The sequence below is a fragment of the Tyto alba genome, unplaced genomic scaffold, assembly GCF_018691265.1.
Source record: "Tyto alba isolate M040663 unplaced genomic scaffold, T.alba_DEE_v4.0 Super-Scaffold_32, whole genome shotgun sequence".
NCBI classification, from domain to species: domain Eukaryota; kingdom Metazoa; phylum Chordata; class Aves; order Strigiformes; family Tytonidae; genus Tyto; species Tyto alba.
This window is the reverse complement of record NW_024881307.1, coordinates 7,159,794-7,211,832: the sequence shown is the minus strand read 5'-3', so window position 1 is coordinate 7,211,832 and position 52,039 is coordinate 7,159,794. Positions and strand designations below refer to the sequence as shown.

At 61.2% G+C, this 52,039-nt stretch overlaps 5 protein-coding genes across 6 annotated transcripts; 4 read left to right on the top strand and 1 right to left on the bottom strand.

The window, feature by feature from the left end:
* The first annotated feature begins 5,641 nt into the window (after positions 1-5,641).
* THY1 (Thy-1 cell surface antigen) lies at positions 5,642-11,572 on the top strand. The gene is made up of 4 exons (XM_042800589.1): positions 5,642-5,767; positions 8,158-8,241; positions 8,378-8,713; positions 9,398-11,572. The coding sequence occupies exons 2-4, from the start codon at positions 8,205-8,207 to the stop codon at positions 9,508-9,510; spliced, it is 486 nt and encodes a 161-aa protein (XP_042656523.1). The 5' UTR covers positions 5,642-5,767; positions 8,158-8,204; the 3' UTR covers positions 9,511-11,572.
* A 100-nt stretch (positions 11,573-11,672) lies between these two features.
* USP2 (ubiquitin specific peptidase 2) lies at positions 11,673-29,866 on the top strand. Of its 2 annotated transcripts, XM_032998211.2 has the most exons (13): positions 11,673-13,342; positions 17,762-18,531; positions 25,803-25,853; positions 26,174-26,297; positions 26,615-26,726; positions 26,808-26,918; positions 27,070-27,134; positions 27,228-27,331; positions 27,406-27,486; positions 27,642-27,720; positions 27,821-27,928; positions 28,164-28,284; positions 28,402-29,866. In XM_032998211.2, exons 2-13 carry the CDS (start codon positions 17,803-17,805, stop codon positions 28,487-28,489), a joined length of 1,773 nt encoding a protein of 590 aa, XP_032854102.1. In that variant the 5' UTR covers positions 11,673-13,342; positions 17,762-17,802; the 3' UTR covers positions 28,490-29,866. The 2 variants fall into 2 exon arrangements, with proteins under 2 accessions (XP_032854102.1, XP_042656522.1); XM_042800588.1 differs by lacking the exons at positions 11,673-13,342; positions 17,762-18,531 and adding an exon at positions 22,919-23,372.
* A 661-nt stretch (positions 29,867-30,527) lies between these two features.
* Positions 30,528-35,400, top strand: LOC104364115 (membrane frizzled-related protein). Its single transcript, XM_032998248.2, has 13 exons — positions 30,528-30,840; positions 30,943-31,054; positions 31,305-31,433; positions 31,798-31,944; positions 32,025-32,268; positions 32,363-32,493; positions 32,637-32,762; positions 32,917-32,993; positions 33,124-33,272; positions 33,468-33,598; positions 34,108-34,242; positions 34,394-34,521; positions 34,588-35,400. Exons 1-13 carry the CDS (start codon positions 30,787-30,789, stop codon positions 34,810-34,812), a joined length of 1,788 nt encoding a protein of 595 aa, XP_032854139.1. The 5' UTR covers positions 30,528-30,786; the 3' UTR covers positions 34,813-35,400.
* Positions 35,401-36,850: 1,450 nt separating this feature from the next.
* On the top strand, positions 36,851-39,774 carry C1QTNF5 (C1q and TNF related 5). Its single transcript, XM_032998230.2, has 3 exons — positions 36,851-36,961; positions 37,869-38,101; positions 38,680-39,774. The coding sequence occupies exons 2-3, from the start codon at positions 37,888-37,890 to the stop codon at positions 39,195-39,197; spliced, it is 732 nt and encodes a 243-aa protein (XP_032854121.1). The 5' UTR covers positions 36,851-36,961; positions 37,869-37,887; the 3' UTR covers positions 39,198-39,774.
* A 5,830-nt stretch (positions 39,775-45,604) lies between these two features.
* Positions 45,605-49,536, bottom strand: RNF26 (ring finger protein 26). The gene has a single exon (XM_032998209.2). The coding sequence runs from the start codon at positions 49,388-49,390 to the stop codon at positions 47,963-47,965; it is 1,428 nt and encodes a 475-aa protein (XP_032854100.2). The 5' UTR covers positions 49,391-49,536; the 3' UTR covers positions 45,605-47,962.
* Positions 49,537-52,039: the final 2,503 nt, after the last annotated feature.

The window sequence follows — 52,039 nt, the reverse complement described above, 5'->3', positions numbered from 1 at the left end:
CAATTTGTCATTATGGACTGGGAAGAATCACTGAGTGACTAAGTACCTCACAAGTCTGGTTGCACAGCCAGATGTGGCTGGAGGAATGCTGGTGTTTGTGGCTCGATGCTGAGAAGGGCAGCAGATGCAGAGAGCAGGGCTTGCCGAGTGCCTCCGAGGAGAGATGGCATCAGGTTCTGGGCAGGCACTCGGGTGTCCTTGGGGCAGAAGGGCTAAGGAGGCACGCCGGCAGCATGGCTTGCTGGCGCCTATCGGCTGCGGAGAAAGCCGGGAGCAGGGGGAAGCCCTTCCTCACTCAGCCTGGGTACACGCTCCCATTGTCCTCACCAACAATGGGGGAGAGGAGCGAACGCTGGAGCTGATGACACAAACCCAAGTGCAGGGAGCAGCTGGCTGGCTGCTAAAGGGAAGCACTGTGTGTGCTGTGGCAACAGCCCCTGCCCTTCCAGCACTGCCAGGGTGAGAGCCAGGACTCCTGACAGTCTCCAGCCTCAATGTAGAACTGAGCTCTGTTCTGTGCCTGGAAGGGGCAAACCTGCCTGCCTTTATTTGACCTGCCTCTTTGCAGGGTGAGGAGCTTCCCGGCCGGCTCAGAGCACAGGGAGAATGCCAAAAGCAGCTGCTTCCAGAGGCTCTTCTCCTCTGGAACTCTCCACAGGAACCTGTGTGGTGAGAGTTAACTGCCCTGGCCCGATGGTTTCTTCATAAATAAGGAATGCTAATAAAGTTTCTGTTCCTTAAGGCCCAGCAGGTAGGAGGAGAAAATTCAGGGAAGCTATTTCCATTTTCTGTAGCTTGCATTACTCATCTCTCCTGAGACAGAAAGGAGAAAGCTAGGCTGGGGATGGGGAGCAGAAGCAGTGCTGTGCTCTGCACCCCTTTCTCTCTCCAGCATTTTCCTAGGAGGCCTCCAGGAGCACCTCCTTTCCCACACTGGTAAATGTCCCCAAAACAAACAGGTTTCAAGTCGTTCTGGGAATCAGCCTCCTGTCCGGGGCTTCTAACATTGCACAACCTGGCATCAGCCCCCATAGGTACTCTCCTTGATTGCCATTTTAAGGGGGTGTGGGCAGTGACGGTGTGTCACAGGGTAAGGTGTTCAGCAGGTGGAGGAGGAAAGTTTCACCATCTGAAGTGTCATCTTTCCTTGGTTCCAGCTCTCTGACCATGTTAACTCTCATACGAAGAGCCTGTGGGATGTGGCACCCTTGTGAAGAGGTTGAATACAGGCCCTCTTGCCACTCACGCCACAGGTAAGAGACACAGATATGCAAACTGAGATAGAAGCTATCTGCCAAACCTGCCTGATTCTGTTGGCAGAGATGTTTGTCCTTTCCCCAGGGACAAGTCTCCCTCTGAGCTCGGCAGAGATCAGTTTTGCAGGGCGTGGTGCAGAAAGCAGCGTTCCCATCCCAGCAGCTGTGTGGGAAAAAAATTAGCCCCTGCCAGGCGCCAGCAGGATGCATCACTGGCTGCAACGGGAGGCAGTGAGGAGGAGGCTGGAGCAGGCAGCCAAGCACCGCTCCCACTCAATCTGGGGAGCAGATGGAGAAAGATGAGAGCTCTGTGCCTCAGTCAACCCTCTCTTCCAGGCTGAGTTGGCTTCTAGTTTCCTGGCTGGCTCACCCAAGTATTTCCAAGTCTCCTGCCAGAAGATTTTAGTGGCTCTAGGCAGGAAGGGCTAGAAGCAGAGATGGTCACGCAGTCCTTCAGCTGGACACCAGACTGCAAGGAGAGTTGCTCCGCTCTGGTTGGGCAGGAGAGCTGCACTGCTGGGATCTTGCCTGGTGGCTCCCAGATCCCAGTAGGGTGGAAATGCAGCAGTGCCAGATGAAGCAGGGATTTACTAGGGGGCATCCTGCGCCATAGTGAACACTCGCTGCTGGCAGCCTCCCAGAGAAGCCTCCCTTCAAGACAAGCCACCACAACTGGTAGGAGGGGTCACCATCCCCACTCTGGGGCAGTCTTGCACGGCTGGGCATGAGCACAGAGCCAGGACTTTCTGCTAGCCAGAGCATGCAGGCAAACAGGAAGGAGGGGAGGGATATTCCTGTTGGCAGGGTTGTTAGTGCAGGGACTGGAGCTGGTTGCTCACAGGCACTTTCCAGGCCTGGATCACTGTCTGTTAGACTGAGGTCTTCCGTCTCTGGGGCTTCTCTGTACCCAGGATGCAGCCATAAAACAGGCAGAGGCTACCAAGGAGGAGCCCTGCGCACTGCAGGCAAACCACCCTGGCAGACCTGGGGCTTTCTGCCAGCCAGCCACCTCCTTTGCTAGACTACTGTGTCTGCTTGAAGCACAGCAGATCCCAGGCCAGTGTTGCAGCAGGAACCCTGCCTGCCCCTGTTTTCTGTGGCTGTGTGCTGCATGCAGGAAGGAGGGGAGCACAGTCTCCTCTACCCCTGCTCTGTGCAGCAGTGCCACAAAGCCCAGCGGCGGCATATCTGGGCCATGCTACATATAGCATCCTTGGGGCCTCGCTGGGCTCCCAGGGGCCATTCTGTCTCTCCCGTCAAGGGCAAAGCTCTTCTGCAGCCTCCCTTTCTTGTCCCTCCAAGATGGGGTGGGAAGGGCCTTGGTTTGGCTTAGTGCAGTGAGAAGCACAAATCCTTTGCAGCCCTCTTGTCAACTGGAGCTCTGGGGCCTGGCCAGCCTGCCAGGCAGAGAGAGGACATGCAGGGGCAGGCACTGTGCTGCTAGGCAGGTGAGCATTCCCATCAGTCAAGCCTAGAGCTGCAATCTCTGCCAGATTTGCCAGATCAATAGCACTGATTCTCGGATGCCCTCCCTTACTCCTCCATCCCGTAACTCCCCAGCTCTAATGGCCTTGGAGAGGATGTCAGGTGTCTCTCCCCAGGAGTGCTGTCCCAAGGTCCGGTTGGATGGGATCTCATGTCTCTCCTCCCCATCAATTAGCAGTGGGGGAACAAATGGTTGATGATAGGGACCAGCTGCTGCGTGGGCATCCTGCTGTCATGTTTTGAGCAGGACCCAGAGGGTACTGCTGTGCAGTGATTCATGAGCAGGAGGGAGAGGGATAGGCACTCTCTCTTCTTTCTGTGTTTGGGGGTAGGCTGAGGGCAGGGAAGAGATGCTCCTCTGGGGAAGGATGTGCACCCACTTTTCTCCTAGAAGAAGGGTGTCCCCTGCAGCAGGATGTCCTTGGGGCAAGGCTAGGTTTTAACTGCTGCAGTAGCACCAGACACCTGAGTCATGGTCCGCCCTCAGTGCCTCTGCTCCCAACCTGCCTCCTGCAGCTACTGGGGATGGTTCTTGAGCTACCGGGAGCCGTGATGCCCCCGACACACTCCAGCGAAGCAGAAGGACTCTGCACATGCCCTGGCTTTCTCTCCAGACAGGAATTAGGGACAGTTTGGCCGAGCTGAGCTCCTAGGAGAGCTGTCTGTGCTCTGCCTCTGGCTGCTTGTCTGTCTGTCCTGCCGCATTGACCCATGCCTGCTAGTATCTGCACTGTTGTGCTGAACTGTGTTTGGCTACCTCCTTGCCCCTGTTTATGCTTGGATGTCGGTCTGTCTGCCACCTGCCACTGCAAACACTGCCTGCCCCTTTCTCCATTTGTCTGTCTGTCATTATCAGATTTTCTCCTTTCCACCCTTTTCTTTTCCTTTGGCCACTCTTGGAGGCCTCTGCATTAAGTGTGACTTGGAGACCGATTTTTTCTGGTTTATGGATAGCAGCCAGACTGCAATCTGCAGTGAGGGGACATTCCAGTTGGAGAACCTCTGCAAGAAGCCTCCTGCAAATACTTAGGCAGGATGCTCACTGCCAGCACTGCCCAGAAACTGCACAATCATGCCTGCCTCCACAGCACCACCAGTCAGAAATTTAAAGGGAGCTGAAATCTCTTGCAATGGGACTTGGGCAACTGCAAGCCTGCAAAAGCCTTTGCGCTTGAATTCCCTGATTGCATATGCTCACATAATTGGGCATGAGGGTAGGGATGTGGAGACACAGCTTGTTGGGCTAGATGTAAAAGGGATCGTTGTGTGTGTGCGCACAGTTACATGTGCTGCCCCTCATCACAGCTGTGTTTGGATGCAGACCTCGTGATTGCATTTTTTGCACCCTGACAACATGGCAATATGCCTCTTGTGTTTGCCTGTTTGCATTTGCATCAGTCTGCTTCCAGTCATGTTAGTGGCGGCTTTCTGTGACAGTTTGCCATGCCTTTAACCCCATCCTTAGCCAGCACTGTCAGTCTGTACCATCCTGGGTCACCAGTGTAGTTCTGTTGCCGTGCACGTGCAGCTGTGCATGACCCCACATCCGGGGCCCGTTTAATACCCAGCTGCCACAATAGATAGGGTCAGGCCTTTGCCTTCCACATGGCAGCACACCGGGAGCCCTGCTGCACGCTCCCTGGGCATGACAGGCCCCTCAGCCAGCCTGGGTGTCCAGCCCCATTTGGGGCTGCATGCCCGCAGCCCATGTAGTGAGCAAAAAGCTGGAGCCAAGATTTTGTAGAATTAGCAAAACCCTGCTGCTGCACAGCCAGCTTGCAAAACCTCAGCACTCGAATGTCACCTGGGATCAGGTTCTGCTGGAGCAGAATATGACTTTTCAGATCAACTTTCACAGTGCCAGCCCTTTTTGCAGAGCCCAGCCAAGGGGGTGAGGACAGGGCAGGCCATCCTGCATGCTTCTGCTCCTTCCTGGTGGGCATTGGGACCCAAACTCCCAGGGAGAGAGCAGCTCCGCCAAGAGCAGGGAAGAGGTCTTTACCAGGTTGCTTTCTGGGTCCAAAGACATTTTTCCTGTGCAGAAGCAGCCCTGATTGGCCCCTTCCCAGCTATGCGGTGATGGGAGCCTGTGTGGAAGACGCCCTTGTTTGCATCCTCATTGCCACCAGCCCTGGGCCTAAAACTTACGGCTTGTGGCCAGTGGCATCACAGACAGAGGTTCAGCTTTGTCCCCTGCCGCTCCTGCCACCCTTTCCCACATGGAGGTGACCTGTGTTGCATGGGTCTTTGACTCGGTTCAGGCTGGCCTCAGTAGATTACCTGAGCTCTATACATTTGGGGAGGGGGAATGCCTCCTCCCTCCTCATCAAACCTCTTCGTTCCACTTCCGAAGCCCCCCCTCTTTCGCAGCAAAACGACTCCCACATTGCTGGGGAGGATGAGGATTGGCAGCTCTTCTGCAAAATGTGATGTTCCCATGGCAATGGGGATCTGCCACCCTTTCAAGTCAGGAGAAAGAGGGGAACTGGAGTGCGGGGGGGGGGGGGGGGGGGGGGGGGGGGGGGGGTAGGGTGGGGAGGGGGGGAAGGGACAGGAGGGGGAAGGGGGTCCAACGGGACACCCCCGCACCAGTGCATGCCCCGGCCGGGTCAGGCTGAGGGACCACTCCGGCGGTACCCCCTTGCCCCCCGCCCCAGGGTCTTCTTTCCTCCCCGACCCCCCCGCACCCTGCCCGACGCCCCCGGCCTTGGCCCGAGCCCCGCGGGGCCGGGGCGGGGATCAGGCCCGCAGAGGCAGTGCCCTCCCCCCTCCCGCCCCACGTCCCCGTCCACACACAGCCCCCCCCAAATCCCCACCCCACGCCCCCCCCCCCCCCCCCCGCGCCGCAGGGCCGGGGGCCGAGCCTGCGTGACGCCGCCCGGCCCTGATTTGCTGGGGCCGCCCGCCCGGCCCTTCCCAAACTGCGGGAGCACCGCACCGCCCACAGCCCCGCCGGGCAGCAGCACCGGACAGCGCCGGGCAGCCCCGCGGGCGGCAGCGCGGCCAGCACCGGACAGCGCCGGCAGGTAGGCACGGCCCCACCGCCGCCCTGCCCCGCTCCGGGCGGCGGCACGACCCCCGCGGGAAGGGCTCCCGCCGGCTCCAGGGAGGGAGGGAGGGAGGGAGGGAGGGCGCCGGGGGAGCCCCTCGCCGCCACCCGGGTGGTGCCCCGCGGCGGGATGCTCTGCCCGCCCCAGACCGCCGGGGAGAGGCTGGCTGCGGAGGGCGGCCGACACCGAGGGAGACGCGCTCGGTTTTTTCGCAGCGGTACCGGTGCTCCCCTCCCCGCCCCGTTCCCCCCCCCGCCCCAGCATCGGGACTGCGGCAATTTTCCGTGGGCACGCCTGCCACACGCGTGCCCGCTCCCTGCACGGGCGGGGGGAGCCGCTGGCGCCCCGACCCCTCCTGCCCGCCGCCTCGCCCTTCCCCACTCGCCCCCACACACGCAGGCGCTGCGCGCCCGGGAGCCCCCCGGCACCTCCCTTTTGCTGGCAGGCACCCCCGAGCGCAGCCAGCTCCCCGCGGTCTTGGTTTCTCCCGGCCCATCCTCTTCTTCTCTCACACCCCCACCCACCCCACTGCCACCCCCACAGCCCATTTATCACCCTTAGCTTGTCACGGTGGTGGGCACAGAGGTACCACCGTGGCGTGTCCCTGAGCAGGTGGTAGAGACCTTGCTGGAAAGCTTTGCTCTGCAAGAGCTGGGGGTCGCAGCGATGCTGCCGTCCTTTCGAGTCCTGTCCCTACACAAAGCCCCTGGGATCACACAGGAGTGAGAGTTACCTGGCTAGCTCTGCTCCTGGCACTGCTGTCAGGGGGAGAGGAGGGGTACAAGGGAGCCAAGGGCTCATGAATCCAGAGCCTAGAAGATCTGAGTGCTTTTGCACACAGATGGGAGGAAGCCCTCCTCTCTGGGAGCTTATTTGCACTGATTTTCTGAAGGAAAGCCTGTCTGTGACCTAGATAGTGTCCCAGGACATTCTAAAAGGAGAGGGTCGGAGCCGAAAAATGACAAAGCAAAGCACAGGGATCGGTTTCTAGGAACCCAGAGGAGACTTGGGTAGTCCGCTCCATCATGCCTTTGCCCCCATTTGCAGCCACTTGGTTGTCAAGACCAAACAGAGGGAAATTTTTCTTCCTGGCCAGGGTTTGGGATTACAGACATAGAGATCTTTCACAGCTTCAGAGTGAGCAAATGGTTTTGGTATTTCCTCCTACAATGTTATATGAAAGACCTAAAAAATGCTAAAAACAAAAATCCAGCTGGCTGAAGTGCAGGCAGTTCCTAGCTCTTCCCCAGATGCTTAGCCAAGATCAGAGGGAGCAAACTGGGGGTCTGCTGTCCCCTCTGCCAGCCTGGCGTCCAAAAGGAGTGGTAATTCACCTCCCCCTTTTGGACCTGGCCCCACATCCCCAGCCTAGAGGACCGACTGCAGGGCATTCGGAGTGTCCTTCAGCCCCAGCATCTGCTTTGCTGCTCCCCCACCCTCTCCCTCCATTCCGCATGTCTGCGGCTGGATTCCCCATGCGGCTGTTTGGCTGGGCTGCAAACCTTTAATTGATTCCTCTCAGCTGGATTGGACTGTCAGCAGCCCTGGGGTTTTGACGGCACATCCGTGGGCCCCTTATCCACACAGACCAGAAGACAGCCTCCAGACAGACAGGCACCAGGCCAGAGACCCAGAGGGTGGACTCTGCCACCCCAAAACCCTTCCACCCTGTGGCTAGGCAGACTCAGCTCAGCCCCTGGAGACGTGGTGCCATCCCTTGGCAGTCTTGGCTCCCTGTCCAGCTGCTGTGTCCCTCCTTCTCGCTGCTCTTGGCCCCTTTCCCTCACTGCATCGCAATGAGTCATCTTTGCTGAGATCACCCGCTGGAGCCGCAGCAGAGCTGGCCAGCCTGGCGCCCGCCAGCGCCAAGGGAGGGTCGCTCACCTGGCAGCACACTCTCCTGGAGCTGCAGCCCTCTGGCCATGATGTGCAGGCAGCGGGGTGCATCCTGATTTTTCCTGCCTGTTCCTTGACTGGGCACCCAGCCTGGGTATGGGGCAGAAGGAGGGGAAGGCAGCACACGCAGGCCTTGCTGCAGGCAGCTGCAGGTCTGTGCCGTGCTCATTTAATGTCTGATGGGGGGGATCCAGACGGAGAAAAGAGAGCATGGCCTGGCATTGCCTGGGGATATGGAAAGGTGCTGCCGGCCAGACACACAGTGCCCGATTCCCTAGTTTGGCACAGGGCCAGACGGTCCCTGTGCAGCGAATCAGACGTGATGATGAGCAGGCTGTAGAGCATCATTTGTGTAAGAAGAGACAGACTGTCCACCTGTGCCACGTGTGCCTGTGTCTGCACCACCGAGTGCCCACATCTGCGTGCCGGGGCAATGGCCTGGCTAACCACCTCTCTCTCCCCCTGCCCAGGCTCCCCTCTCAGTGACAGCCACCGCCGGGCACCTTTCAGCAGAAAGATGAACCCCACCATCGGCATCGCTGTCATCCTGACAGGTACAGCTGGCAGACACGCATCCCCTCCCTGTGTTCTAGCGAGCTCGGCCCGGAGCAGCCAGGCAACGGCCAGGAGGCTGCATGGGCATCCCCAGTGCTTGCTGCTCCCTGACCAACCCCTGCTTGCCTTTCCCAGTCCTCCAGGCTGCCCACTGCCAGATGATCAAGGACCTGAGTGCCTGCCTGCTGGGCCAGAGCCTCCGGGTGGACTGCCGTTATGAGAACAAAACCAGCAACCCCCTGACCTACGAGTTCAGCATCACCAAGGACAACAGGAAGCACGTCATCCACAGCACTATCAGTGTCTCCGAGAATGTCTACCGGAGCCGAGCCAACGTCACCATGCACAAGAACCTGGTGTGCCTCTACCTGCAGAGCTTCACCACCAGCGATGAGGGTGTCTACATGTGCGAGCTGAAGGCCACCAACGACTACACTGGCAACCAGATAAAGAACATCACTGTCATCAAAGGTGAGACAGGCAGCAGTGTCTGGCCTCAGTTCCTCCCTCCCACCTGCTCCTTGTCATGACAGGGTCAGCAGAGAAAACCACAAACCCCTCTGGTGTCCCCAAACCCTTCCCAAGCCTCGGAAGTGCTTCCCAACCCATACATGCCCTTCCTACTGCAAGCATAGCAGTCAGCCCCACAGACGGCCTCACTCTGCCCCATCTCAGACTGCTTACCCCTGACTCTCTTGGGCCCTGCCTCGGGAGCATTGCCCGGGTGCCATCCCGTATGTGATGCTTCATAGTCAGCCTCAGCAGAGGGGATGAGTCTGCTGGTGAAGGACTGAAGAGGTATGTGGTCCAGAGTGGGAGCGCAGTGGGGATTTGCCACACTTATGTCCTGCAGGAGCAGTTCTCCAGTTGCAGAGCCCTTTGTCTTACCTGGTGCCCATCCCTCTGCCACCTCAGACAGCCACAGGCAGGGTTACGCTTCCCAGACTCTCTGTGCCCCAAAAAGTTTTGCGGCTACATGGGCACAAGGTGGGAGGGGAAGTAGGCAAGGGGCTGGGATGGGACTTGCTGCATTTCTGTGGCAGAGAAAAGGCAAGAAGCTGAGTCCCAGTACCCCTTATAACACCCAGCCTGATCCCTGTTCCCAAGGGATTTCATTGTGGCTCTTCTCTCCCTCCCCATTCCCTCTCCTCACAGACAAACTGGAGAAATGTGCCGGCTTCAGCCTCTTGATCCAGAACACTTCGTGGCTCCTGCTGCTTCTCCTTTCCCTGCCTCTCCTGCAAGCCGTGGACTTCGTGTCCCTGTGAAAGGAAAAGCACACAGACACACACACTCACACACGCACACACCGAGTACCCCAGCAAACCCTCCTCCCCTGCCAGAACGCAGCCCTTGGAAAGAGAAGCTGAACCATTCGGAACAAGTGAAACCTCTCTCTGTGTTCTCTCTATATAGCCGTATATCTAACGCTAACCACCGTCCTGTGCCGAGACCCACCATCACACGCACACATGCCCTGCTCCGAAGCATGGTGGCTCTGCTAGGCAGCATTGCTTCTCCCATTGCACCTCCCCGCTCGGTGGGCTGGCTGGTTTGCTCATGCTGGGAACACTGGAGCCTCAGCCCTGCACAGCCTGCTTCTCCTGTCCCTTTAACTTTTGGGGTTTGCCTGTTCTCAACTGGGGAATGACAGCTGGATTGGCAGGTAAGAGAGAAACAATGCGAGAGCGTGCAGAGGGGTCCCCATGCTGGGTGCTGTGACCACAGCCCCTGGAGGAGATGGGGCCCCTGGTGTCCCCGACCCACCCTGCCCACTAGCCAAGTGACTCATTGATTTCTCAGCCTGCTCCTGTCACCCTGAGTCACCCCGAGTCACCCCAAGCTGCAACAATTGCAAGGGGGCACGAGGCAAGTGCTGTCTCAGAGCAAGCAGGGAAGAGACGGAGCAGGGGAGGCATGGGGCAATGCTAGGCCTAGCCAGGCTGGGAGGAGAGAGGGGAGCAGGTCTAGGAGACACCCATCAAATGCCCCTGCTTCCTTAGGGTTCTTTTGGGGCCCTGGGAGGGGGCTCCCTGCAAAAGTGCTTTGGCAACAAGTTTTTCCTAATCTGTTTTTAACAGCTGAGCTGGAAGCGAGACCTCCTCCAAACATCATCTGGTACCTTTGGGCTGCCCAAGCCTGAGACGTCACTTGCTCTCCCCGGGGACCAGCCCTTAGCTGTGACGAGAGAATTGCTGCCAGCACCCGCTCACAGTGGAGGCAAGCAGAGCCTCTCTGAGCTAGCCACAGCCCTGCCTTCAGCCCTGCTCCCCTCCCCGAGGACGCCAGAGCTGGATCCAGGCAGCCTGGTGGGGAGGATCTCCCCTATGGGAGTGTGACCCCAAGATCTCCCCAAGGACTCCTCTGCACCATCACCCTGTCTACCCCAAGAGAACATCTGGGGGCTCCAGTCCTTCCTTATGGCATGTCCCGGTGCCTGGCTCTGGGTAGGCTCAGCAGCCTTCCTCCAGCACAGTCTTCCTCCAGTCCCACCATGCCACTGGGAGGAGCCCATGTGCCCCCTCTCTTCTCCCTCCTCCCTTTCACTATTTCCCTGTCTCCATTTAAGAGCAGAAAAGGGCCAAAGGGCAGCCCAGCTCTAGGCCACTGCCTCAGTAAGGCCAGGACCTTCCCAGGGGTCAGTGAAAGCTGGAAGAGGGATGCCAAGCACAGCCCAGGCCTGCCCCGATGCCTCAGGGGACCCCAAGGAGCTGGTGGGCTGCTGCTTCCCTGGCCCCTCTGAAACCCGGCAGCTCCTGGCAAGGAGCGTCCCAGCTCCCAGGGAGAGAGACCGGAGGGGCCTCCCTACTGCACCTGCACACAGGGGAAGGCAGGGAGGCAGACGAAGATGCAGGCAGGAACATCTGGGTCCATGGGGTGAACCCCAGCCCTGCTGAGCTACCTGTGCAGCTTGGGCTGTGCCACCACAGCTGAGAGCAATTCACAGCAGCTGCTCCCCACTCCTTGATCTTCTCCAGACACTGCGAGCTGCCTCCTACCCCTGTGCCCATTCCTTGCCCATTCCTGCCTGCTTGCTTGCTGTCTAGTGCTGCTGAGGCCGTGCCTAGCTGAGGCCTGGCTGCGCCCAGCTCCCTGGGCTTGCTGGTGAGTGCCGGGGCAGGCGCAGAGCCCAGCCGGCAGAGTGCAGATGCGTCTTGAGTCTCATTTTTTTGTGAACATTTGTAGTTGTTTCCACAGCTTATCGTAAAAGAAATTGTTAAGGGGGGAAAAAAAAAAAAAAAGAACCCTACGAAAAGCAACAACAAAAAAACCCTGTCCTCCAGGAGTGTTCCTCTGTCTGCACAATAAAACCCTGGGTTGTGTGTTGGAGCCACGGCCACCTGTGTGTGCGGCGGTGGGGCGAGGGGCTGCGGCAGGGCTGGGCTCCAGCCTGCAGTGAGGGCAGGGACAGCCTCTGCCCTCAGCCTCCCAGCTTGTGGAGGACACCCTTCCCAGGTAGCCCGCACAGTGCCTCCCCCCCAGGCCTTCAGCAGCCCAAGCCCTGCGGTAGAGAGGCAGTCAGGGACAAGACTTGCCTTCCCCAATGAGGGTGACCTCCCACTGCCCCCCTGGAGCATGGAACCCTGTACCCAGGCCCTTTGTCCTCATCCCTGTTCCTATCCCTCTGCTCCACCCCAGAGGCCCCCACCTCACCCCATTGTGAGCTCAGGGCAAGGGCTGCCCACCGCATCGACAGGGAGGCAAAGCGAGGTACGTACGAGCGGGCACCCCAGGTCTGGTCCTGGCCCAGCCATCCTCCAGGGAGGGAATTGCCAGGGCTGGGAGTGTGTATGGGAGTGGGGCTGGGTGTGCACGCGTGTGCCAAAGCTCCTGGCCTCGGGGCAGTATGCCTGTCACGCCAGGGTCCTTCTTGTGTGCCTATGCCTGCTCGCTGCCAGTGGGGCTGCCAAGGGTCCCCACATCTTCTAGAGCAGCTGCAGTAGCCATGCTCTGCTCCCTGCCCTGGGTAAAGATGCCATCCTGGGAGCCAGGGGCCATGGGACACGCTGGCCCTCAGGTTTGGGAGCAGGGCCCTGCCGCCACCCCCTAACGCTGCTGGTGACCCCATAGCAGCCTCCCAGAGTGACGCTCAGATGCATCAGTCACAAGGCCCTCCCTGTTTAAGGGCTGGAGCCAGGCAGGAGGGAGGAAAATGCCACCATAATTGCATTCCTCCTAATTATCCTCAGCAGGTGCTCGCTGAGTCATGGCCGGCTGGTGCTAGAGTACTTCAAGGCTGCCCTGGGTGGATCAGCTGTCTGGGTGGGTGTCCCGGTGTCCCCACGGAGCCATGAGGGCTGGGTACCCCTGTGCCCACACTGCCGTACCCCATGACCACCTTTGCTGCAGGTTTAGGAGACTTTTCTCCCTGTGGCTTGCCCCAAGGGGGGTGAAACCCAGACTACCTCCTCACCTTGATGGTCTGCTCCAGACCTTACTGGCAGCCACGGGCACCCCCTTTTTCTGCCTCCCTGACCCACACACAAAGTTGTGTCCCGCTCCACTCCCTCTCTTAACCTTCTGTCCACCCTTTCACTCCTGGACCTCCATCTCCCTCCCCAAGTCTACCATCCCACCACACTTACCCTCAGTCCTTCGACATTCCCACAGCCCCATCTGCCTCTGCAGCCTCCCCTCCCAGCACCCCCTTGCTGTGGGCCACCAGTCCCCTTGGGTTTGCGTCCCCTTTAAGCCTTCTCGAGGCTGGAATGCGAGAGGAGCATTTCAGCGCCCTGTGAGGTCAGATAAAGACACTATATTTATCTAGCCGGTAACCTGAGCCGTGAATTTCTGCGGTGGCGTTTTTACACGGCCCCACAGCCCTCCAGCTCGGCCCTCTCCAGCCATTGCGTCCACTCCCTGCATGGTGGATGGTCTGGGCTGCGGGGTGGCCTGTCCCCTGAAAAGAGCTCGGGTGCTGCTGGCCCCTCCGCATCGCTCACTCTCCTCCAGCCCCAGGGGAAGCACCCCAAGGAGGCAGGATCAGCTCCCCGCGCTCAGTCCCGCGGGCACCTCCATGACCAGCTGCTCGCCCACCGCCGTGCCGGCCTCGTGCCCCTGACCAGTCACCAGCCGCCCATCCTGCTGATCTGCATGCAGGTAAGTGGAGGGGGTGCCACAGGGACACCAGCCCTAGGGAGGAGTCTGCGGCGTCAGAGACTCAGAGGCGCTGGCAAAACTGCCCCCCTCTTCCTTCAGCTGGGTAAAACCCAGAGGGAGAGGTTTGCAGTCACTACATCTCCAGAGAGCAGCTTTGGAGTTCATGCACAAAAACCTGGCAGCTCTCTGCCAACAAGCCTCACTCCCCAGTACCCTCCTTATCCCCCAGTGTGGGCAGAGCCACGTGCCCGGGCACTTCCCTGGGGTCCCTTCTTTCTTCTACCCACAGACCTCAAAGCAATAACATGCCTTGGGGTCTTATACCAAGGTTCCCTGTGGGTTTGGGGTTTTGCTGCCGGGGGGGGGGCGGGGGGTGGCCTAGGAGTGGCAAGTAGCAGGTACTGCAGCCAGGTGGGTATGTGTCAGCAGCACAGAGTTAAGTCCAGGGCGATGACTCCCAGCCAGCACATGTGGCATGAGTTTGGAGGGTTCTCAGGCTTACTGGCTGGTAGGACCCTGGCCAGGCTGGCCCCAGCTGCACGTGTGACTTTGGTCAGGTCCCATCGCCCTGGGGTGTGCGAGTGGTGGGGGGGCAGCGCTGGAGCCAGGGTGGCTTATCCCTGAGTGCTGGAGCAGGGCTACAAGAAGGGCTGCAGACAGCACCCTGGAGCACTGGGGTCTCTGTCTGCTGACCAAGGACACGCCTTGGTGACTCCCATTCCTTGTAGGGAGCAAAGACTTAGCAGCACATTCTCTCCAGGGCTGCTCCAGGCCACCCTTCCTAGAGGGAAATACATATACCCAGAGGAATCCCTTGCCTTGTCCCCCTCGGGGAACGGACAGGAGGCTGTGCCACCCCTCCAGCACTGTCAGGGACACAGAGCCCTTCTACCCCAAACCGCTTGAAGGCTGGAACAGGCAAGGAGCTTCACACAGGGTCTCCCCTCTGTCTCTGCTGTTGCTCCCACGTAACCTCCACGCTGGGACATTGTGTCTCAGGGAACAGGGCACACAGCTCCAAGCCTGCGTAAGCGAGAAGCAGCTGTGCCGTAACACCTTGGATGGAGCCAGTGCTGTGTAAGCTGAGCCCGCCCTGGGGCTCCGCAGCCACCGAGGGGGACAGCTGCCACCGGCCGCGGGCGGGAGGGCTCCCGCAGAGGACAGCGCCTGGAGAAGGAGCAGGGTCTCTGCTCCTCTGCCTCCAGGCTGAAGGGTTTGCCTCCCAGCTTTGGGCTGAGCTTCCCATCGGGAAGGCTGCCAGAACTGGAAGCCAGGGCCGGACTCCCCAACAGCCCGAGCAGCCCCACAGTGCCCTGGCTCCCCGGTCCCTGGCCCTGGCTGCTGCCTGGCCTCGTGATGGTGAACCGGACATTCCTGTGCCTCAGCTTCCCCTGACACCTCGGGAGGACGATGAGGGTGCAGGAGGCCTGACTCAGCCATGCCAGCCCCAGGGCTTTGACAGGCAGCAGGAAAGCTCAGCGCTATTATGGACAGGGAGGGGCCAGGCAGGCCAGGAAGCGATGGGAGGAACCGGGGTTTTCTCACACTCCCTCAACTCCTCTGGCTCCTGGCACGCTCTGCTGTCCTGCAGCCCTGGGGTCTGCTCTGATGTGACACGGGGACTCCGCAGCACAGGCAGTCCTAGCGGATGGTGGTAAGACCTTTCTTCCCACAGCGCCAACGGGTTAGCTGCTGTGTCTGGGGCAGGTTCGCCTCCCGGGCCGCGCACCCCTCCATCAGCTCCCCTGCATCCCCAGGGCACGTGCTGTCCCGTGGAGACCTGTCCTGCTGCCAGAAAGTACCTGCTCCCCTCCTGCTCCCATGCCGGCGGCTCTCCTGGGGGCAGAGGCAGCCTGTGCATGCCCACGGGCAGCTGCTGCCGCTGCTGTGCTGGTGGTGGCACGGCACAGTGGGAGGGCATGGGCACTGCTGGCAGTGGGTGACGGCATGGGGTTGTCCCGGCACTGAGGTGCCTGTCCCAAGCCCAGATCATCTCTGCTGGCTGAGGGGACAGGAAGCAGGGGCAGCCCAGAGAGGTTCGCTGTGCCAGGCTGCTCTGTGTCCCAGCAAGGCAGGCAGCCAGGCGTGTGCTCCCTGAGAGCAGAGGGGCTCTGTCCCTCTCACTCCGGTACCCGTAGCAGGTGCCAGTCCCTTGGCTGGAGTACCATGTCCCTCTGAGCAAAATTCCCCTCTGTGTGTGTCAAATCCCGGCTGGCAGAACCACTCTTGGGCCCTCCCAGTGCTGGTGAGGGCAGCTGTAGCCCGGCCGGGAAGAGCTGGGTGTTCTGTGGAGTCCTTGCCTGGGAGCAGATTATTCACCCCTGAGCCTCCTCCATTCCCAAACAGGTCTGTGTGCTCCACCTTGCTCTTGCTTGTAAATAGTTTTCGCTCCACTGTGGGATGGTTGTTCCCTGGCCAATAACACCGGCATGCAGCCAGGATGCAGCCAGCTGGCCAGAACGCCAGACTGTTGGCCAGGAGGCTGTGGTGGCTGGATGGTGCTTCTCACCACTGTCTTCTAAAAGCAGTCCTGGGGCATTTCCATGCTGGGGTTAGATGGGAAGGGGTGGCTGGGGGAGTTTATACAGCAGCCACCTCACCCCCTGCCCCAGGGTCTGTGAAGCCAAAAGGGCTCGTCCCTGCCACGCACAGCTCCCTTCCACCACTCCGGTTTCACGGGGCTAGCTTTTGGCTGCCTGCCATGGAAAATGCAGGGCACGCATGGTGCGGCTGCAGCAGGTAGGCTCAGAGTGGCTCCCATCCCTGGGGTGACACTTGCAGAGGGGTGCTGCCGGCTCCCCGGGGCAGTGGATCCCACTGCGGGCAGGCATGCCCAGCGACTCCTGGGCTCTGAGCAGGAGTCTGGGCCCCCTCCCAGGGTCAGACAGGGAGCAGTGCTTTGGAGGTTCCTCTTGTCAGGGATCCAGTGCCCGTTCCCAGTCCTGGATGCGCCATGCATGCTGCCGGGGCTGCGTGAGGGCCGGGCCAGGCACCATCTCCGTCACCTCTTGGCTTGGAGCCGGGCCAGAGCCCGCCCCGGCTGGGCTGGGAAAAGCCTTTGAATCAGGGTCATCTCCCGGGTGACCGGAGACTCGGAGCCACATGAGCCACTGTCCTGCCAGGGAAGAGACGCCAGGCACACGGGGAGCCAAGCACCAGCAACGCCAAGACAGAGGAACTCAGCTGGGGTCCTGCCCACTCCGGTGCCAGCCACAGCCCCAGGACAGGTAGGGGACGAGCCATCAGCCTGCCAGCGTGGGTGCCAAGAGCAAACTTTCCTCTGGGTCCAGACAGCCTGTGTTTGCAGGCGCTGGAGGCTGCTGGCTGCCACGCTGCCCTGTCCTGGCTCTGGGCTGGCTCCATGTGTGCTCTGGGTGCCTCTGTCCCTGTCCCCTGTATGCTCCTCTCCTGGCCCATGTGGGTGCCACGGGTCAGAAGCCACCAGCTCCCCTGTGGGGACCGAGTGCTGGGCTGTCGACCACCCATACAAGATGGCTATTCCTGGCTGGCAGGGGCACAGCAGCCGCCTCACCAGGAGGACTCGTGTCAGCTTGAATAACTGAGGAGAGGCTAGCAGGGCGCAGCCACAGCAAGGGAGACAGGCAGACTGCTTGAGTGGCCATGCCCCTGCAACGAGGGGATCCTTGGCTGTGCCCACAGTCCCCCAAGGCCCCTCGGTGGTTCGTGCCTGCACCAAGGTCTTCACCCACTGACTGGTGCCAGGCACCAAGCAGAGAGAAGGAATGGATGGCAAGGACTCCTGTGTTGGCTTCCTGACCTTGCCTCAGTTTCCCTCTCAGACAAATGGTGTGTGTTAGCAGCCAGCTAGAAATGCCAGCCCACTGCCAAGCCTCGGCACTTGCTCTGAATAATCAGGGGAAGGTGCAGGGCGGGCTGGATCTGTCCATCCTGTCTGCCTATCTCAGCCAGAGTTGGGTTTAAGCATGATGACTGTAACCAGGGAGCTGCCTCCCATCTGGAGGAGCACTGGGGGCACCTCTCCAGCCCCAAGAGTGGGACAGCTATGAGACGGTGTGGCAGGGATGCCAGGGCTGGGGCAGGGCAAGGGACTGCTGCAGTCCCTTGGCTTTGGTGACTGTGTGTGCTGGGATGCTGGGTGCCTCTGGCTGTGCCCCAGGCCTCCCTTCTGAGGTACGAGGTGCCTGAAGGCACATGGATGACAGTTCCAGCTGGACCCTGCTGTTCCAGGCTCTCCAGGAGGGCTGGCAGGTGGCAGGAGCCATGGCCAAACTGGACCCCACAGCCCGCACTGCACCCTTCATCCTCTGGGTTCCCACTGTTGCCTTGGGCTTCAGGAAAGGCAGGAGCCAGTGAGCTACCGGGTGGGTGCAGGTGGTGGGTGCCCAGTTGTGCTGACCATGGCCCATGGAACCTGACCCCTGGGCTCTTCTCTTGCAGTCAATGCCTCCAAGAGAGCCCACTGATCCCCAGCCTCCAGCATGTCCCAGCTCTCCTCCACCCTGAAGCGGTACGTTGACTCATCCCGCTATGCCGAGACCACCTACGGCAAGGTGCCCAGTGGCTACAGCTCCTACACCTCCTATGGATCCACCTTGGCCACATCCTATGCAGACAGTGACAAAATCGGCTTCAAATCAAGCTACCTGGCCTCCCCCCGGTACCACCACGCAGGGCTGTCCCCAACCAGTGGCTATGACAGCAGCCGGCTGCCCCTGTACCCTGACTCCAGCATCCGCCTGAGCCCCACGTACATCCGCACCCAACCCCGGCCACCCGGCGGTGGGCTGACTGGGGGTGCATGCTACACCTTCACAGGGCCCCCCAGTAGCCCCCCGGGCTACCTGCCCGCCACAGCACCTCTCAGCCGTCACAAATCCATCAGTCACTCGGACCTGGCACGGGAGTTTTCAGGGCTGCACGCCTCGGACAGCGCCTACGCACCCACCCCTGGCCCTCTCAGCACTCGAGGCTGCCAGGAGCTCAGCGCCCTGCAGGGTCTCTACCAGGCTGCTGCACGCTCCGACTACGTCCGTGGCTACCTGGAGAGCTATGGGAGGAAAAGCAGCCACGGCAGTTTCCCTGTGGGCCCTCTCAGCCCCTCACAGGCTGCCCTCAGCTCTGCCTTGCCGCCCCCTGGCACCCGCTGCATCAACCAGCCTTGCAACAGGAATGATGGCTACCGCGACATGCCCACCCGGGACCCCACGGTATGTGGCACCTTCTGGGGATGGGGGACAAAGCTGTGCTGTGGTGGGGTGTGTGATCCATGCTCGCTTGTGCTGAGCCAGGGAGCCTGAGGCACCTTGCATGCTCATCCTGGGAAACTCGGTGTATTGCTCCATGCCTCAGTCTCTGCATCTGTGCCACGCAGGGCTGCTGCTGACCCTTCGAGCTGCCCTTGCTGGCACAGCAGTCCTGGTCCAGAGCTGCTGAGTCAGCCAAGTGCTGGGAGCACAGCTCGCAGGGGTCCCCGTGGGAGCCTGGCAGCTAAGGGTGCCCATGTGCTGGCAGGAGTGTGTGTGCTGCACCTTTCCACATGTGTGCATGACAGCAGGTGATGGCACATGTGGGCAAACACACCCCCCCGTGCATGCAAACCTGTGTGCACCGTGTCCCCACTCAGCTGACTGTGCCCACACCCCCTGCCCTCTGCTCCCTCCTGGCCCCAGCCCCAGCCCAGTGTGGGGCCAAAGAGGGTTTCCTGCTGCCACATCCCAGTTACAGAAGGTGACATGACTGGGATGGGCACTCACCCTGCTGGAGACACCCAGCTGGGAAGGCTGGTTTGGCTGGTGCTGGCTCCAGCACAGTGACTCGGTACCCAGCTGCCAGTCAGGTTTTTCACTGGTGCTCCGTGATGCCTGATCCCTGGCACGGTCTGTTGCTGCCATCTTGGGCCCCTCTGCCCAGCATGGGCTGTGGCAGCCAGGGAAGCAGAAGTTTCTCCATGGCAGTGGTTGCTCTGTACAGCGTTACGTGTGGTGGCGGGCACTTGGTGCCGCAGGTATCAATCGGTGCTGCACCATCCCCAGAGCCTCAGCCCGGGCTGGGAACAGGCATCACACACGCAGCCCGGCTCGGGCACGCAGGGGAGCAGCCTGGTAATTTTCCACTCAGGTTTCCTTCCAAGAGCTGGTCAGGCTCTGCCCACGTTGTCTCCTGCTCTCTTTCCAGTCGGCCTTCATCCACCCATGGTGAAGTCTGGTGTGCCCTGGCACAGTCTGACCTGCCGTTTGCTTTCCTGTGGCTCTGTCCCACCGTCACCCACCAAACTGGGAGGATAAGGTCTGGGGGTTTCTTTTCTGCTTCCCTGTGAGCAGGAGAGAAAACTCTTTCCCTTCCCAGCCAGTGGTCCCACGTCCCTCCCTGTGCCCCAGGGCCTGGGGAAAGGGCTGTGGGAGCAGCCTGGAGGTCTGGCCCACGCCTTTGGCCTGGGGAGGCACAGCCTGAGGTATGGGGTAGGGAGGAGAGACAGCCACTTCTGTCCAGCACCTGCCCGCAGCTGGGGCTCAGTGGGAAACATCTCCCCACTGACCCTCTGGAGCTGCCCATCCCATTTCTGGCAGGGCTGACTCCTCTCTTCCCTCTCCCTGGCACTCACCTGGGTTTTAAACACCCACTTGAGCCCCCAGGCACAGTAGCAGGAGCAGTGGAGGGGGTGCGACATCACAGCCAGCTGCCAGCATTTCACTTGCCCCTTCCCCAGCACCCTCCAAGCTGTACCCCATGCAGCGCCAGCAGTACCCTGCCCTGCTGTGGGACCCCCTGTGCGTAACCTGCCTGGCCCCTGGCCCCCAGCCTTGAGACGAGGAAGCAGGTTGGAGGGGCTGGGGGTGAGTGGAGGAGGGTGCTGTGGAAGGGAATTCCAGCCTCCCCCTCCCACGCCAGGTCCTGAGGGGGGGGACCGAGGGGGGGACCCAGCAGCTGCTACCAGCCACGGACATTCGCTAAAGCCCTCACCACCACTGGGTGTCAGGGGTCCCCACCCCCAGGTGCCCACACACTGCTCCGATGTGGGTACCAGCCTGGTGGGATTGGCCACGGAGCAGCAGGGACTGCGTTACTCCCAAACCACAGCCTTGTGGTCTGCATGTGAGCGCAGGTGGGGGCTTTCCAGCCAGGGCTGACGGGTGACAAAGGTGAGCAGGGCTTGGCTGCTGGCACAGGGTGCTGGGGCAGGCACCTGTGCCGGGGCAGCAGGGCGGCTGGATCAGTGACACTGGCTTAGGTTTCCTTGGTGCTTTGATGGACACACCTGCTATTTTCCACTCCTGTGCTTTTTTTCCTCACTTTCCCAAGCCGGGAAGGAAATGTACCGATCGTAAAACAGACTGGGGCACCTGGGCTTGTGCCAAGTGCCAGAAACAAGTGCATGTTGCAGCCCCAGTGCTGCCATTGGTTCTGCCCCATTACACAGCCTCCAGGGCAGCGGCAGCAGCACCGGCTCCTGCCGGGGCCAGGGCATGGGGGGGCTAACTCAGTGCCTCCTCCCATCCCTTCTTCTCCCCCCGCCTCCTGCCTCTGCACCACACAAACCACTATCTGGAGGAGTCTGCAGCCAGGAGGCGGGGGTGCCCACAGTTCTTTCTATCCACACCCTCACTTTGTGCCTCGGTTTACCGTTCTGCAGGGCAAAAAGAGATGCAATCCAGCTGCAGCCAATGGCCATGCCTGCCGAGCCACCAGCTCCGCCCAGGGCCGTGCTGGGTCCCGGGAAGGGCAGTCTGGTGGGGGGCAGGACTGGAGCTGTGCCGCCCCATTAACCACCCTGGGTGAACATAGGGTCAGAAGGCCAGAGCCACCCACAAAATCACCGGCAGCTCTCCACAGTCCCATCCTGAGCAGCTGACGTCTCTGGCCTGCAGCCAGTCCTGGCCCTGCCTGCCTTCATGGTGCCAACCAGGCCTGTGGCAACCTCTGCCCATGGCAGAAGGTCACCGCTGCAGAGGGGACAGCTGAGGGCAGGGAGCTGGCTCTGAGTGATGCCATCCTGCTGGGTCTCCCCTTCTCTTTCCTGCTTCAGCCTTGCCCTGAGAGCCTGCGTGCTGCTCTGGCTGGAGGGGAACTTGGTCCTTGGCCCAGGGCACTCCATGTCACCAGGGCATGAGGTTCGGCACAGGATGTGGCCGAACGCCTCCCCTTTTGCTGTGAAACTGGCTCTGCCAGCACAGGGCATCCCCAGGGAGAGTGCTGCACCAGCACCCTGCACAGTGCTTGGGGCAAGCTGTGCACCAGGCAAATCCTGCCCCCAGGCCACCCACTGGGCTGCAGGGCAGGGTGGTGGGTGCCCCTGCGCAGCGCTCATACACGCACTGGGGAGCTGTGCCATGGCCCCAGGGCCCCGGGTGTGACCTGCAGAGGCTGCGGGAGCACGTTGCAGGGCACCCACGCCATCTGCGTGAGGCTGCTGGGGTGTGCACCCGTGTGCACACTGTGTCCCTGTGTGTGTATGGTGTACACACCACGGGGTGTATATATATATACACATGCGCGCACATGCAAGCGGGGATTACGACAAACATCCTGCTGTGATGCAAAAAGCCCTGGCCCTGCAGATGAATAACGCTGCAAGATGCCTCCTCAGATATTTTTGCTGGTGCCAAAAATAGTCTGTCTCCCTCCCCCCCCCCCCCCCATCAGCCCCTCCACTGGCTGTGCCGAGCGTGCGCCGCGGACAGTGGAGTCTGCATCTGCAGCAATTAGGATTCAAACAGCAGCCACTGGCTGTGGGTGGGGGTGTATTGGCGGGGGCTGGCATGAGAGGAAAGCAACCTCTGATCGGTGTCTCCAGTCCCCTTGGCGAGGCTAGAGGTTCTGGCGGTCCTCGGAGCAGCCTAACTGCACTCCCTGCCTTGGGCACCCATGGAAATTTCCCTGAGCTGGCGGGTAAGACACTTGGGCACGCACAGCCTCTGTCTCTCGCCCTGCTGCGGTCACAGGGGTGAAACAGCGGGAGACACAGGACAGCCAGGCTCCTTGCCAGCCTCCACATCTGCCCTTGCTGCAGAAGAGCCAGAGCCCTGCCGGCTCTGTGCCTCAGTTTACCCAGCTCTCAGAGGGCAGACACTTCACGAGGTCTTTGCTCCACACGGGATTTAGGGGGGGCCTTTTTCCCCAGCAAAGGAAGCAAGGCACTGAAATACCCTCTGAGCTCAGTGCCAATGCATCCCCCAAAGAAGGGGCTATGCACTGTCTGCTGTTGCTCAGTTCCCCCAGAATGGCATTGCCCAGGAGACCAGCACGGGCCCTGCAGGGAAGGCAACGAGCCCAGGAGCCCCCCAACCCTCTCAGACAGCCCTCAGCCCCTCTCTGCGTCCAGGCACCCCTCGCACCCACTTGCGGCGGGAGCGCCCCAGTTCTGGCGAGCGACCCTCGGCTGGGGCAGGCCGGCGGTCCGGCGGGCGCCCGGGGCGGCAGGCAGGCACGAAGTGCCCTGTTGCCCCCGCAGCGTGGCGCGGGTGTCGGGGGACGGCCCCCCCCCGCCCCCCCGGGCGGGGAGCCCCCCGCTGCCGGCGGGCGGAGCGAGGACGGGGCCGCGCTGGCCGCGCCCGCCCCCGGAGGCCCCGCCGCCGCGGCCCGTCGTGCCGGCAGCGTGGCCCCCCCGGGCAGCGCCGCCCCTCGCGGGCCCCCCTTGGCTCACCGCTCGGCTGTACCACGCGGTGCGGCGGGGGCCGGCCGTCACGGAGCCCGGCTGCCGCCTCTCCACCCATTTGATGTCAGAGCCGCTCAGGTGCCGTCAGCCCCAGAGCCGGCACCGGCTCCGGCACCGCACGGCGGTGCTCCGAGCGCCTGACCCCCTGCCCCCGGCCGCAGCTGGCCCCAGGCGAGGGGTGCCCACCCGGCACCCCCCGGCAGCCGCCTACCCGCCGCTGGCCCTCGCCGGCTCGCTGCGCCCGCGAGGGCCACCATGAGGGACTCCTACACGGTGACGCTGCCCGAGGAGCCCCCCGCGCTCCCCGACCTTCACAAGGACCTGCGTCCCCGCGCCTCCATGCCAGGGTCCCTGCTGGTCTCCACCTTCGTCGGGCTCGTCCTCAACAAGACCAAGGTACGAGCCCCGCGGCTGCCCGCGGTCCCCTGCCCTCCGGCGTGGGGGCAGAGAAGGGGGCGCGGGGAGGGGGGCGGCCGCTGGCCTTGTCGGGGAGCGCGGGGTACCCCTTGGCATCCCCCTTGCCGGAGGATGGGGTGCCTGGGGTGGGTGCCTGTCCCGGCTGGCGGTGGGGCCGGGGTGCCCCAGTGTCCTGCAGGAGGGGCAGGGAGCAGGTGAAAGCACGTGTCAGGACACCTGCGTCCCCCTCCCAGCCCTGCCCCTGCGGTGACCTTGGCCAAGTCCCTGTGCCCCAGCCTACCCACTGCAAGGAAGGGGCTCCTAGCCACGCTAGCCCCTGGGCGGTGTCACCAGACTGAGCTTGGCTGTCCCCCGAGCCACAGTGCTGGGGCAGATCTCTGGCTGCGGGGACAGCAGAGGCAAGGGGCAGGGAGGGCAGGGTCTGGGCACTTATGTAAGTCTGGCTGCTCCGGCTCTCCTGCTGGCGCAATGGGCGCTTGGCACGCAGAGCCGGATGGGGCAGGATAGGCTGAGTCTTGTCCCCCATCCCCTGTCCCCCGTCCCCTTCCTGCAGTGCAGTCTCAGGGACTCCCCAGCCACCACCGCATGAGCCAGCTCGCCTTCACCGCCTCTGAGTAGCGCCGTGTCCTAGATAAAGCCCCGAACAGGAGAGGGGGATTAGCTGGAGTTGAGTCACCCAGGGGAGGGAAAACCAGGCGGGGAAATAAGACCTCAGAGCACACAGGCTTGTGCCATGGTATGGGAGCACCTGGCCCCCCCCCCACTCCAGCCCCAGCCCTCCCCTGGGGTTGCTCCAGGCTCTGGGAGGGCAGCCTAGGGCCTGGCCTGGCCAGGCAGTGGGTGAATGCCAGGTCCATGGGGAGGTTTGCACCCACATTCGTCGGACACCCGGCTCCCTCCTGGCACATGGTGGGAGCTGCCCAACCAGGGCAACTAGACAAGCAGCGTCCTGGTGAGGATGGCTGGGGCATACTGGGGTACCTCCCAGGAGTTGCTGCTATTCTCCCTGGTACCGTGACCTTCCCTGCAATAGGCGTGGGGACACAAGCAGCAAGCCCTTTAGGGGTCAGCCTCTTCAAGGGATGTAGGCTGTTGGGACACAGAGCCACCTTTCCTGCTGTCAGCTGGGCCCTGTCTGCTCAGGGACCAGAGCCAGGCCAGCTCCTCAAACCATGGGGTGGCACTGACCTGCCACAGCCTGCTGGCACCCCTTGCCCAGCTGAGCCTGGCCCCGGCCTGGGGCTCCCTGCCCAGGTATAGGTGGTGGGGTTGCCTGGCAATTTTGCACAGCCACCCTCCAGCACTATGCGCCGCGGCCAGGCATGGCTGGGGACACCCTTGTGCTCTGGGCACTGCAGGGGCACTCGCGTGGCACACAGGGTACCCGGTCGGTCCGTCAGAGCCGTGTATGCCCACACAGGGCGGCTGAGTCCCCACTGGTGCTGGTCCCCCCTGCGGTGGGTGATGCCTGCACCGTCGCTAAGGAGCACGTGTAACTGGATCTGGGTTATTTTGGGCTGCTGTCAGGGCTGGGTGCTCAGCACCTCCCACACACACACCAGCTGCTGCTATTTCAGAGCTGCTGGGCCCCCTCCCCTCCTCTCCTCCTCCCCCTCCTCACTCCTGGGGTGGGCAGCTGGGGCATTTGCCTGAGGATCCTTAAAACCTGGTCATCTGGTGGGGCATGATCAGCAGTGTGACTCTGCAAGCCCTATCAGCCCCTCACCCTGCTCCGGGCACAGCTCTGGGGAGGTTTGCCCCTCCACTACCCTCTGCACTGAGTTCACAGTCAGGGCTGGGAGCAGGGTTCCTGGGCTCCCACCATTTGTCCCCACCAGCACCCAAGCTGACTGCTGCAGGGCTGGGCTTGCACTTTCCCCGGTGGACTTTATCCTGCAAAACAGCTGTGCCAAAGTCTTGGCTGCAGTCCTGGAGGGGACACCCAGTGTGGACGAGGCGGGCAGTGTCGGAGCGCTGTGCACCTCCTGCAGCTGTATAGCAGGCACGGGGCACTGCCACCCCCCAGCCTCCTGGGGCACAGGGCTGGCAGGGGGAGGCTGGCCTGGCCTGCAGCCCAGGGCACAGGGCAGCAGTGTCACCAGGAGAACTTTGAGCCCTGAGTGTTGTTCTGGGCCAGGGAGCCAAGCAGCAGCAGCCAGGTAAGCAGGATGGGGCAGGCCGGCCATGGCTTCCCAACGGGTCCTCAGCCACAGTCCTGTGTGCAGCCAGTGCAGAGAGCAGCTGCAGCGCTGGCTCTGTCTGTGATGCCCACAGGGGGATGGGGCCTCTGTTTGCACTTGAGGATCTGCTCCACCTGGATGCCCGTGGCATCACGGCCTCACTGGGCTACCCACAGGCACGACCGGCCCGTGCTGGACACTGTCTCAGCCCTGTTCCCTCTCTCTGCAGAGCTCCAAGGCAGTGCAGGGACTGACCGGCCTGCGAAATCTTGGCAATACGGTGAGTGCTTACCCAAGTACCCAGCTGCGCAACCCCAGCTCACACTGTGGCACACTGTGTGATTCACTTCTGTGGGCACATCTGTGGGGCAGTGGGGAGCCCTGTCCCTTCACCTTGCCCCCAGCACCAACGCTTTTGCCTCAGCAGCTCCCTGCACCCTGCTCCTGATGGTGCTGGCTGAGGAAGAGGTTCCCATGGAGGTTCCCATGCTCTGCAGTGCTTTGTCCCTACCCTCTACCCACCCACCCCAGGTGTCCCCCTGCCACCGCCTGCCTCCCTCTGCCTCCCGTTGCCATGGTTTTCTCTTCTGCCTCCCCCAGTGCTTCATGAACTCCATCCTGCAGTGCCTGAGCAACACCAAGGAGCTGCGGGATTACTGCCTGCAGAACCACTACCTGCGAGACCTCAACAACAACAGCCGCATGCGTACTGCGCTCATGTCAGGTAACTGTCACTCACCAGCCCCTGGCTCCGCACCCTGTGGGGCTTCCCCACAGCATGTCCTTGCTCCCCTGGGCCACCCCATATTCTGGGGGACCCCCACCCAGAGGTCGGTGCTTCTCCCCGGCGTTGCTGGGGCAGGCTCTGTGCTGTGGGTGTCCAACTAGCGGGAGGATCGGGTCCCCTCTCCAGAGGGGCTGGGGCCGTCCGTGGGGACCCCGGAGCGGGGTGCTGAGCTCTCCCCTGCAGGGCATGGCAATGCCATGCCACCAGAGCTGGCCAGGGCCAGCTGTGCTACTGACCCGCCTTTCTGCCCACAGAGTTTGCAAAGCTGATTCAGCTGCTCTGGACCTCATCCCCCAATGAGAGTGTGAGCCCCTCTGAGTTCAAGACGCAGATCCAGAGATATGCCCCCCGCTTTGTCGGCTACAAGTAAGGGGTGTTGGTGTGGGGATGGCAGTGGGGGAGCTGAGCCTCTGCTGCAGCTCACTGGCTGTTCCCTGTGTCTTGCAGCCAGCAGGACGCACAGGAGTTCCTGCGGTTCCTCCTTGATGGGCTGCACAGCGAGGTGAACCGTGTGCTGGTGCGGCCACGGGCCAGCACAGACACCCTGGACCACCTCCCGTAAGTGTTGGCTAGGACGGAGGCAGTGGACGAGCCCCACAGATGAACTCATTGCCTTCAAGCCTGGCCCAGGGACAGTGACCATGCAGGTCCCTCTGGGCTGGCATCCCCGAGGCCACACTCAGTACTCAGTAGTCCCTGTCTCTGGCAGTGATGATGAGAAGAGCCGCCAGATGTGGAGGAGGTACCAGGAGAGGGAGGACAGCCGCATTAGTGGTGAGCAGGGCTGTGGGGAGAGGAGGGCAGGGCTCTGCTGGGTGTAGGGCTGGGAACTGGGTGTCTCACCCTGCTTTGTCCCATTCCCACCAGACCTCTTTGTTGGGCAGCTGAAGAGTTCACTGACCTGCAGCGAGTGTGGCTACTGCTCCACAGCCTTTGACCCTTTCTGGGACCTGTCCCTGCCCATTCCCAAGGTAAGGGGTCCCTTCCGGCCCCCAGACCCCTGCCCCACACACCCTTGTCCCTGACCCATCCTGTGCTCCCACAGAAAGGCTACGGGGAGGTGACCCTTATGGACTGCCTACGACTCTTCACCAAAGAGGATGTGCTGGATGGGGATGAGAAACCGGTACGGGGCATGGGGGTACACGAGTAGGTGGGCTTGTCCTGGTGCAGGCTGGGCCCCTTTCCCTCCATGCCTATGTTGCTAGGACTGTGGGCTCAGTGCCCAGTGGGGCTGGCCTCTGCCCTCACCCTCCGGCTTGTGCCATTTGTCTCCCACAGACATGTTGTCGCTGCAAAGCCAGGACAAGGTGCACAAAAAAATTCAGCATCCAGAAGTTCCCTAAGATCCTGGTGCTTCGTATCTTTCAGGCAAAGGGACAGGGATGGGGTGCTGGGTGGGGCAGGCGGTTCCTCACAGGCTTCACTTTGTCCCTCGTCTCCTTGACATAACACCCCAGACCTGAAGCGCTTCTCAGAGGCCAGGATACGAACGAGCAAGCTCACCACCTTTGTCAACTTCCAGCTGAAGGACCTGGACCTCCGGGAGTTTGCCTCGCAGAGCTGCAGTGAGTGCAGGGCCCTGCGTAGCTCCAGCCCAGCCCTGGGCTCCCAGCAGCTCCCGGCTGGGTCCCTCCTACCCCCCAGGGTGCAGCAGCTTGTAGCAGGGGGCAGAGGCACGGGGGGGTGGGAACCACAGATATCCAGGGTGCCAATCCCATCTGGCCCCAGCTCCATGCTGGCATGTTGGGGGGCAGTGGGGCAGCAGCCAGCATGGCTGAGCACCACCCTTGCTGCCCACAGATCACACCATTTACAACCTCTACGCTGTCTCCAACCACTCGGGCACCACCATGGGGGGACACTACACTGCCTACTGCAAGAGTCCTATCTCCAGCGAGTGGCACAGTTTCAACGACTCCCGGTGAGGCTGCATGCGGGACAGGGGCGGCTGCAGGGTCGAGGCAATCAGGAACACCCTGCCCAGGGCATCCTGGTGACTCATCCCTATTGCTCATGGCACATCTCCCCATCTCTGCAGTGTTACCCCGATGTCATCCAGCCACGTCCGCAGCAGCGATGCCTACCTTCTCTTCTATGAGCTGGCCAGCCCATCCTCCCGCATGTAGCTAGCCCTGCCTCCCTGGGGACTCCCTGCGCCACCCCTCAGAGCCAGCCCCTCCAGGTTTCGGCCATTTGCCCCCCAGGTGGAAGAGGGAGGTGAAGAGGAGAGAGCTCAGCAGCGGGAGGCTGGAGGCAGCCAGGAGCAGACCTCAGGCAAGGACACCCCAGCTCTGAACTGAGGAGGGCAGTCCGCAGCAGGGCAGGGCCCAGGCAGCTCAGGCACCTCCTGGTCGCTGGCATTTGGTTTTCACAGTGGGGTACGTTTTAGTTGCGCTTTTTTTTTTTTTTTTTTTTTTTTGTTGGTGTGTAATAAAAATACTGAGCAAGGGACTCTGGGGGCATAGGGCTGCCAGCCCCATTGACTCAGCCAGGACCTCTGCTCCCCTGGGGGAGCACCCAGAGATGAGGACCCAGGAAAGCCTTGCACATCCCTCCTGGTCTCTTGGCATTCCCATTCTGCTTGGCTGTCCCAGAGGATTCATGAACTGCTCTGGCCTCCTCCTAGCACTTCTGAACCTCCTGGCAAAGGACCCCAGCTCTTCAGTTACCTCCGTCCCATCTCAGGCAGCGCATCCCCACCAGCTGCCCCATGCACACTCCTCAAAGCAGCCTGAGTTCAGTTCCAGACTCACGGACAGGAGAGAGGAAAACATTTTGTGAAATGTATATGTATTTATAGTGGACTTCACTTAACCTGGAGCATCCCCGCGCTTCCTGGCTCTCCAGGGACTTGTGCCAGGGGATGCTTTGGGTAGGTTTTTACCTGCCTCCTCATACGACGGTGCCTTAAACCATTTAGGGGAGCGGGAGGCCACTGGGGTTGCACAGGAATGTCCATCCTGCGGAGGAGAGGAAGGGGAGGACAGTGGCTTTTTGGGACCATCTGCAGTTGGGGCTTTCTTCTCCCTGTGATCAGGAGCCCCCGTGGGTGCCCAGGGATGCATGTCCCCACCTGCCCTGCTGCTCTGTCCTCCAGCTAGCAAACGCCAGTGGCCTTTTTAGCCTTTTCTCTAATTTATTCTCTTCCCCATCCTGCCTTGTCTGAGGCGCAGTGGGAGGAGAGATGGGCCCGACTGAGCACAACCCCAGCCCCAGCCCACAAGGCAGCTACATCCAACCCAGCAACCCGTCCTGCTTCGCCCTTGCTGGCCCTGCGGGCACAGGCTCAGCACTCTTGTGCCATGAGCATCCTGCCCAGCCCAGGGCATCCCAGCAGGGCTTGGGGGAGGGCAGGCCAGGATGGAGGAGCTGCCCACCGCAGGTACCGAACTGGGGCAGCGTTGCTGCTTGGCAGGTGGCTTGTTTACTGTGTAAGCAAGATGGACGGGAAGTGTCTCGTACAAGGGAGACTCATGCAGGAATAAATTTTAGCTTGAACGGAATGCTGTGTACCTCTGCTTGTCTCTGGGCGGGCAGATGAAGGACTGGCTCCAGCAGCGGGAGGGAAACTGCCAGTGGTGCCCAAGCAGCCTGCCCCTGTTCGGCTCCAGGAGCACCCGTGCCCCAGGGCTTGCCTGGAGCAAGGGAGAGGTGGGCGCAAGTGACAGTCCCTCTCCTCCAGCCACCCACGATGCCCGGAAGCAGAGGGAGCCTTTCCTCCTACTTCAGCCCTGTGGAGCTCCCCGGTGCCCATGCTTTTCCCCCAAAGCCCCTGAACAATGGCCCCTTTCTCCCCTGCTTAGGGATGGAGACGGGCACTGAGGCATTAAGGGGCAGCAGGAATGCAGGTGCTGGGGCTCAGGCACCCAGGGCCGGGGAGGCGTGGGGGAAGGAGGGACACGTTCAGCCTGGGCTCCCCAACGCAGGCCCTTCAGTGCTGCCTCATGCTAGTGGGGAGCCCAGCAGCAGCTGGCAAACCAGCGGTGCCTTTGTGCATGCAAAAGCAGGGTCCCCCTGCAAGACAGTCCCCCAGTGGGGTGGGTGCGAGCACACCTTCCCCTTTAAGACGCTGGTTCTCTCTGCCAGAGCCTGACCTCGGCATCCTCAGCTGAGCTGGATTAACAGGACGAGGGGGAAGGGGCCTGCAGAGGGGACTGGGGCTGCTGGCCTCCCCAGGGCTCCCCGTACTTGCAGTGTGGCAGGCATGGCCCTCAAGGTTCTGTGGGGTCCAGCACTGGGGCGGCACGTGTAGGCACAGCTGGCACTGCCTCTGCCCCGGTGCGTGGAGCGGGGGTCCCCACACAGCCCTGGGGCCAATGGGGGCAGCCAAGGAGGAGTGGGTGGTGGGGCAGGCAGCTGTGCTGGGGGCTGGAACACGCTGGGGAGGCTTTTAGCCAGGTTGTGCTGGGAATTGCTTGTCGCCATGAAAGACTTCACCGAAATCACGCTTTGCCCCGAGGCTCTGGACCACAGCAAGGTAAGGCTGGGGGTATGGGTGCCACCTAGGATCCCCACCTAGCCACCCGTGGGTCCCCACAGCATGCTCCCTGCGGTGCCAACCGCGCTCACTCTCCTGCAGACCGAGTTCTGCAACCCCGTCTTCGAGGGTGAAGAGCCCCAGGCAGCACCAAGCACCGAGCACACACCAGATGAGGCTAGGACCAGCCCCGCGACCCCTTGGGATGGCCTCGGTATCAGCCTGGGGGTTTGTACAATGCCGCTGGCCACAGCCCTGCCAGGAGCAGCTGCAGGTCTGGGCGTGGGGTGGTGGGGCAAGTTCCCTGCAGGGCTCTGGGGCTGCTCAGGGGACCTGCTAGGACCCTGAGGACCAGAGGTCGGGATGTGCCCAGCCGGGGCTCAGCCAGCGGTGCAGGAAGGTGACACTGTGGGGGTATAGCTAGCAGCACCCCATCTCTGCCCACTTGCCTCACTTTCCTGCAGGCCAGCAGCTCTGGGGCCAGGCAGGCTGGCAGTACCGCGCCGACTGCAAGTTCACCTGGCTCTGTGTGGCTCTGATGAGCGCCGTCCTCCTCTTCCTCATCGCCCTCCTGATGGGCATTGTCATCCACCGTGAGTGCCGGAGCAAGGAGGGCTGGGGGACAAGCTGTGACCGTGGGGTGGGGGACATGGAACTGGCTCAGAGGGGGAGAGGGGCACAGAGGGGGCATTCATCCTACACAGGACCTCCCAGGGTCTTCCCGTTGTGGGAAGAGAGAGCCCCATGCACAGCAGCAAGAGGGATCTCCACCTCCCTGGGATGTGGCAAGGTTGCTGGGCCCTGAGAGCTGTGTGGGATTCCCTGGGATCCACACCTATGTGGGGTAGGGTGGGAGCACAGGACATGGGGCTGGGTAGGCTTCCTAAGCTCCTTCCCTGCACTACAGCCATTTCTCCCAGCTGGGTCTGAGCTGTCCCTGCTCTTCCCTGGGCACAGAGTTGATGTCCCTGCAGCCACCCGGCACCCCAGCCACAGCCCTGCCCGCCCGTGGCACTGACACCACCCGAAGGGACCCACCAGCACCCAAAACAGCTGCCACCCCAACCCAGAGCTGGCTGCCCACAGCCGGCACAGCAGCACCAGGTAAGTCCCGTGTGGGGCGGTGTGCCAGGATGGTGGTGCCCTGCAGCGCTAGCTCATGCCCACACTGCTGCCCTGTGCAGCTTGTGGCGGGACTCTGCATGGCCCCGAGGGCTCCTTCAGCTCTCCCAACTACCCCGGCTCCTACCCGCCCGACACACTCTGCATCTGGCACATCGAAGTGGGCTCTGGCCTCACCATCCAGCTGAAGATGGAGACATTCAGCGTGGAGGGCACTGCCTCCTGCCTCTTCGACCGTGTGGAGCTCTATGAAGAGCAGGGGGTTGGTGGGGTGGATCCTGCCCCAGCTCGGGGCAGCCCAACCAGGTAGGACCCCTCACACCCAGGGAGCCTGGTGGTACAGTGGGGAAGGGGCGGCAACTCTGGGGATGGGCAGCGTCGCCCCTTGTTGTGCCCACAGGTTTTGCGGCAACGTGGCCCCCCCAACCTTCAACACCAACTCCAACCACCTGCGTGTCACCTTCGTTTCTGACAGCAGTGTGGGTGCTCAGGGCTTCAGTGCCCACTACCGTGCCGTGGACCCCAGTGAGAGTGAGTACCTCTGTCCCCGGTCACTACCAGAACTCCTCACTGCAGGCAGGCAGTGGGTAGTGCTGGAGGGTCTCCCATAACACCCAGGGCGCTGGGTCAGGGGGATGCCACCACCAGCCTGACTGCCTCTGCCTGCACCGCAGAGAGCTGTGCCTGGGATGAGCACTTCTGTGACCAGGGGCTCTGCCTCCACCTGGGCTTCATCTGTGATGGCTTCCACGACTGCACGGACAAGAGCGACGAGGCCAACTGCAGCCTGAAACACAAAGGTGGGTCAGCCCCCCCACCTGCAGCCCACAGCCCCCGTGGCACCCAGGTAGAGGGCACGGCAATGGGCAGTGGGAGGCAGGAGTGGGGGAGCAGGGAGATGGAGTGAAGGGAGAGGGGCACAGGGTAAAGCTGCATGTGTGTGTGTCCCTCCAGAGTGCGGGGGGGTGCTGACTGCCTTGGAGGGGCACTTCTCCACCCCGAGCCATCCCCAGCCATACCCGCACCAGCAGGTGAGAGAAGGGATGACAGCAAGATGGAGGAGGGAGCAGGGTGAGGGTGGGCAGGGAGGAAGGCAACCTCTCACCAGGGAGAGCTGGGGGTGCCCTTGCCTGGTTTCATGGGTGCCCCCCTGCCCTGCAGCTGTGCCTCTGGCAGATCTCAGTGCCCATGGGCCATGTCATCGACCTGCACTTCCACAACTTCAGCCTGGAGTCACATGAGGACTGCAGCTTCGACTTCGTGGAGGTGCACGACAGCGCAGGCACAGGGGCCGCCAGCCTCATGGGCAGGTACAGACACAGCCCTGATATCTCCGGCCCTTGCTGCACCAGTCTGGGTACACTGGGCTCCTGTGGCTCAGCTGGGGAAACTGAAGCACAGGGCAGGCTGGTGAGGAGGAGCTGCTGGAGGACAGGGTATGGGGAGGTGCCGGTTGGCCCCCCTGCCCACCCTGACTCCGTCCCTCAACCCCATGGCACCGGCAGGTTCTGCGGCCACCAGCTGCCACCCACCCTGACCTCTTCACGCCATGTCATGACCATCCTTTTCGTGGCAGACGAGGGAGTAGCAGACGATGGGTTCTTCGCCACCTACCAAGCCCACAATGCCACAGAGAGTAGGTAGCCAAGCAGGGGGCTAGGCTGATCAGGGGGCCTGTGCAGTCACTGTCCTTGGGGGTGTTCGAGGCAGACTGGATAAAGCCCTGGAAAGAACTGCTCTCACCCCAAAGCTGACCCTGCTTGAAGTAGGAGGTTGGACTACAGGCCCCTGGGGTTTCTTCTCACCTAAATTACCCTACAGCCCTATTCATCCTAGCCATGGGAATGTGGCCTAGCAGGGATCACCTGCAGAGAGGCACAATCCATCCCCTGACGGCTGCCCCCCAAATAACCCAGGGAATTTGGGATCCCCCTAAGATGGGCCGTCAATAGTCATATATCAGCCACAGGTGCCAGGTGGCAGTGCTCTGCGACCACTCACCTGGATGATCCCTGGCCAGTGACCAAGAAGAGTGGAGACCGGGGTGGTCAGCATGGAAACAGGCTGACTCCCAGCCATGGCCAGCCTGCTCTCTGCCTGTGCCCAAGCCCATACCCTGCTGTGCTGGCTCCTCTCACCTTACAGAGACCTGCAGCCCCACAGAATTCTCCTGCGCAAATGGTGAGTGCCGGGTGCTGGAGTCTGTGTGTGACGGCTGGCACGACTGCCCTGACGGCACCGACGAGCTGAACTGCACTGGAATCTCCTATCCAGCCTTCAGTGAGTGCCACCCCACTTAGCACTCAGCCCCCCCAAGCCCTCCTGGCCTGGGAGACAAGCTGGCAGCTGCCCCACGGCTAACATCTGCCCGAGGCACACCTGGTGGGCATCACTGCTGCTATAAAAATTGAAGCACCTTGTCCTGTGGCAGGGTCTGTCTGTGAGCCCGTGGAAGTGGAGATGTGCCTGGGGCTGGGCTACAATGCCACCTCTTTCCCCAACATCTGGCTGGCCATCCCAGACCAGGAGGGAGCCTCTGAAGTGCTGCAGGACTACCAGGTGAGTCATCTGGGGGTTGTACATGGGTCTGCCTGCTGTGCCACGCTCACTGCCACTCTCCTGCAGATGCTGATGGAGCTCACCTGCTACCAGCACCTCCGCCTCCTTATCTGCAGCCTCTTCGTGCCCAAGTGTGTCCCAGACGGGGGTGTCCTGCAGCCCTGCCAAGCTGTGTGCTTGGCTGCTGAGCTGCAGTGCCAGCAGTCCCTTGGCCTCCTCGGCATTCTCTGGCCCATCAACTGCAATATCCTGCCTGACTCAAATGACCCCATAGAGTGCTTCCAGCCCTGACCCAGCAAGAGAAGAGGAGCAGAGTCTGAAGCAGCCTGCCCAGAGCTGCTCCCCCACCCCAAATGTCCCTCTCATCCTCCTCCTGTTGCAAATGCCCAGCTGCTGTGGTGGCCCCCATCAGCAGCACCCCATTGCCTGGCTCCTCACCTGCCCTGAGGTCAGCCCCTCTGCTCAGTGCTCAGCTCAGTGCTTGCATGCCATACGCTTGCCTACAGGACCAAGTCCCTACAGAGCAGGTGCCCCTTCTCATCCTTGCTACAAGGAAAGGCTTGTGCTGGAGGAGTTGTGCCCACAGGTTGGAGCTGTGCTGGGGACACTGTGCAAAGTCCCCCTGCCGAGCAGCAAGACAGTGGCAAGAGGGTCGGGCGCTACCTCCCCATCCTCAGCCAATCCCAGGTATGTTGACCAGAGCTATGCATGGTTCCCAGCCCACTTCTCCCTTTCAGCCTCTCCAGACTGTGCACAACCTCTTTCCCACAGCCCTCGGGCAGCTACTAGCCTAGCAGGGGAAGAGTTAATGCTCCCCAAATGGAGCAAGGTTGCATTGAGGTGAGCCAGGCTGCAGGCAGAAGAGCCCAGGGCTGCCCATTTCCCACAGCCCCAAAGCCAGCAGAATAAACAGTATGAGCAGCTGACAAACCTGATGAAACATGGCTCATTTGGGAAGGGTCTGTGTGTGGGTCCTGCCAGATCCTAGGGGACTCTGAGGCATGATCCAAGGGAGGGAAGCCAGCACCAGGGTGGAGGGTCTGAGCAGGAATGGAGAGGCACAGGGGAGACTGCCTGTCTGCAGCAAGGATTGGGCTACTGTCTGGGCCCTCAATGGGCTGGGGGGGCTAGCAGGGCCCCAGGGAGGTGGATGGGTCTCAGAGTAGGTCAGGCTGGCAGCCCATGGTACAGGGACAGGATCCTGCCCCATCAAGGACTGTGGCCCTGCTGGTTGCACTGTCTGTGCTGGCTTCAGGCCACCCTGGTGGCCACAGGCTTGGCAACACCCTGTGGCCACAAACCAGCTCCCAACTGGCCAAAACCAACAGCCTCTTCACACCTTGGGAGAGAGGACCCAGGAAGCTCCCTGCCAGCACTCAGCCTGGCCCCAGACATACGGGGCAGGAAGGCTCAGCCTGCAATATCACCCATACCCTTGAGGGAACTGGCACAGGGAGCAGAAAGCCAACAGTACCAGCATGCTTCCCACTGCCCTCACCCAGCCAGAGTGCATGGGAAAATCCCCTGCCCGGCTGGGGCTACTGGGAGCAAGAGCCACTCGGGTCAGCACCACTCTGCCCTTGCAGCCAGTATGGTACCACTATTCCCGCGCTCAGCTCCGTCGCTCCCTGCATGTCCCAGCTGCTGGAAGCTGGCTGCAGAGCATGGGGACTCCCCCCAGTCCCAGGACCGCCCCACCGCTCAGAGTCTGACGGTGTCCCTTGGATGCACTCGGTGCTGGAGCAAGTTTAAAGGGAAGCTGGGAGTGCCTTTGAAAGCTTTGCTGCATGCTCCGCGGTCCCCAGGGCTAGCCCCGCTTCCCGGCATGGCCACAGCGCTGCCCTGCCTTCACTGCCACCTGCCTGGCACCCCCAAGCTGGCTCCTGCAGCTCCCCGCAAGTGATCCCAGAGTTGGCACTGCCAGCCTGTGTGTGCACTGCCACCCTCCTTGCCACAGCCCCGCTGCCAGGGGCAGCCCCGAGGGCTCCCTCTTCCTTCTGCTGCTCCAACCCTGCCTGCCTTTGCTGGGTTTCCCTCCCTTGGCCTTTCCCTTGTTCAGCTTTCTCTCTGCTGCCTGTTTCCTCTTGTTTCCCTTCCCTCCGTCCTGCTGCCCACCCATGCCCAGATGTGTTCAGCCGAGGTGGTTTGCAGCCCATGCCTCCTCTCCCTTTGTCAGACTGTCTTGCGCTCCCTTCCCCCTGCTTACAGCACTTCTGACACCATGGGATTATTTTTCTTTTTCCCCTTGTCTTGTAGCTTTTGGCTCCCAAGGCCCTTGATTTCCTTTGGAGTTTGGGAGGAGAGACGTGAGGAGGAGAGGGGGTGGGGTGGAGAGGCTGCCTTTCCTAGGGCCTTCGTCAGCGCGAAGTGGTCAGGAAGAGCCGCAGCCTTTCCACGCCAGAGAGCAGCGAGGCGCCGGGGCAGGAGCCGCGGGATCGCAGTGAGTGGGGATACCCAGCTCTGTCTGCCCCATGCCGGGGGGAGCTGGGACTCACTGGGGTCCTCGCTCTGGTGCCTGGGCGGAGGAGAGACACTTTTCTCCTCCTTTTCCTCTTTGTTGCAGCTGTCGCGTCCAGGAGGGGGAAGAGAGCAGCTTTCCCAGGGCAAGGCCACAGGGAGGGGGCCAGCGCCAGCTGCGGGGCTCCGCTCTCGCTGCGCTGATGTGGGAAGGTCTGGGGGCAGCTTGGGCAGCAGGGTGATCCCCAGCACCGTGGTGGTCTGGCACAGCCGGGGATGCTGCAGCCCCAGCCAGCCGTGCCCCAGCCAGCCGGCCAGGAGTAGAGCAAAGCCGCCGGCAGCAGGGATGCTGCCAAGGGCCGGGTCGTGACGCAGCCCCGCGTTCCCTGAGCTGCTGCCCTGCCACGCACTGCCCGGATGCAATAACCCCCACCCCACGCACGACTCGCAGCTCGCCTGCCATCCTCCAGCTGTCACTCCAGATGTCCCTTGCCAGCACCCCCACGCACACCCGTAGCCAGGCACGCCACCGATGTAGCAGCTCCCACCCCAAACGTCCCCCAACCACACACCCAGAGCTCCTGCCTCCCGCACGTGCCGCAGCTCCCACACCAGCTCCCTCGCCCTGGCACCCCCATGAGCTGTCCCATGGCAGGGCATGCCAGTGGGCTGTGGGACGATGGGGTGGCACATCTGGCAATGGGGATGCAGCAGCAGGTGCGACCAGCAGTTAGGCCTTGCTGTGGGGAGCAGCCGGAAAGGCAAAGGGGAAAGAAGGGAGGAACTCCGTGAACTCCCTGCACCCGCTCCCAGCCAAGCACTGCAAGCCCGTTTCCCAGCCCTCTTCACTGAGGTCTCCAGAGCCATTACCCTTTTCTACCCCCTTCCAGCTGCTCCACGACAGACAAGATGAAGCAGCTCTTCCTCCTCTTCTTCCTCGGGCTCATCACCAGCTCCTTGCAGATTGAAGACAACAAGATCCCTGGGCTGTGCTCAGGGCAGCCAGGCATCCCAGGAACCCCAGGCCTGCATGGGGGCCAAGGTCTGCCGGGCAGAGATGGACGAGACGGCCGGGACGGGGCGATGGGGATGCCGGGGGAGAAGGGCGAGATGGGCCCTCCTGGTAAGAAAGGAGACATCCTGGCCAGGGAGGGGGACCTGCTCTGCCCTGCCTGTGGGGAAAGCCCTCATGCCAGGGGGTGAACCCTGGGTGCTGGCACAGCCCCACATTGCCAAACCAAGAACAAATCCTGCAAACGTGCCCCTTTCATGCCACCACCGCCCCTCCGGTCCTGCCTGTGACCCTGTGCTACTGCAACAAGCAGCAGCTCCCCATCAATGGCAAAGCTGCGTTTCTCCCCATCCTTGCTGCCATCCTACTCTGCCACCTCCCGCTTTAGGAGGGCCCACCAAGCTGTCCCCAGAACACGGCTGCATCACACCCGCCCTGGCTCCTGGGCTGGGGTCTCTCCCAGCATGTGGGGGTTTCTCCAACTCTCTGTTTCCACTGTGCCCGCTTGCCACATGCACCTAGCCCTCCCTGCTTGAGCTGCTTCCCCAGGCAGAGCACTGGCCACAGCGGGTATTCACCATCCGCATCCTGTGGGAGGCTTGTAAACCTGGTGGGATTGGGGCTGGGCAGGGGGCCATGCTGGTGGTGGTGGCTTAGAGGTAACCCTGTCCCCCTCCTGCCTGCCCCAGGAGCACCCGGTCCCCGCGGGGAGGTGGGCAACCCCGGCGTGGATGGCATGCACGGTGAGAAGGGGGCGCAGGGTGAGTGCGCAGTGGCCCCCCGCTCGGCCTTCAGCGCCAAGCGCTCCGAGTCGCGCAGCCCACCACTGGCCGACCAGCCCATCCGCTTCGACGTGGTGCTTATCAACGAGCAGGGCCACTATGACCCCGCCACAGGCAAGTTCACCTGCGAGGTGCCCGGCCTCTATTACTTCGCTGTCCATGCCACTGTCTACCGTGCCAGCCTCCAGTTTGACATCATGAAGAACGGCCAGTCCATCGCCTCCTTCTTCCAGTACTACGGGAACTGGCCCAAGCCCACCTCACTTTCAGGGGGGGCCCTGGTCCGCCTGGAGCCTGAGGACGAGGTGTGGGTGCAAGTGGGCGTGGGGGACTACATCGGCTTCTACGCCAGCGTCAAGACAGACAGCACCTTTACTGGCTTCCTCGTCTACTCCTACTGGCAAAACTCCGCTGTCTTCGCCTGAGCCTGCCCTCGGCTGTGGCCGGGGCCAGGGCACGTGCCCCTTCCCAGCCACCAGCACCCTGGGAAGAGCAGGGCTGGGATCCGGCCGCGTGGGAGCCGGGACACTGGGACCCCTGCCCCGCTCCATTGCTGCCACCCAGCGCAGGGCAGGAATACAGCCCCTCTGCCACCCCGGGGGTGCCAGGGAGCATCCCTTCAGCAGCGCTGCATAAGAGCTAAGTATTATCTCAGGCACCCAGCTCTGGGGCAAGAGGCCCGCGCCGGGGAGCCACAATAACCTGGATGTCGTATGTTACTCGCCATAGCCGCCTTGGCACTCAGCGTAGCCCCGCCAGCATGGGCACGGCGTCCCGGCCCGTGCTGCCAGCTTGTCCCCACGCGCCGAGCGAGCCCGGGCTGCCTGGCCGCTGGCGTGGCAAGGGGCCCGTCCCGGTCCCGCCGCGACCCTGGCATGCCCCAGGGCTAGCAGCCGCCCTTGCCGTCACCCCCGCTCCCTGCCCTCCGGCCGCCCCGGTGCCTCCTTCACCCTCAGTAAACGGGTCCTCGACCATACCCTCAATAAAGGGCTCACTCAGCCACGCGTGTGCCTGCTGCGTGTGCGCCCGTTGCCTGCGCGCCAGGTCCTTGCCGGGGTGCCGGCACCCCTCTGGGAGGCTGCTCCCGGGGTGCTGGGGGCCCGCGGGAGCCGGCCGGGAGGGGCCGTGGGTGGGCCACCGCCCGCGGCAGCAGGGCCAACGGTAGCCACTAGATGGAGGCATCGGCGTCCCTTAGCGACAGTCCCCCGCGCAGCCTCCCCAAACCCTCCGGAGGGGAGCGGGGCCGGCGGAGCAACCCCCCGGCTGAGGGGCCCGGGCTCCCTGCGGGGCGACGGCGGGGGCCGACGCCCTGCGGGGCGTGAGGGTCCCGTTGCCGCGAGGGCCACCCCGGCGGGCGCGGGCTTGCCCCGGGACAAGGCAGGGACCCCGGCCCGGCGCCGCGGGGGAGCGGAGGCGGTGGGAGGGGGCTTACGGGCCTCCCCGCTTCCTGCCTGCCGCCCCGTCAGCCCCGCGCTCCAGTGTGAACGCGGTGACCCGCCGCTGAGAAAGGTCCCTATTTTTAGCAGGGGAATGAAGAGCTTCCTCATTCCTGCCCAAAATAGGTCCCTGCGGGGACCAGCCAGGGAGGGGACTTTTGGCCAGGGGCCGAACTCCTTAACGGGTCCTGCTGCGGGAGCGGGGTGGGTACCGCTGCTCTGCACGGCCTTGGGGTGGCAGCTGGGCTGGGCTCTTCTCTTGGCCATGCCAGCAAAACCTTACACACGCTCACCAGCCTGGGACCCCCCCCCTTACGCAGCTAGACAGCCACCTCCCCCCTCGCCCAGCTCCTGCTGCCCCCCAAGCCGTGCTGCATGGAGCCCCAAGGACTACGGCTGTGCCCATCCATGATGAGCAAACCCTGCAGCCCTGCTCACCTGCTGTGGCTGGGAGCTGGGGCGGGCTGGCAGCAGACCTGGGGCCAGTCTGTGTGCCCCTGCGGAGGGGCCAGTGCCACCCTCAGAGAGGGCTGCCCACCGCCCCACAGCTTCCCACCCAGGGACCGGGGACCACACAGGGGCCTGGGGCCAAGGGCATGTCACTGCAACCTGCCTGGCTGTGTGAGACTGGAGGGATGCACAGTCCAGCAGTGCTAAGGGCCACCCCACACCTATAGGGGCCTGTGGAGGTGCTGGGACCAGGCATGAAGCTCGCCCCTGGGGTACTGAGGGGCTCTGCTAGCCATCTGGCAGGCTCCTCTTCCCAGCCTCAGCTGCAGGATTAGGTTACAGCGGAAGTGTCTGTTTGGGTTGACGATGGCCTTTTCTGTAAGCAGAGCCGCCCAGGGGCAAACAATGCCGCAGAGGAGATCGATGGCCGGCGCTGTCTATTCTGGGAGGAGGAAAATTAGTTTTCTTGAGACGAGGCCAGGGGAGGTGTGTGGGGGCTGGGAGCATCCTCTGTTCCCTATCACTGTATCAGGGACCACAGCTAACAGAGGCAGCCATAGACATAGCACTTGGCACAGCAGTTTCTGGGCTCTGCTTTCTTTGAGACGCTCTCGGTCTTCTGGACACTGGGATCACTGGGGGTCTGCTGAGGAACATGGAAGTGCCTGCTGCTGTCTGGGGAGGATGAGCAAGAGGATGAGGAAGAGGATAAGGAAAGGATAAGGAAGGAGGGCCTCAGGAGACCTTAACTTCTGTCAAGTTTCTAGTAAGCTCCAGCTGCCCCTGTAGAAGGAGTGCTTGAAGCCCCTGTTCCAGCTGAACCCAGGTTAGGGAGGGGCCAGCATTCCATAGGCAGTGCAAGGGTGAAGCCTATATAATGGCCAGGCTCAGCTCACAGGTATTGTAGAGCAGCTTACAGAGGCAGCAGCTTGTGCAGGAAGGTGTTTTGTTTTTTTTTTTTTTTTTTCCACTTTGTTTTAAAGAAAGCACCAGCACCTCTTTCCAGAGCAGCACACATGCCCTTGGCACACCAAGGTCATGGCCCCAGCAGCCACAGAAGCAACTCTTCCTGCAATGCTGGAGGACACCGAGCCTGCAGAGAGTGCGTGGGGACTCTTGCTGGGGTTGGTGCACCTGGCTGGCAGCCTGCAAGAGGTGTGTGGTCATGCATGTCTTGGAGCTGTGCTGCCAAGCAGACAGCTGCTGGAGGAGGTCAGCAGGCTGCGTGGCATCAGAGAGGGCGTTGAAGAGATCAACCAGATTGTCTCTAAGACCCTACAGCTACAAGAGCCCAACCTTCAGCTATGGTGGTAGAACATGCACCTGCTAGCTTCGAAAGTGGAAATGCCCTTAATGGTGAAGGTTGTCCTGGTGACTCCTGGCATCAGGAGGATGGTTCCTGCTCCACTCAAAAGCTTGCGGTTATGGCATAGGTTCAGCGCCCTCATTGCTGACGAGTTGCAGGGAGTACTCTCCAGTCATCTTCAGGTGACCTCTGCCCATAGGACAGCTGACCTGGTAAGGAGAACTTAAAACTGGGAATGGCAGGGGAGGGGACAATCCTCACTCAGGTGGGGATGTCGTGGGTGGGGTGGGTAAGCAAAGGGCTCGGGGAGTGTGAACAGTGGGGACTGTTACCAACAAAACAGGACTGAAGTGGGGTCACTTCAGCATAGGGGCACAGATAGGGCGGTGCCGGCAGGACAGTGTTGTGGGCAAGCTCTCATGGCCTGCTGGGGAGTGGGCATGTGTGGGGGCCACTAATGCAGGCAGGACGGGGTGCAGACAGGAGGAACTAGCAGACTGTGAACACTTGCAGGGCTGCAGCCTCTTTGGGATGATTGGTGATGTGGCAGCTGAGGGCTGATGGGTCAAGATTAGCAGGCAGCTGTGTGGGTGTCTGCTACATGCCACCTGATAAGGACACAGCCTGCTTTCTTCAGGTATCTGGAAGATGCCCTGTTTTGTCAGGCCCTGGTATGCCCCTGGTATCTTATGGAGAGACAACCCAGTGGGGCACAAGCAGTCCAGGAGGCTCCTGGAGCATGTTGACAATGCTTTGCTGGCATGGATGATTGAGGAGAGGTGCTCTGCTGGGCCCCACAGGTAGGAAGGACTGGCCAGGGGAAGGTCAAGATCCTGAAAGAAGAAAAGACAAAAGCAGGACCACAACCCTGGATTTCAGGAGAGTAGACACTGGCCTCTTCAGGGATCTGTTTGGGAGAATCCCGCATCCTTGAGAGAAGAGGTGTCCAAGAGGATGAAGGATCAGCTCCTCCAAACTCAAGTGGTCTGTCCCAGTGAACAGGAATTGGAGGTGGCTGGTTGTTGGTGTTAACCTAGGAGGAATAAGGGGACCCAGACACAGACACACTGGAGCGAGTCCAGCAAAGGGCTGTCCATCTTCTACTGTGAGGGTGATCAAACTCTGGCACAGGCTCGTCAGAGGTAGTAGAGTCCCTATCCATGGAGACATTCAGAACCTGACTGGCCACAGTCCTGTGCTACCTGCTTTAGCTGCCGCTGCTTGAGGAAGTGCCTGGGCTGGATGATCTCTAGGTCCTTGGCAGCCTCAGCCACTCTGTGTCCCCAAGGCCTCACCACAGTCAGCACTACGGCTCTGAGGTGCTGGGATTGCTGGCGTGTTCAGGGAGCTGGTGTGGGTCCTTGTGCTGAGCCACTAATGAGGGAGCAAAGCTGGTGCCCAGGAGCAGCCCAAAGGCCCCCCATGGTTTGGCTACTGATCGTCACCTGCTCCCTCCCTGTTGGCCTGGTATCATTAGCTGCTCATGCTGCTGCGCATCTGCAGCGTGCGTCTGTCACGCCAGTCCCCTGCTGTCAGGCAGACGATGGCTGTTGTCCCCAGGCTGGGACTAGTGGTTCATTAGGGCTGGGATACTGCAGCTGGGCTGACAAAGGGATCCTGGGGATTTTTCCCAAGGCCTGCAGGGCCCTGGTTTCAGCAATCTGTCAGCCCACCACCACCCCAGTGCTCCTAAACTGCAGTAACCCAGCAGCATCATGCTCCTCCCTCCTTGGGGAAGGGCGAAGGGTCTTAGCATTGCGATGGGCTGAGACCAGCCCACTCAGCTCACACGTGAGGCTCCCGAGCAAGCTCTGGAGCAGGGATTAACCTGGGGACTTCAGATCTCATGCCCTGGCCCGGTCTGTGAGCATTGCCGCTGCTGGACACCCTCGCCAGGCAGTGCAGCCCTGCACCGAAGGCCACATTCCCCGGAGCAGGCAGCTCTGGCGTAACTGACCGTCATTCTCAAGGACCTTATGTGCTGCCCATTAGCTGGGAGGTGGTTGCATTTTCCTCCCATAATTGCTTGCCGCTTGGCCAATGAGTGAGCCAAATGCGTGCAGGATGGCTCCCGGGGGAAGGCTGTGTCCTTCACATCCTGTCCTCACTTGGCAGGCTCAGCCGCAGTGGCCTGAGGCAGCTGAACACCCTCTCTGTCCCCCGCTGGGGCTGGCTGAGGGGGTGGTGGGCTGGTAGCACCCAGTAGCACCCTGTCTATGCGGGGGATAGCAAATGTTCCCCTTCTGGTCCAGTCCTCCTGCTCCAGGGCAGCTCTGCAGCCTTCCCAGATGCCCAACCTGCTTTGGCTCACACACCCTGGGAGTGAGAGAGGAAGGCTGAGAAGTGCCTCAGTTTCCTCAGCTGTCACCTGTCTGCAGCCAGATCCCCACAGGGCTTGGGAGGGCTGCCGGCATGGCCCTCCTTTCCATGTCTGCAATGTGCCTGGCAGAGCTGCACTCTCACAGCAGATGTCCATCTCTTTCTGGCCTCCCAGCATCCCCCCTCTTCCCACTGTGGCTTTCATCTTGGTTAAAATTAGCTACTTTGCTGGCATGGCCCTGCCAAGGCAGGTGAGTTCAGAGCAGGGTGAGCCAGAACTCCTGGGGTCTCTGCCCATCAGGGTCCTGAAATATTTTTCCAAACAATTTACAAGGATGCTGGAGAAGCAGAGGGTGCTTAAAAGCACACAGTAACCTGCCAAGAGCTCAGATTGTGGCCAAGGAGTAACTCATTGTGCGGCAAATGCGTCTGCTCACCAATAGCCCAGTGCAGCTGAGCCTGCCATAGCCTTTCTGTGAGGCAAGACGAAGCCCTGTGCTGCCTGCTGCTCTACAACTCCTAGTGCTTTGGGTGCTGCCTCCCTCCCTGGGACAGTCAGGCTTGCCAATGCCCTCCAGTGCAAGTAGCAGGACATCAAGGTGCCAAGGACACCGGGGAGCAGGGATTACATGTCCCTGTGCATATTTCTGCCAGCCTGGGAAATGCCAGCCTCTGCTTTGGGCTGCTGAGGCCCTGGGGATCTCCATCTCAGAACTTGTGTATGAATCCCTTTGCTCCAGTACAGGGAGGAACTGCTCCTGAAAACAGATGAAGCTATGTGTACAGGCCCCTCTTCAAAGCAGCCGTTGCTTCTCTCATCACGAACAGCTCAGAGTGACTTGAACTAGGAGTGAAGATGCCCACCAGGTCTGGGCCCCTGCCAGCAAGAGCTACCCTAGCTGCTCTGCCTGCTCCTGGGTCCAGAAGAGGCTGCAGAACTGGACACATCTCCAGGCAAGACACAGACGTTCGCACTGCTGCACAGGCATATCCACAACCACCTCCTCTCGCTGTGGATTAGCAGAGGCGCTGGGGGGATGCCAGCCCTGGGAAGCCCACCTACTGCATCTTCAGCTGTGGAGTCATCCTCCTGGGTGCCATCATTTTCTTGTGCAGCAGCCTGGCTCCAGGGTATCCCACAGCATTGCCCTTCTGGGTGCGAGCACTGCCAGAGAAATAGCCCTGAGCTTGCTGGTGGTGTTAGCCCTGTAGCTCTGACCCCCCGTGCAGTGACGGGCTTCCTCTGGAGCTCAGGGGTGAGCAGAGAGGAGACCCCATCCCCCCCAGAGAAAACCCTTCCCAAGAATGAGGCAGAAGGCAGTTTTTGATAAAGGAGACTTTAATCTGCTGAGTGTCTAGTCCGTAGTGCAAAGAGTTAAACTTAAGGCAAAGCTTTCTCTTCTTTTTTTATAAACAGGCAGCAAACAAACAGGCCTTAAAACAATAAGCACGGCTGCTGTAATAGAAAAAAGGGGTTGAGGGGAGAAACTGCAGTCCTGGGGAGATGTCCTTCCCCCATGCTGTAATTCCGATAGGAAACACTGCAGCCTAAGATCCATGAGCTGATCCTGACCAAACACCACTGCCTGCTGCCAGGAGCATGGCCGCACTCCCAGGTGTCTCCAGAGGCACACCCAGAGGAGGGTGCAGCTCCCTCGGGAGGACCTCTAAAGGTGCCTAGGACAAGCAGGACCCTGGGGAATGCAGCCTTGTGGGGCTGCACTCATGGCTCTGGCAATGGCTGGGCTACTCAACTGCAAGTGTCACTGGCTGCAACCATGGAAGAGTTGGTGGGAGGGAGCATGGGTGGTGTGTGTCTGGGCGCACAGGGACAAGAGGCTGAGCAGCAGTGCTTGAGTGGGGAGCTTTGCATCTCTGCAAGTGAGGTGGAAGCAGCTGATAGCTCAGGGGCCAGGCCCTTCCCACACGCATGGGTGCTCAGGAGTCCCGCTTGGCCCAGGGAGTCTCTCCAACCCCAGCAAACACAGCGGCAACCAGCCCCTGCAGTGCCTCCCAGAGCAAAGCCACTCTCCAGTGAGGTAATATCTTGCCACAGCTCATGTTTACAATGCAGAGGCATCTCCCAGCATGGCCTGGCCTCTCTGCTGCCTCTGTTTTGGCTTAAATGACTAATCAAGGAGAATAGAGATGGAAGACCATGCCAGCTGCCCTTAGGCTCTTGGCTTGCAGTCCAGGAGTCAAGACTCTTTCCAGTCTGGCTCCAGCCAAAATTGGCTGTGGCACGTGGCTGACCTCAGGCAAGCAGTTGGAAAAGGAAAAGCTTTTTACTGCAAGGCTCTCTTGCAGCCCAGCAATTTCTTGGAATGGTGCTGGTTGACCAAGCTGGGATGAGCCATCTCAGGCCTCCCCAGCCAGAATTGGATGCCCTCGTTAAGACTTGGGGGACACTTAAATAAAACTAGCTACATTTCTGACAGACAGTTAAGACATAACAGCAGTGTAACCCTGCCCTAATCAAAGACAGCCATGGTCCTGGTAGTGCTCCATGCACACAACTGCAGGTCTACAGCACAGCTGTGCAGAACTTGTGCCTGGAGCTGGAATGTCTCAGTGGGCTCCTAGGAGCTTTGGAGTGTTCCCTTACTACCAGAGAGTTACTCCCTCTATCCAGCCTAGCCTAGGAAGCATCAAGTACTGGTGTGAACCATCCAGTTCCATGGCACTCTGAGCCTGAAAAAAATTAGTATTTTCTAGAGAGGGTTCTCCAGCATTGGCTCAGATGTGTGCTGTTGCTGCCAGGGCTGTGAGCACTGGCCAGCCAGCCACCCCTCAGGTCCCACAAGGAGCACCGCCGCCCCTGCAGAAAGAGTAACTCCCTCTGGACGCCCCATGTGAGTAACCTGATGTGTGCTTGCTAGTCTTGCATAGGTGATGCATGGAAGCAGCAGCAACACTGAGCTCTGCAGTCAGCTGGCCTTCAGGGAGCCTGTGTTCATCACAGTTCCTCATTGTCCTGGCAAGGGGAATAGGAAGCTCAAAAATCAAACTAAAGTCACAGGGATACTGAAGCACCCGAGAGACCCTGCTCTTTTCCAGCTAAGAGCTAGGCTCAGCTCTCTGGTAGCAAAGGCTAAGAAGTTCGAGTGTGCTTATTGCTCTCCTAGGGTCTTGAAAAAGGGGCACACTTCTCCTTTCCCAGGGAGCTCCCCCCATTTAGATGGTGGAAGGAGGAAACAAAGGCCTGAAGGCTGTCTGCCAGGTAGTTTTCTGGTCAGACCGTGGGAAAAAAAACCCTCCCTTGGCTTGCACCAGCCCCTCTGATTCCCAGGAGGGCATGCACAGCCTTTAATCTTTCCATCAGCTTTGGCTAGGAAGGACCAGAGCATCTTTCTACACTTTGCTTTGGATCTCAGACAGCTGCAGGCTCAAAGCAACAGGCCCTGAAACAGCAAAAGTTGTCAACAAAAAAAAAAAAAGTAACTCTTTCAGGCTGCTGCAGAGGTCAGTTATTGTGCTTGCTAGCAAGAGCTACAATCTTTTGTTATGTAGCAAATGTGGCTAGCAGATGTCCCCAACAGCCTTTTGCCCTTTCAGCACCATCCTTAGTTCTTTGGAAGCTGCACAAGGCAGCCCTGGGAAGTTCTGCTTCCTGGCAAGAGGCAGGCACGGGTGCCCCTGACCTCCTGGGAAACCGACCCAAGCCACCCGCCCCTTGGGCTCACAAGTACACATTGAGTGTCTGGAGGATCATCTGGCGGCACAGCGGGCAGTTGCGCTGGTAGATGGCCTGCTGCAGGAGGACTTCTGTGCACTCCTGACACAGGCAGAGGTGCCTGCAGGGCAGAAGCAGGACTGTCTTGGTTTGGTCTTGACAGATGACACATTTCTTACGTTCCTCTTGTTCTTTCAGGAGCATCCAGGGGTCATTATCCGGAGCACCCTCACCCTCCCCAGCTGCTGCGTTCAGCTGCTGCCTCCTCAGAGATTTCCCCCAGGAGGTGCTTTGTTCCTCCCTGGGCAGCTGGAGACGCTGTCCTGCCATGGCACTTCGACTCAGAGCGGGACGCGCTTGTGGTACCTGCTCCGCATGCAGCCGGTCCTCATGCTCAGCCGGCTGCTGGCCGATGCCTGCCAGCGCCAGCCTGCTGGGTGCCGCGGGTCTGAGGGCAGGCGCAGCTGCCCCTCGCTGGTTGCTTTCCGGGTTGATCACTCTGCCTCCCCGGCTCCAGTTGGTCACCTGCAGACTCCAGTCCACCAGCCTGCGCCAGGCCTGAGAGGTCATGGCCATGCCCAGCGTCAGGACTGCCACCTGATAGAGCCGCCACACATCCCGCTGCAGGCGGTGGTAGGAAGGCAACGTGTTAAAGTAGCCCAGCACGTAGCCTGTCAGTGTCCACAGCAGCCCGGGGTTGAACACGAAGATGCTGACGACAATAATGAGGAGGAGCAAGCCCAGGCCGTAAATATTCACAAAGAAGATGCTGATGAAGAGCTCGACGATGGAGGCCAGGAGCTCAAAGGCCAGCTGGCAGGGTGACCACAGCAGGATGGACACCGCGATGGCACTGCTGGAGACGTGCGCCAGGAAAGCAGCCAGCAGGTCTGTGACTCTGAGGAAGGGGCCAGCGATGGAATCCCAGAGGGCCGCGAGCAGGGTGAAGAGGTTCTGTGTGCCGATGAGGCAGACATTGACGAGGCTGTTGATGAGGTAGGCCAGCAGGCTGGTGGCGATGGCCAGCCCCTCGCAGAGCTGCCTGCCCAGCGCCTGGCCGCAGCCCAGCAGGCCGCACAGCCCGCGGTGCAGCAGCTCCTTGCCCCGCAGTGCCAGGTGCGAGAGGAGGTGCCCCGCCACCTTCAGCCCCTCCAGGCCGCAGCAGCAGCCCCGCAGCAGGCCGGCCAGCCCCTGCAGGGCGCCCAGCGCCAGGCAGCAGGCCGCCCGGGCCAGGGAGGCCAGCGAGAGCAGCAGCCCGTCCCAGCAGGCCAGCGCCCCGGCGGCGGCAGCGGCGGGGAGGCCGCAGGCCGCCGCGAGCAGCCAGAGCAGCGCCGACACGAGCGAGGACACCAAGAAGAAGTTCACGTCCAGCACCAGGACCAGCAGGTCCAGGGCCACCCGCAGGCCGCGCAGCAGCAGAAACAGCAGGTCCATGGCGGACCCGGGCGCCCCGCCGGGGCCCGTACGGCGCTGTCAGCAGCGGCCCGCCCGCCGCCCCCCGGCCCTGGGCGCCGCCATCTTCACCCGGGCTGCCGCGCGGCGCCGGGCCAATCGGCGGCGAGGGCCGCGCCTCTTCCTGCCGCCCATTGGGCGGTTCGTAGGACGCGGCGGGGGCGCGGCCGCTGGGGGCGTGGCCGCTGCCGGGTGGGGCGCCGCCGGCTGGCTGGCGCCGCCGGGGCGGGCTCCGCCCCCTGGCGCGCATTTAAAGGGACAGCGGCGCCCGTTTGACCGTGGCGGAACTCGCGGCACCGCGGGCCCGCTCGCAGCGGGGCGGGGGCGGCCGGGACATGAGAGAGGCCCACCCTCGCTCCGGTTCCAAGCAGCGTGGGGGGCACCCACCACTCTGGGGTGCCGGGGGCCACACATGTGATGAGCTTGCGACAGCCTCAGCCCTGGCGCAGGGAAGGTTTGCGCTCTCTAGCGGGGTCCCAGGGGTGGGAGTGTTTGGGACAGGATCAGCCCAGGGCTGTGCTGCTCTCACCCCACCTAGCAGTTTCCTGCAGGAGGTCCCAGAATAAACCCATGGCCATGGCCTGGCCCAAGGCTACAGCCCCAGAGCAGCTCCTGCTGGCTCCTGGGCAGGGTGTGGGGCTGACAGTGTCTCTGCCCTTCGCTCTGCCGTGCCCCAGGAGATGGTCCAGCTCTGCTGCCCTGACAGTGATGACAAGCTCAGGAAAACCCAGCCCTGGAGCCCAAGGCTTTTTAAGGAAGGGGAGTGCGTGTGGAGTGGATGACCCATAGGAAAGACATCTGCAGCGCTGGGAGGCACTTGCCAGTGCAGGGCCAAGGAGGGAAGCACTGCACCCCGGGACAGCAAAGAGCCCCAAGGCAGCAGGACGCCGGGGTCCCCTTCCTGCAGCCACCTGCCCCTTCACCCACCATAACACCCTGAGCCAGGGCAGGGGCCGTGTCCTGGCACACTCTGCGTGATACTGCACCGAGCTGACGCAGCTCTCCCCAAGCCACAGCACTGGCTGGGCTGTGTTAAGGGAGAAGCCGTTGCCTGAGCATTCACACACCAAACAAGGAGTTGCACACATGCCACATGAGATTTTAGCTGCCAGGTCCAGAGTCCTTTCACAGCGGGCGACCCCAGTGAGCCAACAGGTGCCCCTTTCAACTCCTGGCACACACACACTCCCTCTCAGGCGCTTCCTCTTCCCTCAGACTCAAACCCCAGGTTTTCTGAAGCAGAGTCTCTAATCAAGGCCTTCAAAATAAAAGCGTAATTTGTTCTGTCTATAGTGCACAAATTTAGACAGCTCGAGCTGGGTGCCTCCGGGGAGGGACCTCAAACACTAAAATCCCTGGGCAGTTATACCCTTACAATGTAAGTTCCCATCCCACACATGACAGTCCAGTCCAATAGTAATATTCACATCTGGGGTCCTCTTATTTTTCACTAGGTCCTTCTTGTCTCTAGGGGGGTTCATTCTTTTTCTGTTTCTGGGGCTGTAGTTTAGACCAGTGGTTATTATGTCCTTTTTTCAGGCTCAAACTAGTTCCGAGGTTTTCCAGATTTTCTTGTTCTTCCAATCAGAAAACAGGTCAAAGTTAAGCAAGAGCATTAAGCAAGCTATAAGTTCTGCTGTATCATGAATGACTACTTTTAGGCAGTTAAAAAAGGTCCTTAAAGCCTTTAAAACACATTAACAGCCTCTATAATTTTATATACATTCTTGTGCTATTACAGCCTCACAATCTTATCCCATTATTGCCATGCACTGTTCACGTCTCGTTTGGGTCTAGTCCGCATGCTCATGTAGCTCAGCTTTGCCACCTTCTGCAACAGCTGCTGGGATGGCAGATGTGTGTGTGTCAGTCTGTCTGTCCCTGCCTGGGGTCTGTCCTGCTGGCTGGCTGCCTGCCAGCCTCGTCCCCTCCCTGCCTGGCCGGTTTTGGCTGCGGGGTTCCTCACAGCAGCGGGTGCCTGGATCCCCGGCAGTGTGTGCACCCGTGCCCACGTGATGGAGGAAGGATGCTTTCAGCATTTATGGTAATGTTTGGATTTCTCATTGCTTTACCAAACAGGAGAAGGAAAAAAAGAGCTGAGCCAAGGGCTGGGTGTGCTCCACTCATTCCCTGCCTTTGGTCACGCACCTGCTTCCCCCTCCCCGCTCCTGGCACCTGCCCAGGCCCCTGTCATGACTGGGGCACTGTGCCTCGTGGGGTCCTTGCTGCAGGGCCGGAGAGGTGCAGGGGCTGCAGGGTTTAGAGGCCAGAGCTCCGTTAGCAGGGCTTTTCTGTCATTGGTCTAGGGAGCAGAGGGGAGCCTGTGCCGGATCTCCCTTGCTGTAGGGTGTCTGGCTCTGCAGCATCCAGACCTGCTGGAGAGAGATGCAAGGCTCAGGCATCCCGGCATGGGGTGAAGAGGGGTGCAGGGGGCTGGGAGCACCCAGGGGATCAGTTCAGGTTGCAACACTGATTTGGCTGGAGGCAGAGTGGAGCGGGGCTCCCAGAGTAGCGAGAGGCTGGCATGCAGGGACAGAACACTCCTTCCCAGGGCCCTGTGGGGGGGACAGACATCCCTGCCAGGGTGTCTGGCAGCTGGGCCATGGCCAGGACCCCTCCTTGCAAGCAGGG

Excerpts from the sequence above, each read along its gene's own strand:
- C1QTNF5 (XM_032998230.2), top strand. The coding sequence starts at position 37,888 with ATGAAGCAGCTCTTCCTCCTCTTCTTCCTCGGGCTCATCACCAGCTCC. Across the intron at positions 38,102-38,679 it reads GGGCGAGATGGGCCCTCCTG|GAGCACCCGGTCCCCGCGGG; the intron begins GTAAGAAAGGAG and ends TGCCTGCCCCAG.
- RNF26 (XM_032998209.2), bottom strand. The coding sequence starts at position 49,390 with ATGGACCTGCTGTTTCTGCTGCTGCGCGGCCTGCGGGTGGCCCTGGAC.
- USP2 (XM_032998211.2), top strand. The coding sequence starts at position 17,803 with ATGTCCCAGCTCTCCTCCACCCTGAAGCGGTACGTTGACTCATCCCGC. Across the intron at positions 18,532-25,802 it reads TGCCCACCCGGGACCCCACG|AGCTCCAAGGCAGTGCAGGG; the intron begins GTATGTGGCACC and ends CTCTCTCTGCAG. Across the intron at positions 26,298-26,614 it reads GCGTACTGCGCTCATGTCAG|AGTTTGCAAAGCTGATTCAG; the intron begins GTAACTGTCACT and ends TTCTGCCCACAG.
- THY1 (XM_042800589.1), top strand. The coding sequence starts at position 8,205 with ATGAACCCCACCATCGGCATCGCTGTCATCCTGACAG. Across the intron at positions 8,242-8,377 it reads CATCGCTGTCATCCTGACAG|TCCTCCAGGCTGCCCACTGC; the intron begins GTACAGCTGGCA and ends TGCCTTTCCCAG. Across the intron at positions 8,714-9,397 it reads GAACATCACTGTCATCAAAG|ACAAACTGGAGAAATGTGCC; the intron begins GTGAGACAGGCA and ends CTCTCCTCACAG.
- LOC104364115 (XM_032998248.2), top strand. The coding sequence starts at position 30,787 with ATGAAAGACTTCACCGAAATCACGCTTTGCCCCGAGGCTCTGGACCAC. Across the intron at positions 31,434-31,797 it reads GATGGGCATTGTCATCCACC|AGTTGATGTCCCTGCAGCCA; the intron begins GTGAGTGCCGGA and ends CCCTGGGCACAG. Across the intron at positions 32,763-32,916 it reads CTGCAGCCTGAAACACAAAG|AGTGCGGGGGGGTGCTGACT; the intron begins GTGGGTCAGCCC and ends GTGTCCCTCCAG.